The 71584-nt window shown below is 51.2% G+C and overlaps 1 protein-coding gene across 1 annotated transcript; it reads right to left on the bottom strand.

The window, feature by feature from the left end:
• Positions 1-50723: 50723 nt before the first annotated feature.
• LOC147412575 (serine/threonine-protein kinase PAK 3-like) lies at positions 50724-64715 on the bottom strand (the record flags this gene model as incomplete). The annotated part of the gene is made up of 5 exons (XM_086481220.1): positions 50724-50935; positions 51372-51471; positions 52321-52479; positions 63983-64036; positions 64641-64715. Coding segments are annotated over 5 exons (600 nt in total), but the record flags the coding sequence as incomplete, so codon positions are not given.
• Between the last annotated feature and the right edge of the window lie 6869 nt (positions 64716-71584).

Raw genomic sequence — 71584 nt, 5'->3', positions numbered from 1 at the left:
AAAAAGGGTTTGGCTTTTCAAAACAGGAGGTTTGGATACTTTCCTTTTTATGTTCTTTCTGACTCTCATATTCGCATCGTGATAAGCTAATGAGTAAACCAGAAGTTTGCACTGTCCTCTACAGCACATGTGGCAGCTGAACTCCATCTGCAGTGAACTACTTGGATTATAATGTTCGTAGTTGTACCCAGTGCACGTTTCAGTTCTCTCAGCTGGTAGATGAGATGTTGGGCAGTATTTTAACAAGCATTTGCCATCTTGGTGTGTTTGGGTTTTGACTTCTGTTATTTTGTTCTTTTGCACTTTTCAAGTTCTTTGCCAGTTAATGTGTTGATATGCTTTGATTGAATCTGCTAGAACTCATAAAGCTGGTGTGGCTCGCTCAGTCTCCAAGGAACATCTTAAAGTACATTTAGAGCAAGGGAACACACGACTGGACGGCTGCGGTTCAGAAACGGCACGTGTGAAAACCAGCGCTGCTCTGGAGGACAACATCGCTGTTTCAGAGAGTGAAGAACAGTCGTGTAAAACACGTGTGTCACAGCGTCATTCAGGAATGGGTGAAATCTATAAACCCCCCTTTATACCTGAAGCAAAGACTTTTCAAGCTGTAGTGAGTTGCGTTGGATGCGATGGAACTATTTATATAATACCCAAATCCTCCGGTAAGGTTCCAGAGGAGAAAATACGTTTGTGCCTGTGAATCTGCTGGCTTGGGTGCATCGGAACATGGCAGCTCTGTGTGCTGGTGTGCGCGTCCTGTGCCAGAGCCCGGCTCTGGAAGGTTCCTGCTGGGGAGGATTGCTGTTGGGAGGCGATGAGGCCTTTGGCAGGGGGGGCGAGGGGTGCATGCCCGTGCACCCCCTGCGCTGCAGCGGTGGGGAGAGCTCCGGCAGCTCCCTGGCAGAGGAAACCCTGATCCCCGGAGGAGTTGCCGTGCCCTGACACCCACCCCAACGGGCTCTCTCCTCCTTCCGTCCGCCCCAGAAATCCAGGAGGCCCGAGCGCTTCGACAGGCGGGTTACTCACCTCTTCTCTGGGCAGTCTGGGGTGCAGCAGCGAGTGCTTGGCTTTGGAACGCGGAGCTGGTGGTATGTTTTGCCGCTGTTGAGGAAGGTGCAGGCCTAAAGATGCTTGGGAGTTAGCCTGGTTCTCAGCTACTGCTGGACTTTCCCCTTTCCGCGTGAGCTCAGTACCCAGTTTCCCGGTTTCCAGAGGGTCGTCCGGACGTGTGTTTGGTGGTGGTTCATGGTGTCCTGCTGCTGTCTCTGGCAATCTGTTGCGTTGGTCATGGAGAGGCTCTTGTACTAGTGCTGTCAAGGTGTCGATTGCAAAATTTACAGACCCTCCTTCTCTGAGATGAGAGTCCAGAAATACTAATGGCTTCCCAATTAGAATGCAGTTTGCTTTTTGTTTTGAGCAGTAGCGTGTTTGCATATGCTGGACGTCGAACATACAGATTGTATCAGTGTTGGAAAATATTCTTTGGAGCAGCACGTGTGGTTTCTGTTTATACAGGTCTTCACCTGAATCTGCTGGGGTTTGGTGACTGAAATCATTTGCACTACTATGTTATAGACTGTTTTGAATTGATTTTTTTTATTCCTCCCCCCACCCCCAGAAACGGCACTAAACCAATTGATGACTGACATACAAAGTAACTTCCAGTGCCTTGGTCTTCTGCAACCGTACTGCTGGGCAAAGGGAGAAGCTTGTGTTGTAAGAGGACCAGATGCCATGTGGTATCGAGGTAGAGTTGTAGGACTCAGCAGTGCCTGTCTCCAGGTAAGTTTGATTATATGGGGGCAGGGGGCATGTGCGTATGAACAGGCGCACGTGTATGTTAAAAAAAAAAAAAAAAAAAAGGCAAATAATCCAGTCGTCTACTGTCAGTTTATGATCACACCTTTTTTTTCATTCAGCTGACCTGACTTTCCAGATGCTCATTCTGCTTAAAAGTGTGGTAACTGTCCGGATGTTAACGTTTCTGTTAAAGATGAATTCTACGTACCTATCTCAGTTGTCACAATCTTTCCCGTAGTTTTCCTGGTGATGATAAATGTTCTTAAGTAAAAAGCTCCCCTTGATCCCCTGTAAGTAATCCCTTGCAGGTTTTTTCTTCTTTTGCTGTTGTTGTTACCATGTGTGGAACGCTTTGAAAATACTTGGGTTTAGCTTCCCCCCACCCAGAGAGTCGGGGCTGGCTGTGTGTTTTGAATGCTTTCTGCTGCACAGGTACAGAGTTCCTTTTTCGAATGAGCAGTTAATCCTACCTAAACTCTTGAGTCTGCTTGCCCTCTTTCAACGTAGATTTGCAAGTCTGACTCCAGCCTGGTTCACGCATTCTTCATGTCTTTCACTTCTAAACTGCTGTGGGTTATTGCACAACACGTGGGGTCTCTTGCAAGACAAGTTTGGAAAGTGAACTGCTGACCTGCCATAGCGGTTTTTTAATCCTTTCCTTCATTTCCACCTCATCACATCACCTGCTCTCAGCAGACCGTTATTTTTTCCCCCAGAGAAGTGAATGCTGTCAATGAACGCGTTCTCTGAGTAAACTTGACTGAATTATTTCAGGAAAGCTTTTCTTTTCCTATAGGTACAGTACATAGACCATGGTTACATGGAGAGGGTTATTCCGTGCCTTCTGTATCCAGCCGCGCTGTATGCTGGTGTTCCTGCGTTTTGCATACCCTGTGAGCTCCACAAGACAGTACCGGTGAGCAACAGTGACTTGGAAGAGGTTTTAGCTGGTAGTTACTCAAACTGGTACGCTGTTGAGTCCCACCAAGGTTGAGGCTAGTTGCTGGCGTGTTTTCTTGCCTGCGAGGATGGGGAGAACAGCTGGAGGATGGTTTCAGCAAGGCAGGCTTTTACCAGGAGCTGCTGGATTACTTTATGAAGTGACCGTGCTTCAGAAGCAGCTGTCCTTGGAATTAAATCTTTGTGAGAGGGGACGCTGCGGTAGTTGGCAGGATGATACTCAGGAGTGGTAGTTTGTTTTGCAGTAGCAGCGAGAAGAAGGGGGGCCTGGATTTCTTAATGCAAAATAGCCAGAAAATTGTCAGTCTTCAAGTCCTGCAAAAGCGTTTCTGTCATTCTGCAGGTAGCTGTGAGGGAAACCCTCTGTTACTGCTGCTCAGCTCATGGGAGTGAGTGGTTTAGGGGTTTTGTTAGTCGGTAATTGGTATGTAAACAACGTTCTCGGGTGTCATCACACCTTAGTCCCATTTGAATGGTGCATTTAGTAAAGTGAATTACTGAAACGACTGGGTCACTTTTGAACTTGTTCTTAAAGAAAACCTTTTTATTGCTGGGAGCAGTTCAACGGATAGATTCAGACAGACAGGCTTATCGGCCTGCGGGTTGGGACGCAGACAGATATTGCAGGGAAACACAGAAGTCTTTAAAGTGTCCTGTGTTTCCTGTTGTCTGTTATCTCCGAGTGTAATTCTGTGTCTTTGGGTTCTGCTTTGGGTGATTGTGCACACAGACCTTGTTATGCCTGGGGTAAAGGTCAGCCTTGGCAAGCAGCGTCTCTTTCTAAGCCACTTCAACGTCTGAACTGGCTGGTGGGCTTTGTCACACGGAAAGTTTTAGTGTCCCAAAGAGCAGGTAACGTTTAAACTGTTGTAGACAAATCAAACCAGTGATGGGTGTTTTCAACCAAGTTTTTCAATGGTAGTCGCCTATTTTCATGCCCCTGTGTTGAGGATGGTGTGGGGCTTAGTGTCAGCGTCTTAACGTGTGGCGATTTTCTTGCTTTCACCCAACAGATCGGCAGTTTTTGGCAGCAAGGTGCAGTGGATTGCCTTCAAGAACTACTTACACATGAGGAGGTTGAAATCCATGTTCAGGTAGCTTAATGTATTCACGGGTGTGGAATGAGGCTTACTTTCTGTTATCTTGCTTTAATTTCCTTTTAACTTGCATCAGGAATAATAGGTGAAGGAGTACAGCAGTAAATGTGTTGCATAGACAGATCAAAATCCCAAACTAAAGTTTTCTCCCGTGACTTTACCTTTGTTAGAGTTTTCAGGCCCGAAATGTGTCCTTTAGAGGTCAAAAATGCTTTTTGGTGCTGTTTGTATTCTGTGTTGTCGTTCTGACAAGCAACCTACCTACCACAGCATAAATTCTTGTCAATTCAATTTTAAGTTATTAAAATTGGGCGTAATCGAGTATGGACATGCTTAAATTAATGTATGACACTACAGGGAAACAGATAATCTGTATTGTCTGAAAACCTGCAATTTCAGATAATTTAATTTCTAATGGTATATTGTGGAAGAGAAGGGTTTATCGCTGAGTGAGCGAATGTGGGATGGTGTTTCGGTGTTGGACCGAGTGGTCGGGGCTGCCGTTCCAGGGACGGGCACGTTCCCATTTGTGTCGTTACCTGACGTTAACGACCATCCTTGGGGGTTTCGTCCTGTTGGCGAATGAGTGGGGCGCGCGTAGGACTGACAGGTTGGAACTTCCGGGTCGCTGTTTCTAAAACCTCAGTCACACTGTGCCTGTTCTAATCTTACTTTGTCCTGTCTAAGTAGGAATTACCAGATAACCTGTGGGGCAAATTGTCCGTCAGCCTGTGTTTTGGTGGAACGTCGCTTTCTTCCTTCATGGCACGTCAGAAGTTCTGTGTTGCTGAAGAGGGTCAGGACATAACAAAGCTGGTGAGCTTGTTTGTGTGTGTAGGTGTGTCTCTTGCTGCTGTCCCTCTGACATTAAAAAGACTGCTCAGTTGCTCGTCTCTGCTTCAGAGGATCGTTTTCCCCTTCAGAGGACGCTGCTGTCACTGCTGATGTAATCGTGGCGTGCATGGCAGTGATGCAGTTAGAAGAATCTCTCAGCGTGCGTTAGAACTGAGTAACGGTGAAACCCCAATGGTGAATCAGTCTCTTGTTGCATTTTGGTAAAGTCAGCACGTGACACGCGACTTTCTGCAAACTGTCTTGAAATGGGATTGTACCCTTAGAACAAAAATGAAATTTGGAAAACAGCCACCAAGCTGCGTAAGGCGGTTGTAAGCAAGGAGCGTTCGGAAAGCCCGGAATGCTCTCCGCAAGGCATGTAGCATTAAGCAGACCCGATCCAGAAATAAGCGGTTCAGAAGAATGTGTAAGAAAATGGGTGTTGGAGGTGTTCATTTGTGGACCAGAAAAGGGCAAGGCGTCCAGAGCTCGAGCTGGTTCCGGGAGCCGAGCCTCGGGAACAGCAGAAGGGGGAAGCCTGCAGCTCTGAGAATGTTCAGCCGCGATCAGCTCTGGGTTTAGCTGCAGAGAGGCTCAGCAGCCCTCCGTCCTCACAAGCCAGCTGCTACGCTGCGTTGGCTGAAGGATACCGTTACTATGTAAAGTACAGCCATTACCCATGTTATTATTTTATAGTAACTTTACTTCCTTGCTTCACATGCGTGTTTTCGGGTAGGTAACCTGGTAAGGCCTGTGGTCTGTTCTGGGAGTGTTGTCGTGCTGTTAACAGTGGTAATGAGCTGCTTATGCAGAGCCCGCTACACCGGTGTCTTGCTTCAGAGTGTGTTCCTGTCTGCGAGATGCGCTTCTGCTGAGCTGACAGGCGAGTTCAGGAGCTGGTCTTTGTTACCGTAGCACCATCCCGGCTTAGTCATTAGCCAGGAGATTCCCTGGCAGGCAGTAGGGTGTTGGAGAGCACCCCAGAACCCCGGGCATGGTGAGCTCACGGCAGCGAGTCTCGTTCTGGGTGAACGTGTGCACGTGAACGTGTCTTCGTGTGCATACGCGTAGGTGCAGGTGCTGCCTTGTGCTCCTAGATTCAGGCCTGGGGGACTGTGACCTTGCTTCATTTGACAGACGAGTTTTTAATCTCTTTGTTCTGAGCTGAGGTTTAACTAACCATCATTTCTAGAATTACTTTTTCTACAGCAGTTGACAACAAACCCTTTCCAAGCGTCTGAGCCAAAATAAGTCCCCAGTTCCTCCTACGGCCTGTTTTTGTATTTAACCGCGCTGCCTGTCAGCCCCTCCGTAGGGAGGTACTTGAGGTCTGCAGGTTTTAAGCTCATGATCTGAGCAAGCCCTTGGCCAGCCTGGTCCCTTGTAATCTGCCCCTGGAAATGGCAATGCTGGCTTTTGGAACAGTCCGTCAGCTCGGGTCGGAGGAGAGCTGCGCTTCAAACTGCTGTTGACACCCTGGGCACGTTCATTCAGTGAGCCCCTGCCTTCTGAATGACAGCCAAGGCCGTGCTGAACAGACTTGACGCACAGCCGTTTGTGATGGGACTGACTTGTAGTCGTCTGAGCGCTTCCAGCCTCACCAGGAGCTGTTCAGCCACCAGCCGTTCTAGGAGGGACCAGCGTCTCCTCAGGCAGAGGGAGAACCCTTTAGGCAGAAGCAGCAGCGTGCGAAGGGCCGGTTCCTTCTCCTCTGATTCCACGTGGGCTTCCACGGTAGGAGAGCAGATGCTGCAGTTGGTGTTGCAGCACTGCCGGCAGCGTTGCAGATCCCAGCCCTGGGACTGCGAGGTGGTTGGGCCCTGCGGCTTGCAGGAAGGCTTATTCCTCCTGTCCCTGTTCCCCACTTTTACACAGGCAGTTAATTCCCTCTGGAACCGGTGATCTGTACGACTGAAAGACCTGCCCGATCCCCTGAGCTGTTGTTTCCTTGTTAGAAATTTATCAGGCCAGGCCTGGATGAAGGACGGGGCTGTCACGTGACTGTGGCCGTATGCTGAAGGCCAGCTGTGTGGGTCGTGGGTCCCGCCATCTGTGACACCAAGAAGACCTGTTCTGTGGCTGATGTTCGCAACAAGTCCAGTGGAAAGGCGTTCTGCAAACACCTGGGTAGAAAGCCCTTTCTGCTTCCCTTTTGTCAACAGGAGAGGGAAGTCTACGGTACCCTGTCCGTGTCGGGGAAGTACAGAATCTGAGACTTGCCGGACTGTCACTTCGATCTTCCTCACCCTAAAGACGTCTTTAATGCCTCAGCCTACTGGCTGGGCTCATGTAGGCTGCTCAAGGCCAAAGCTTTGCGTGTGGTGAAGGAGGTACGAGGTGACACGCTGCCCTGCAGCCTGCCCTTTGCTTTCTTTGGATTGAATTCCTCGTGCTGAAGAGCGCTCCTGTGTTGCCTTATTAAGTGTGCAGTGTTAGGTGATGTGTGAATTATCTATTAAACATTCAGGGGTTTGGCTGTGGCTTCAAAGATGCATTAAGGAATGTGAGGCCTTTTCAGGTGTTTCAAGAACAGGCACAAAGGCGGAAAGGCAGAGGGACAGCTGTTTGAAACGGGTAGCTCCTTGAGAGGTCTTGGCAGGACACCTTTTTAGGGTCAGTGTTTGCAACTGGGCTGTCCATGCCCCGGTGTGGCAGATCTGGCAGTAAGCACCCTGCTGGCAGCGAGGAAGGGCTGGTAACACAACAGCAGAGCTGCGAGGGCAGTTTTTCTTTCAAAGACGCGCACGAGAGGTGACCAAGGTGCCCGGCTGGGCGATGTGCAGTGCTCTGTTGGGAACAAGCAGGAATTTCAGAGGAATCTTCAGAGCCAGGTGCAGTCAGGTGGCCCGTCACAATATTCCTGGTGGTTTGGCAGAAATCTGGCACTTTGTGTGTGTCTGTGATCTAGTTAGATGTCCTTTCTTTACCGGTATTTATCAAGATGGGTTTGTTGGGGTTTTTAAGCTGTTTTATTTTGCAGTTATCGGTATCTGATTGCTTCCACTTTTTGTTTTGGGCAGAATGAAAACTGTTCAAGTAGATGTGTAAAAAATAAAATTATTTCAGAGAAATTGTGCCTTTTGTTACGTATGACATTAAAGTACGAGAGAGGACAGGAGCTGTACCCCGGAGCTATGGTCCAGCTGAGCTATGTGCTATCCATCCTTACTTTAAAGGCATAATGGAATGTGCCAAGGTTGATTTTGTCCTGAGCCAAGTGAGCGCACGGCACGTAGAGCTGAACCTGTACAATATGAGGGTCTAGAAGACGACAGACCGGAGCGTGCTGTGCTGCCCAGACAATGGGTATCTGTACCCTGCAAAGTCTGTGATCTGTTTTGAACGTGGGATGATGCTGGTGGCTAAGGAGTCAAATTATCCTTTGCCTTTCTCGTAAGGGATAGCTTGCTCTGGCAAACTGCAGTAGCCTTGGGCACGGCATTCGGGTTAATCCGTGCAGGTAAATTGCTGTTATCTTCGTTTTTCTTTCTAAATATTTTCTCTCTTTAAAGGGAATGCCATATTCAGTGCACTTTTGAATTAACAGCAGCCAAGTTAGCAAGTCAGTGTGTTAGGACCATTTCAAAGATAGATGCTTTCTATTTTAAAAGTGTTAATTAACTAGTTCTGTTCTGTTATCTTTTAGCTTAAGTTTTTGTTGGAAATGTTGATTAATATCTTTTTCGTCAAAGACATGCTGGTTACATTCTCAGATAACTCCTTTGTGCCAGGAATCATCCCAAAGCTAGTTTCCATTTTGTTACTAAACATGATGCCTGACCAAAACCTCTCTTGGTCTAGGAGCTACTCGAAGAAGACGTTCCTGGTTTGCCTTCGTACCTGTTGCCACCGCTACCTGGTCCAGGAGATCCCTTTCCTGTCAGAGTCACCCTTGTGGTGTCCCCTGAGGAGGTACATTTTGTGAACATCTTGGATCTGTTGCAGTCAGGAAATGTTGCAGTCCCGCCCTGCTGGTGAAAAGGGCGGGACAGCTAACAGTTTTAGGTGATAGAAAACAGTGGGTAAGGTGGCAAAAGGCTGCTGAGTTGTTGATGCAGATGGTTGTGCACTGCAGCTGTCTGCATGAACTCTTGCTTGAAATACCCTCTTCAGTGAGGGCGGAGAAATACTGACCGTTTCCCTGAAAAGATAACTTTAAGAATGACAGTACTGCAGTCTGGTGCTTACCTTGTATCATCAGAAAATAGGTCATTGGATTTTCACTTGGTGGAACAGTGGTGATTTATCTCTTCCTTGTCCTTCAAAGGTTAAATTACTGGAACATTGTAGAGTGAGGTGAACATTTTCTGCCTGTTACAGTTGTATTTTACGTCTAAGTGATTGCTTTAAATTCAGCACCATGGCCTAACAGAAATTCACCCCACCAATTCGTGTGACTATAAGTATTGGGGGGGGGGGGGGGGGGATGGCCTAGGGTGTGCCTATCCGTTAGTACCCTGTACATTATCCGGGATTGATTTTCCAGGTAGGCAGCGATGAAGTTGTAACCAGAAGTTCAAGGGCAATCAAGAGAGACTTCAGGGTCTTGGGAGGAGTGGTGAAGGGATCAGGAACACAAGTAGTGTTCTCCTTTCCTTCCAGTTGCAGGGAGTGACGAGGGAAGAGACAGGAACAGCCATCAGATGAATACCTGGCTCCGAGCCCTGTGTCACTGGCAGAATTTTGGGGGTTTTGATCACAGGACCCCAGGCAAGTTGTTGTTGTTTTCTTACCGGAGAGGAATATAAAATGTTTTTGAAAACAAACCAACCCAACAAAACCCCGGGGTGGTGTTTGAGCTGTGGTTGCTCCTGAGCATTAGTCTGGGAAGTACATAGCCACGTGATGTCACATCGAAAAGGGATTGTTCGTGCAACGTTACAGGCCTTTGCTTGCAAAATTAAAATAAAGAAGAAAAAAAAAGAGAATGGAAAAAATAATTGATTTTACTTTAAGATCTTAGAGTCAGGTCTCAAAATAAGTCTGTTGGGGTTTGGTTTGGTTTGGCTCTTTGTATACTGCCAAAAGAAAAAAAAAAAAAAAAAAAAAGGTGAAGAATTTTACTTCACAAATTCCTCACGAAGTCTTGTTTAATGCGGTTGCTGTTTCTGATGGTCGTTGTCTGGGCTTTGATTCTTCTGCATAGGCATAGGGGGAAAATCACACATCTGAGGGTTTTTAGTTCTTGTAATGCCCAATTTAGAGGTTTCTATGAACTTGTCCTCTGGCCTTAACAGTAGTGGGGAGCTGTCAAGCCTGAAGGGCCCTGCTTTTGTAGCTGTAGGAATGGTAACACCTGCCTTGTCCAAATACTGCTGCTGTAACAGAAATAACCCATCCGTTCTAGTGAAATCGGTTTTGTCTTGATTCTCAAGGGAAAGAGGCTCCAAGTTAGACATCCTAATCGTATGTCTTGCATGTGTGGTTTTGTGATCTGGCTTTACAGTGCTATTAAATTAATAATTTGCTTTCAGTGCTGAGACTTGTTTTCGGAGTTTATGTTTTCTTCCGGGAAAAACAGAATAATCTTTCTTTTGCATGGTTAGACTTCCGTGGTACAGAAAGCTGTTTAATGATCTTTTCTCACTGAAGTGTGCACCTGTCAGCAAGGAAGTTGATTAAAAATAAATACACCTTGTGCATGGTCTAAGTAGAGCCTGTCCCTCAGCACTGCCCCAGCAAAGACCCTTCGGACGAGAGGGGTGTCGTGAGCGCTGGCAGTTCCCGCTGGCCCTCGGCCCTCACTCCAGCTGCACTTCCATGGCCGGGGAAACACCAGGTTTGGGCACACGGCCCCGCTGCTGGGGCAGGTGCTGCTGGCGGCCAGGGGTTGCCAAAGTGTGGCGGAGATCAGGTCATCCCAGCGCGGCCAACCCCCCACCAACCGGCCTCGGCTGCAAAAGCCTGATCGCAGGGCTCAGTAGCCCGTTTGGCGCTTGCCCCCCGCTCATGAGGGAGGAGAAACCGCGCCCGGGGGGGCGACCACCAGCCCCCCCGCCCCCCCCGGTCCCGCCGGTGCCCTCCGGCGGCGCCTGGCACGCGCGGAGGTGGCCGCGGGCCGTCGCGGGGCGAAGAAGCCGCCCCCGAGCGCCCGGTGCGGGCCCTGCCCCGCCCTGCCCAGACCCTCTGCCGCGACCACCGCCCCCGCCGCCGGCACCGCCCCTTCTGCGGCCCCCGCCCCGCCTCTCCGCTCGCCTCCGCGGCCCGAACCTGCCCCCGCCCAACGCGGCCGGGCCGGGGGTGTTCGGGGGGCGGGCGGGGGCGTTACGGCGAGTGGCAGCCGCCGGCCCGGCCCTCCGCGGCGAGGGGTCACCCCCACCCGAGCCCCAAAACCAGCCGGGGCTGGGGGGAGCACTCCAAGGCGCGACTGGGAGAAGTGGGGCTGCTGGAGTTGTTGGGGGAGGGGGCAGGGAGGTGAGGGGGAGGTGGATCCGTGACTTGGTTTCCCCTGCTGAGCAGGGCTGGGGTTTTGGGAGGGGGAGCACCAGTGGGTCCATGCCTCAGTTTCTCCAGTTGGGAGCTGGTTTGGGGCACCTTGGAGAGGTGGAGGATGAGTCCGTGCCTCAGTTTCCCCTGCTGACAGCAAAGTAGGATCCCATTTGCAGGGATGAGGGACTGACTTTTCCTCCCACCCCGTGCCTCAGTTTCCCCTTGACCATGGGGCAGACCCCACCCCAAGGGCTAGTTCTGAGGAGGTCCAGCCAGCAGCCTCCGGTCTTCCCAGTTTAACACTAAACAGGCTCTCAGGGAAGGTGTGGTACCGCATCCCTTGGGGTGCTGGCCGTGACACCGCCGCGTGCCTCAGTTTCCCCTGCAAGGCTCCTGGGAGCCCCGGCCTTGGTCCCCACTGAGCTCTGGGGCTTCTCACCCTTTTATTTCCCTTAAAATCTCCTTTTTTTTTTTTTTTTTTTTTTCTTTGGGCTTGTTTTGGTTTGGTTGTTTGTTTTTTAAGCTATTTAACCCGAGGGGGCAGTGGCCCTGCCTGCTGAGGCACGGGTGCATTCCCCGGGCTGGGGTGGCAGGGGGTGGGACACAGGTCTGTCCGCATCCCCGTGCCTCAGTTTCCCCTGCCAACAATAAACGCTGCGTCCTGCGAGGCCGTGGCCTCCGCGTCATCTTTTGTGTCTCACCCTGCCTGGGTGGTCCCCCAGCACCAAGGCACCCATGGATGTGGGGGTGCAGGATGAGAGATACACCCTGGTTTGGGGGTGCAAGTTGTGGAGTTAACCATATTTAGGGGTGCAGGGTGGGGGATTTAACTGGACTTGGGGGTGCAGGTGGGAATATAACCAGATTTGGGGGTGCAGGGATGGGAGAAACAAAAATGCCACAGCATCCACCCCGGCAGCCTGGCTCAGCGGCACCTGTGTGTGTGTGTGTGGGGGGGGTGTGTGCTGAGTGCCCTCTAGTGCCGCTTGAAACAGCCCCGAACTCCCCATTTCTTCTCTGTCCTTTCTGCTCTGTCTGGGTTTTCCTGCCTCCCTTCCCCTTTGGACCGGGGTCACACGGGGGAGGGGAAGAAGGGACTCGCAACTGCCCATCCTCTTGTTTGTCACCCCCCAACATCCAGGCAGATGTTTCTTTTCCTTTTTCTCCTTTTCCTCCGCACATGGCATTAACATCTCTCCTTCTAATCCACATTTTTTCTCAGCATTGGGGTTTCGGGAACTGGGGGTGGATCAGGCCCCTGCAGCTCGCTCCTGCGCTGCCGCAATCGAACGTGCCCGGCAAGGCACGGTATTTTACCCACTCCTGAGTGCATCCAAAGTGACAATGGGCCACACTTTATGGCCACAGCGGTGCAGCACTGGGCTCGAGGGGAGGGCATCAGGTGGGTGTTCATCCACGGTCTCATACTCAGGCTGACCATGCAGTCGAATGAACCCGTGGTTTGATTGAAAGATGTGCCGATGTCTGACACCGTAACTGGGATGTACAGCCACCACGGGCGGTCTTTATTGACAAGAACCGCTGGGGGCGTCATGGAAACCCCAAAATTCGAGCGTTTTGTCCTGTGGGACCATTAATGGGCATCGCCCCTGTACCAGATGATAAAAGGGACACTGTGGACATACGTGGGCCAACCTGTAATGGTGAGGCTGCCCTCCCTCGGCATTGTGCCCATGACCCTGGCGAAACCCAGAGGCATATTTGCCTGGGAAGTCCTGGATGGCAGTGGGAAATCCACCGTATTGGTGCCGGTGGATAATCCCTGACTTCTAACCCTGAAGCCCAGTTTCCAAGCTGAGGCCAGCCGTGTTGTCTCACAGGGACAGTGATTGCCCTGGTGTCCCTGCTGGCCATGGTGACAACCAGGACCTGGATGACCATGTGGTGGCAAAAATGCCAGTGGGATTCACCTGAGCGATGAACTTATTCCTTCCTACCTGCTCATGACACCGTGGGGTGGGGACTGGAATGGCACTACCCTGCGTTTCAACATTCCCAGGGCAACAGCCGAGTGTGGTGCTCAGTGGAACACAATGCTGTGTGACCAAAGGAGAAGGAGTGTGTGGAATAGGGCTGCATCCACATCCGAGATGTATCGATGCCACCTCGGGATCAGAGCAACGAAATGAAGAAAGTGGTAAAAGGCTGGGAGGCAGTTGTTGCTGTACCAGGGACTAATGGGTTGGGGAAAGTTTTGGAATGTTTGGATTTTAATAGGTGACTGCAGTTATGATTATTGTAATTTGTATTGTAATAAGCCAGAGTAGGCGTGCAGTACTGAAACCTGTTAACGGTAGAGTGCACCCCCTTGAAACCTGTTCTGTCCGTGTTGGACAGAAGGATAATTGAGGAATGACGATCCACAGCGAGCACGAAAGCTCCCCGAGGTCACGCTCGCTTTTAACGCTGGAGGCAAGAGGTGGCTGCACGACCGCTCCCAGGAAACCAGTTGAGTAACGGCTGTGGTCATGGGTGGGTTGTGGCAGATGCACCCGCCCTGGCAAAGAGCCAACATTGACAGGGACTTGCCAAAGACAACGATCGGAGTTCGGCCGGTAAGATCTGATCATGGCGTTTACCTCACGGTTTTGGCACTTGGCCCCAGCACATGAGAGCTGACCCCAGCCCGAGCCGAGGGGGCGCAGCCGGAGCCCAACCAAGAGGTGCTGGGAGCCACTCCGGGCCTCCGGGGAGCAGCAGGGCTGCGGCCAGGGACTCTCCCGGGGGCTGGGACGTGCCCGAGGACGCTGCCCGGGGCTGAGGGCCCTCACCCCCCGGGGGCCTTGGGTGAGTGGAGACCCCGCAGATTCTGTCCGTGAGCAAGCCCTCGCCCGTCGGTGAGTGGTTGCAGGGTCGGGGCACCGGGCGTGGGCCGGTTCCCCCTCTGTGAGTGGGGTCATCGTGCCAAAAGGATCGATGGTGAAACTTGGGCATTCTTGGGCCGAGCCGCGGAGTGTGATATTCCCAGCCGACCCCGAGCTGTACTGCACTCTGGTGGAGTGCTGGCTGCGTGGGGTGGGAATAAATCCCCGTTCTGAGCGGCTGCTCCGTCCGGTTTGTAGGTACCTCCAGGACATGGGAATGCTGGGTCCCCCTTGTGCTCCCCAAACTCCTGCCCCCCCCCCCCCCCCGCCAAGCGAGCGCTCGGCTGGGGCTGTCGCTGCCCCAGGCACAAGCACCTTGTAAAGAGCTGAATTAGTTCTGTGATTCCTTGCTGTAGGCAGCATTCAGGCTTTGTGAACCTTCATCCATTGCCTCACACCTTGGCATAGATGACTCAAGGCAGTCGAGCACCGCGCTACAACACAGTGTTAATCGATCGGAGCCTTTTCTAATCTTTTTCCCATTTCCACTTTCAAGCAGCAGTTTATTAGTTCAGTGCTCTGTAGTTTAGAGGGGGGTTTCAAATCCTCAGCTGTCAGTGAAAAATCCATCAAACAGCTGAGGTAGATTACCTTATTTTAGTCATCTAAGAAAAAAGTATCTTCAAGGTAAAAGGTTGTGCTGTTGGAATCCCTGCCGTGGTGAAACACAGCAGAGGGCTGGCTTTAAGAGTGCGGCTGTTGGTTTACTTGGTGCTTGACTTCCTCTGCAGTTCGCCTCAGGCCACTCTTCTTCCCTCCTCATCTGATTTTCTCTCCCCCTCGGAGTTCAGAGGCAGCAGCATTAGCAGCCCCCAAAGTCTGCTCTGCCAACCGCTCTTCTATATACATGAGCCAGGACAGGAGAGACGGGGGGACAGGTTCATGCTCCGAGCTTCTCAGCAACGGGGGAGGAAGCACAGCACAGCTCAGCTCAGACCCTTCTTTCACCTCACGGGCACTTTGAAGCTGACCTGTCTTCTGAACTCCTGCAGTACCTGCAAGCTCAGTGCTGCTGCCAGTGTCTGCTCCAGCTCTCCAGTGCAGTGGGTGCTGGGAAATGCCACGCTCTCGCCCGGCAGAAGGCACTGGCTTCCTTCCCCTTGTCCCCCTGCTCCTCCTCAGGGCAAGCGAGCTCTGCCCTCACTGGGCCCGTGCATTGTTACCCCAGGGGCACCCCAGCTTGCAGCAGTGAGACCTGCGCTCACTCACAGCTGGGAGGGGCTTGGAGGGGGGGGGGGGGGGGGCAGTTCCTGGCAGTCCTGAACGGCAGCTCGTAGCCAGTGCCGGGCTAAGTCCCTTTCATGATCATCAATAAGCAAGTCCTGTTTAGGTTTGTTTTTTTTTAAATGATAATAAGGAAAGTGACACATGACGTGCGGAAAAGACTCTACAACCTGCAAGGTTACACAGTAGGTGTGTTTATTGCGCGCAGATGCACGGGGGATCGCTCCTCCACACGCGGGCATACCCACCGTGGCCGCTTGTCCAGGATTTATAGAGTTAAAACATCACCTATTTCGAAACGCCTGTACATATTCGTGATCTATCCCCGAAAAGGCAGTTCCTTCTGGTCACTCCATTTCCATAATCTCCGCCTCGGGCTCCTCCTCGTGGAGCTTGCACAGTTCCTCCTGGTGGTCGTGGGCAGGGGTCTTCAGGGATGAAGGCCATAGGTCTTCCTCACTCTGTACTCCTCGCCTCTCCCCTGGAATCTCTAATTTGGCTGAGCTTGCAGTCCCAGACCGGTTTCAGCCTGGTCTGTCCCTGTGTGCACACCTGGCTATCTCCTCTTTGTTCTTGGTTAGAGATGGATGTTAGCGAGCCCTCCTTAGCCCTTAGCTCCTCCTGCCTTTGACGCCTTTGAGTCATGAATTATGTCCTTGTTTCTGTCTTTTCTGTTTCCCTTATCAGCTTCTTTCTCAAGCAATTTGCAGGGGTTAGTGACTAATTGCTTACTTGCCTGTATGTTAGTTCTGGGAAGCAAGTTTTAATAGTTTTAGCTTTTTCTATGTAGCTCCCTATTAATATTTTTGATATATCTTCAGTTATAAAATATATTTTCTATATGGCCCCCTATCAATTCCCCCCTTTTCTGTTAAGTGAATTCTTTTACTACAGCCGAACATAATGTTCCTCTATCTAACATTTTTAAAATACTTATTAGACTCAAGCTTCCGTCATAATTGGTTCTTTTTCAATTCATTGTAGGAATCCCCTGTCTTTTGAAAACACCATAAACTACATCAGACTGTTATACAAAGGACTATAAACAAAAGGATAATTGTTATCATTGTGACAAACAATTGCTTTAACCATGTTAGATTTGACAACCAAGAGGTTAGCTTTTCCCACAGCTTAGAAAAATCCCAGGAGGTGCTTTCTTCACACAGCTGTAGTGAATCCAGGCACTTTGTTCTCTGATCCTAATTGCCGTGAAAGAGGTGAGGAGCACTTGATATGGTCCTTCCCACTGTGGCTCCAAAGTTTTCTCTGTAAGAAACTTAACACACACATAGTCTCCAGGCTGTATGTTAGGCACTGGCCCATCCAAACCCCTGCATCGGGTTCCAAACAGCGGTTTCCCAGTTTTACAAAGCTGTTTCCCTAATGCCACCATATAGGAAGTCATCAATTCTTCAACAATTTGTGAAGAGGTTCCCTTTTGTACCGCATAGGGTCGTCCATATAGAATTTCAAATGGGCTTAGTCCTTCCTTAGCTCGGGGTCTAGTTCGTATCCATAGCATTGCTAGGGGTAGAGATTGTGGCCAGGCCCAACTGGTTTCTTGTCCTAATGTAACAATCTGTTGTTTAATCTGGTGATTCATTTTCTCCACCTGGCCACTGGATTGTGGCCGGTATGGAGTGTGTAGTTGCCAGTCTGTCCCTAGATGGTGGCTTATTTGTTGCACTATTTTGGAGATGAAGTGCGGCCCTCTATCTGAGGACATCACCGCTGGGACTCCAAACCTGGGTATGATTTCTTGTAGCAACACCTTGGTCACCTCTCGAGCTTTGGCTGTTCTGCATGGGAAGGCTTCTGGCCAGCCTGAAAAGGTATCAGTTAGTACAAGCAAGTATTTACACCCTCCTTTTCTAGGAAGTTCCGCAAAATCAATTTGCCAGTGTTGTCCCGGACAATTCCCTTTCCCAATTTGGCCCATTTCTGGTTTGGGGACAATTTTTGGATTAGTCTGGAGGCAAAGGTCACCTTGCTGAGTCACTTGTCTGACAGTGGTGTATAAATTTCGAGCCGTCACGTGTCTGATAAGGGATTTGTGTAATGCCTCCGCCCCCCAGTGTCCCTTCTTGTGTTCCTCCCGGACCAATGGCCAAACCATATAAGAGGGGACTATGAGTTCCCCATGTGATGTTACAGCCCACCCATCCTCATTGGATGTTCCTTCCAAATCTGTGATTAACTTTTGATCCTCCTTAGTGTATTCTGGCTTACCTTCTAGGGTTATCTGTCCATCTGGGACTAGTGCTCCCTCCCCACCTTTACCATTTCTTTAGCTGCCTGTTTTGCCTCTCTGTCCGCCAGTTCGTTTCCTCTTTCCAGTTCGGTGCTCACTTTCTGGTGTGCCCTGATGTGCATAATTGCCACCTTTTCAGGAATTTGGACTGCATTTAAAAGTCTTAAAATTTCCTTCACGTGCTTGATAGTCTTTCCTTGGGAGTTCAACAGTCCTCGCTCCTTCTAAATTGCTCCGTGGGCATCTACCACTCCAAAGGTGTATTTAGAATCAGTCCAAATATTCACAGCCTTTCCTTCGGCCCTCTCCAGGGCCCGAGTGAGGGCTATGATCTCGGCCTTTTGCGCTGAGGTGTCAGCCGGTAGTGGTCCAGATTCTATTACCTTTTCAGCAGTGGTGATGGCGTACCCGGAATGTTGTTTTCTGCCCAGAACATAGCTGCTCATATCTGTGAAGCAGTGCTCTACCCCATCCATGGGGGCATCTTTGAGGAAGATGCGGCTAGAGTACGTGGCCTCAATCGTCTCGAGGCAGTCGTGGTCCACTGGTTCTCCAGTCTTCCCACTAAGAAATGAAGCTGGGTTGACAGTGTAACTGCCATGGAAACATGTTGCAAATAATAGTTGCCGTTGTTTACCATGGAAACGCTCTCAAAATTGTAGGTGCCATGGAATGCCATGGAACGCTCTGGAAATCCTATTTGCCATGGAGTGCCCTAGAAACGCACTGGAACTATAGTTGCCGTGGCATTCCATAGAGCGGTGCAGAACTTCTATTTGCCATGCAATGCCATGGTATGCTCTTGAACTTCTAGATGCTATGGAATGTCATGGAAACACATCACAAGTAATACTTGCTGTTAAATGCCATAGAAACGCTCTGAAAATTCTAGTTGCAGTTAAATGCCATGGAACCCTCCGTAACTCCTAGTAGCCATGGAATGACGGAGAAACACTCTGGAACTTCTAGTTGCCATGGAATGCTATGGAACGCTCTGAAGCTTCTAGTTGCCATGGAATGTCATAGAAACTCTCTGGAAGTACTAGTTACCATGTAATTTTATGGAACACACTGGAACTTCTAGTTGCCATGCAATGCCATAAAACGCTGCAAAACTTCTAGTTGTCATACAATACCATAAAAACGCTCTGGAATTAATAGTTGCCAAGAAATGACATGGAACCCTCAGGAACTCCTAGTTGCCATGGAAAATCATGGAAACACATGGCAAATAATAGTTGCATTGAATGACATAGAAACGCTCTCAAAATTCTAGTTGCCATGGAATGCAATGGAACCCTCTGGAACTTCTAGTTGCCATGGAATGTCATGGAACACTGCGGAACTCCTCGTTGCCATCAAAATGCCATAGAAATGCTCTAGAAATACTAGTTGGCATGGAATGCCATGGAACACTGCGGATCTTCTAGTTGCCATGGAATGTCATGGAAACACAGCGCAAATAATAGTTGCCATGGAATGCCATAGAAATGCTCTGGAACTACTAGTTGCCATGGAATGCCATGGAATGCTCTGCAACTTCTAGTTGCCATGGAATGCCATGGAATGCTCTGGAACTACTAGTTGCCATGGAATGCATGGGACACTCCGGAATTCCTAGTTGCCATGGAACGCCATGGGATGCTGCAGAAATTCCAGTTGCCATGGAACCCCATAGAAATGCTCTGGAAATACTAGTTGCCATGGAATGCCAAATAAACCCTCTGAAAATATTAGTTGCCATGAACTGCCATAGAAACGCTATGGAACTACCAGTTGCCATGGAATGCTATCGAACGCTATAAAACTTCTAATTGAAGTGGCATACCAAATAAAGGCTCTGGAACTTCTAGTTGCCATGGAATGCCATGGAACGCTTCAGAACTTCTAGATGCTACGGAATGTCATGGAAACACATCGCAAACAATACTTGCTGTTAAACGCCATAGAAAGCCTCTCAAAATTCTAGTTGCCACAAAATACCATGGAACCCTCCAGAACTCATAGTTGAAATGGAATGACGTAGAAACACTCTGGAAATTCTATTTGCCAGGAATGCCATAGAAACGCTCTGTAAGTACTAGTTGCCATGGAATGCCATGGAACGCTCTGGAAGTCCTAGTTTCCACGGAATGCCATAAAAACACTTTGGAACTACTAGTTTCCAGGTAGTGCCATAGAAACGCTTTGGCACTACTGGTTGATATGGAATGGAATGGAACGCTCTTGAACTTTTAGTTGCCATGGAATGCCAAATAAACCCTCTGAAAATATTAGTTCCCATGGAATGCCATAGAAACGCTCTAGATATACTAGTTGCCATGGAATGCCATGGAACACTCCGCAAATTCTAGTACCTATTGAATGCCAAATAAACCCTCTGAAAATACTAGTTGTCATGGAATGCCATAGAAACGCTCCTTAATTACTAGTTGCCATGGAATGCTGTGGAATGCTCCGGAACTCCTAGCTACCATGGAATGCCATAGAAAGTCTCTGGAACTACTAGTTGCCATGGAATGGCTATGGAAACACATCACAAATAATAGTTGCCGATGAATGCCACAGAAACCCTCTCAAAATTGTAGTTGCCATGGAATGCCATGTAATGCTTTTGAAATTCTACTTACCATGGAATACAATGGAACAATCCAGAACTTCTAATTCTAATGGAATGTCATGGAAACACATTGCAAATAAGAGTTGCCGTGGAATGCCATAGAAACTCCCTGGAACTACTAGTTGCCATGGAATGCCATTGGATGCTGCAGAAATTCTAGTTGCCATGGAATGCCATAGAAACACTCTGGAACTACAAGTTTGCACGGAACGCTATGGAAGACACTGGAACTTCTAGTTGCCATGGAAAGCAATGAAACGGTCCGGAAATTCTAGTTGCCATGGAAAGCCATAGGAATTCTCTGGAACCTCTAGTGGCCACCTAATACCATAAAAACCTCTGGAACTACTACTTGCCCTTGATTGGTATGGAACGCTCTGGAATTTCTAGTTGCCATGGAATGCAATGGAACGCTCCGGAACTTCTAGTTGCCATGGTATGCGACAGAAACACACTGGAACTCCCAGTTGCCATGGAATGTCATGAAAACACATCGCAAATAATAGTTGCCATGGAATGCATTAGAAATTCCTTGGAACTACTAGTTGTCAAGGAATGGTGTGGAACGCTCTCGAACTTCTAGTTGCCATGGAATATCGTGGAAACACATCGCAAATAATAATTGCCATGATATGCCACAGAAACGCTCTGGAACTTCTAGTTGCCATGGAATGCAATGGAACGCTCCAAAACTTCTAGTTGCCATGAAATACCATGGAACGCTGCAGAACTTCTAGTTGCCGTGGAATGCCATATAAACGCTCTGTAACTACTAGATGCCATGGAATGCCATGGAAACACATCACAAATAATAGTAGCCATGGAATTCCATAGAAATGCTCTGGAACTTCTAGTTGCCATGGAATGCCATGGAATGCTCTGAAACTCCTAGTTGCCATGGAATGTCATGGAAACACATCGCAAATAATAGTGTCCATGGAATGGTATGGAAGGCTCCGGTACTTCTAGTTGCCATGGTATACAATAGAAACGCACTGGAACTCCTAGTTGCCATGGAATGCCATGTAATGTTTTGGAACTCCTACTTACCATGGAATGCAATAGAAGAATACAGAACTTCTAATTCAAATGCAATATCATCGAAACACATTGCAAATAAGAGTTGCCATGGAATGCCATAGAAACGCTCTGGAACTTCTAGTTGCCATGGAATGCCATGGAACGCTCTGGAACTCCTGGTTGCCATGGAGTGCCATAGAAACGCTCTGGAACTAGTAGTTGCCTCCTAATACCATCAAAAGCTCTGGAACTACTTCTTGCCCTTGATTGGTATGGAACGTTATGGAATTTCGAGTTGCCATGGAATGCAATGCAACGCTCTGGAACTTCTAGTTCCCGTGGTATGCGATAGAAATGCACTGGAACTCCTAGTTGACATGGAATGACATAGAAACGCTCTGGAACTACTATTTGCCATGGAATGCAATGGAACACTTTGGAACTCCTGGTTGCCATGGAGTGCCATAGAAACGCTCTGGAACTACTATTTTCCATGGAATGCCATAGAAAAGCTCTGGAACTACAAGTTGCCACGAAACGCTTTAGAATTCTCTGGAACTTCTAGTTGCCATGGAACGCCATAGAAATGCTCTGGAATTCCTAATTGCCATGGAGTGCCATAGAAACGCTCTGGAACTAGTAGTTGCCTCCTAATACCATCAAAAGCTCTGGAACTACTACTTGCCCTTGATTGGTATGGAACGCTCTGGACTTACTAGTTGCCATGGAATGCCATGGAACGCTCTGAAACTAAAAGTTTCCATGAAACGCTATGGAATGCTTTGGAAACTCTAGTTGCCATGGAATGCCATGGAACGCTCTGGAACTCTTGGTTGGCATGGAGTGCCATAGAAACGCTCTGGAACTACTAGTTGCCATAAAATGCTATGGAACACAATGGAACTTCTACTTGCCACAGAACCCTGTGGCATTTCTAGAAGACATGGAATCCCATATAAACTGTCCAGAACTACTAGTTGCCATGGAAAGCCATGGAACACTCTGGAGATTCTTGTTGCCGTGGAATGCCATGGAAACGCTCTGGAACTACTAGTTTCCATGGAAGACTAAGGAACGTTCTGGAAATTCTAGTTGCCATGGAATGACATGTAACGCTGCGGAACTCCTGGTTGCCACCAAAATGCCATGGAAATGCTCTGGAAATACTAGTTGGCGTGGAATGCCACGGTACGCTGCGGATCTTCTAGTTGCCATGGAATATCATGGAAGCACATGGCAAATAATAGTTGCTATGGAATGCCATAAAAACGCTCTATAATTACTAGTTACCATGCAATGTCATAGAAAGGCTCTGGAACTACTCGTTACCATGGAATGCCATGAAGCACATCGCAAATAATAGTTGCCGATGAATGACACAGAAACGCTCTCAAAGTTGTAGTTGCCGTGGAGTGACATGTAATCCTTTGGAACTCCTACTTACCATGGAATGCAATGGAACGATCCAGAACTTCTAATTCTAATGGAATGTCATGGAAACACATCGCAAAGAAGAGGTGTCATGGAATACCATAGAAACGCTCTGGAACTTCTAGTTGACGTGGAATGCCATGGAACACTCTGGAACATCTGGTTGCTATGGAGTGCCATAGAAAGGCTCTGGAACTACTAGTTGCCATAAAATCACATAGAAACGCTCTGGAACTGCAGGTTGCCACGGAAGGCTATGGAATGCTCCAGAACTTCTAGTTGCCATCAAATGCAATAGAAACGCTCTGGAACTACAAGTTGGCACGAAATGATGTGGAATTCTCTGCAAATTCAAGTTGCCATGGAATGCCATAGAAACTCTCTGGAACTACTAGTTGCCATGGAATGCTATGGAACACAATGGAACTTCTATTTGCCACGGAACCCTCTGGCATTTCTAGAAGCCATGGAATGACATATAATCTGTCCAGAACTAATACTTGCCATAGAACGCCATGGAACGCTCCGGAAATTCTAGTTGCCATGGAATGTCATGGAAACACATCCAAAATAATAGTTGCCATGGAATGCCATAGAAACGCTCTGTAACATCTAGTTGCCATGGAATGTTATGGAACACTCCGAAAATCCTAGTTGCCATGGAATGCCATAGAAAGTCTCTGGAACTTCTAGTTGCCATGGAATGCCTTGGAACGCTCTGGAGCTTCTAGTTGCCATGGAATGCCATAGAAATGCTCTGGAACTACTAGTTCCCAAGGAAGGCGATGGAACGCTCTGGAAATTCTAGTTGCCATGGAATGACATGTAATGCTGCGGAACTCCTCATTGCCATGAAAATGCCATAGAAATCGTCTAGAAACACTAGTTGTCATGGAATGCCACAGAACGCTGCGGATCTTCTAGTTGCCATTGAATTTCATGGAAACACATCGCAAATAATAATTGTCATGGAATGCCGTAGAAACGCTCTGGAACTTCTAGTTGCCATGGAATGCCATGGAATGCTCTGGAACACCTGGTTGCCATGGAGTGCCATAGAAACTCTCTGGAACTTCTAGTTGCCACCTAATACCATCAAAAGCTCTGGAACTACTACTTGCCCTGGATTGGTATGGAACGCTCTGGAATTCCTAGTTTCCATGGAATGCAATGGAACGTTCCGGAACTTCTAGTTCCCATGGTATGTGATAGAAGTGCACTGGCACTCCTAGTTGCCATGGAATGCCATAGAAATGCTCTGCAACTACTAGTTGCCATGGAATGCCATGGAATGCTCTGGAGCTCCTGGTTGCCATGGGGTGCCATAGAAACGCTCTGGAACTACTAGTTGCCATAAAATGCTATGGAACACAATGGAACTTCTAGTTGCCATGGAATGCCATAGAAACGCTCTGGAACTACTAGTTTCCATGGAAAGCTATGCAACCCTCTGGGAACTTTTAGTTGCCATGGAATGCCATGAAACACTGCGGAACTTTTCTTTGCCATCAAAATGCCATAGAAATGCTTTGGAAATACAGGTTAGCATGGAATGCCAAGGAACGCTGTGGATCTTCTAGTTGCTATGCAATGTCATGGAAACACATTGGAAATAATAATTGCCATGGAATGCCGCAGCAACACTCTGTAATTACTAGTTGCCATGGAATGCTATGGAAAACACTGGAACTTCTACTTGCCATAGAATCCTCTGGCATTTCTAGTAGCCATGGAATGCCATATAAACTCTCTAGAACTAGTAGTTGCCATGGAATGCCATAGAAACTCTCTGGAAATATTCGTTTCCATGGAAGGCTATGCAACGCTCTGGAACTTCTAGTGGCCATGGAATGCCATGAAATGCTGCGGAACCCCTCGTAGCCATCAAAATGCCATCGAAATGGTCTGGAAACAGTAGTTGTCATGGAATGCCACAGAATGATGTGGATCTTCTAGTTGCCATGGAATGTCATGGAAACACATCGCAAATAATGGTTGCCATGGAATGCTGTAGAAACGATCTGGAAATTCTAGTTGCCACCTAATACCACCAAAAGGTCTGGAACTACTACTTGCCCTGGATTGGTATGGAACGCTCTGGAATTTCTACTTTCCATGGAATGCAATAGAACGCTCCGGAACTTCTAGTTGACATGGAATACATGGAATGCTCCGGTACTTCTAGTAGCTATGGAATGCTAAATAAAACCTCTGAACTACCAGTTGTAATGGAATGCCATAGAAATACTGTGGAAATGCTAGTTGGCGTGGAATGCCACGGAACACTGCGGATCTTCTAGTTGCCATGGAATATCATGGAAGCACATGGCAAAAAATAGTTGCTATGGAATGCCATAAAAACGCTCTATAATTACTAGTTACCATGCAATGTCATAGAAAGGCTCTGGAACTACTCGTTGCCATGGAATGCCATGAAGCACATCGCAAATAATAGTTGCCGATGAATGACACAGAAACGCTCTCAAAATTGTAGTTGCCATGAAATGACATGTAATCCTTTGGAACTCCTACTTACCATGGAATGCAATGGAACGATCCAGAACTTCTAAATCTAATGGAATGTCATGGAAGCACATCGCAAATAAGAGTTTCCATGGAATGCCATAGAAACGCTCTGGAACTTCTAGTTGACGTGGAATGCCATGGAACGCTTCGGACCTTCTCGTTGCAATCCAAATGTCATAGAAATGCTCTGGAAATACTAATTGTCATGGAATGCTACCGAACGCTCAGGATCTTCTACTTGAAATGGAAGTCATGTAAACACATTGCAAATAATAGTTGCCATGTAATGCCTTAGAAACGCAATGGAAACTCTCTGGAACTTCCAGTTACAACCTAATACCATAAAAAGCTCTGGAACTACTGCTTGCCATTGAATGGTATGGAATGGTCCGGAATTTCTAGTTACCATGGAATCCAATGGAACACTCCAGAACTTCTAGTTGCCATGGTATGGATAAAAATGCACTGGAACTTTTAGTTGCCACGGAATGCCATAGAAACCCTGTTGAACTACTAGTTGGATGGAATGCATTGGAACGCTCCGGAACTTCTCGTTGCCATGAAATGCCTTGTTATACTGGAGATCTTCGAGTTGCCATGGAATGCCATGGAAACACATGGAAAACAATAGTTGCCGATGAATGCCACAGAAACCTTCTCAAAATTCTAGGTGCCATGGAATGCCATATAATGCTTTGAAACTCCTACTTACCATGGAATGCAATGGAACGATCCAGTACTTCTAATTCTCATGGAATGTCATGGAAACACATCGCAAATAAGAGTTGACATGGAATGCAATAGAAATACTCTGGAACTACTAACTGTCATCAAATTCCATAGAAACACTCTGGAACTTCTAGTTGCCACCTAACACCATTAAAAGCTCTGGAACTACTACTTGCCCTTGATTGCTATGGAACGCTGTGGAGTATCTAGTTGCCATGGAATGTAATGGAACGCTCCAGAACTTCTAGTTGCCATGGAATGCGATCGAACGCTCTGGAACTCCTGGTTGCCATGGAGTGCCATAGAAAATCTCCAGAACTACTAGATGCCATGGAATGCATGGAACACACTGGAACTTCTACTTGCCAAGGAACCACTTGGCATTTCTAGAAGCCATGGAATGCCGTATAAACTGTCAGAACTACTAGTTGCCATGGAATGCCATGGAACGTTCTGGAGGTTCTTTTTGCCATGGAATGAAATAGAAACGCTCTGGAACGATTAGTCTCCATGGAAGGCTATGGAATGATCTGGAAGTACTAGTTGCCATGGAATCACATGTAACACTGCGGAACTCATCGTTGCCATCAAAATGCCATAGAAATGGTCTGGAAACACTAGTTGGCATGGCATGCCATGGAACGCTGCGGATCTTCTAGTTGCTATGGAATGACATCGCAAATAATAGTTGCCGTTTAATGACATAGAAACGCTCTGTAACTACTAGTTGCCATGGAATGCCATGGAACGCTCTGGAACTCCTCGTTGCCATGGAGGGCCATAGAAATGCTCTGGAAGTACTAGTTGCCATCAAATGCCATAGTAACGCTCTGGAACTACAAGTTGCCATGAAACGCTATGGAATGCTCTGGAACTTCTAGATGCCATGGAATGCCATAGAAACACTCTGGAACTTCTTGTTGCCACCTATTACCATAAAAATCTCTGGAACTAATACTTTCCCTTGATTGGTATGGAATGCTCTGGAATTTCTAGTTGCCAAGGAATGCAACGGAACGCTCTGGAAATTCTAGTTCCCATGGTATGCAGTAGAAATACACTGGAACTCCTAGTTGCCATGGAATGCCATAGAAACGCTCTGGAACTACTATTTGCCATGGAATGCAATGGAATGCTCCAGAACTTCTAGTTGCCATGGAATTCCATGGAACGCTCTGGAACTCCTGGTTGCCATGGCGTGCAAAAAACCGCTCTGGAACTAATAGTTGCCATGGAATGTTATGGAATACACTGGAACTTCTACTTGCCACGGAACCCTCTGGCATTTTTAGAAGCCCTGGAATGCCATATAAACTGTCCAGAATTATTAGTTGCCATGGAATGCCATGGGACGCTGCGGAACTCTTCGTTGCCATCAAAACGCCATAGAAAAGATCTGGAAATACTAGTTGGCATGGAATGCCATGGAACGCTGCGGATCTTCTGGTTGCCATGGAATGTCATGGAAACTCTCTGTAATTACTAGTTGCCATGGAATGCGATGGAACTCTCTGGAACTCCTAATTTCCATGGAATGCCATAGAAAGGTTCTGGAACTACTAGTTGCCATGGAATGCCATGGAAACACATCGCAAATACAAGTTACCATGGAATGCCATAGAAACGCTCTGGAAATACATGTTGCCACGGAACGCTATGGAAGACTTGGAACTTCTAGTTGCCACGGAATGCCATATAAAATGTCCAGAACTACTAGTTGCCACGGAATGCAATGGAACGCTGTGTAACTTCTAGTTGCCATGGAATGCCGTAGAAACGCTCTGGAACTTCCAGTTGCCACCTAATACTATAAAAAGCTGTGTAACTACTACTTGCCCTTGATTGGTATGGAGCGCTCTGGAATTTCTAGTTGTCATGGAAGGGAATGGGATGTTCTGGAATTCTAGTTACCATGGTATGCGTTAGATAAGCCTTGGAAGTCCTAGTTGCCATGGAATGCCATAGGAATGCTCTGGAACTACTAGTTGCCATGGAATGCAATGGAACACTCCGGAACGTCTAGTTCTCATGAAATGCCAGGGAATGCTGCAGAACTTCTAGTTGCCATGGAATGCCATGGGAACGCTCTGGAACTACTAGGTGCCCTCGAATGCCATAGAAACTCTCTGGAGCTACAAGTTGCCACGGAACGCTATGGAAGGCACTGGAAATTCTAGTTGCCATGGAACACAATGGAAACTTTCTGGAACTTCTAGTTGCCAACTAATACCATAGAAAGATCTGGAACTACTACTTGTCATTGAATGGTATGGAAGGCTCTGGAATTTCTAGTTACCATGGAATGAATGGAACGGTCCAAAAATTCTAGTTACCATGGTGTGGGATAGAAACACTCTGGAACTCCTAGTTGCCATGGAATGCCATAGAAACTCTCTGGAAGTACTAGTTCCTATGGGATGCCATGGAATGCTGCAGAAATTCTAGGTGCAATGTAATGCCATGTAATGCCTCTAACTCCTACTTACCATGGAATGCACAGGAATGATCTAGAACTTCTAATTCTAATGGAATGTCTTGGAAAAACATCGCAAATAAGAGTTGCCATGGAATGCCATAGAAACACTCTGGAACTACTAGTTGCCATAGAATGTCATGGAACGCTGCAGAACTCCTAGTTGCCATGGAATTCCATTGAAACACATTGCAAATAATAGTTGCCGAAGAATGCCACATAAACCCTCTCAAAATTGTTGTTGCCATGGAATGCCATGAAATGCTTTGGAACTCCTAGTTGTCATGGAATGTCATGGAAACACATCACAAATCATAGTAGCAATGGAATGCCATAGAAACGCTCTGGAACTACAAGTTGCCACGCAACGCTATGGAAGACACTGGAACTTCTAGTTGCCATGGAATGCAATAGAAAGTCTCTGAAACTTCTAGTTGCAACCTAATACCATAAAAACCTTTGGAACTACTACTTGCCATTGAATGGTATGGAACGGTCTGGAAATTTTAGTTGCCATGGAATTCAAAGGAACGTTATGAAACTTCTAGTTGCTATGGTATGTGATAGAAATGCAATGGAACTCCTAGTTGCCATGGAATGACATAGAAACCCTCTGGAACTACTAGTTGCCATGGAATGCAAAGGAACCCTCTTGAACTTCGAGTTCCCATGGAATGCCATGCAAGGCTGCAGAAATTCTAGTTGCCATGGAATGCCATAGAAATGCTCTGGAATTACTAATTGCCATGGAATGCCATTGAAACACATCACAAATAATAGTTGCTTATGAATGACAGAGAAAACCTCTCACAATTCTAGGTGCCATGGAATGCCACAGAAATGCTCTGGCACTACTACTTGCCATGGAATGCTATGGAACTCTCAGGAACTTCTAGTTGCCATGGAATGCAATGGAATGCTCCGGAACTTGTACTTGCCATGAAATGCCATAGAACACTGCAAAACTTCTAGTTGCCATGGAATGCCATCGAAACACATCGGAAACAATCGTTGCCAATGAATGCCACCGAAATCCTCTCAAAATTCTACTTGCCATGTAATGCCATGTAATGCTTTGTAACTCCTACTTACCATGGAATGCAATGGAACAATCCAGAACTTCTAATTCTATTGCAATGTTATGAAAACACATCGCAAATAAGAGATGCCATGGTATGACACGGAAACGCTCTGGAATTTCTACTTGCCATGGAATGCCATGGAACGCTTTGGAAATACTGGTTGCCATGGAGTACCATAGAAACGCTCTGGAACTACTAGTTACCATGGAATTCTATGGAACACACTGGAACTTCTACTTGCCTCAGAACCCTCTGGAATTTCTAGTAGCCATGGAATGCCATATAAACTGTCCAGAACTACTAGTTTCCGTGGAATGACATGGAATGCTCTAGAACTTCTAGTTGCCATGGAGTGCAATAGAAATGCTCTGTAACTACTAGTTTCCATGGAAGGCTATGTAATGCTCTGGAACTTCTAGTTGCCATGGAATGACATGGAACGCTGCGGAACTCCTCGTTGCCATCCAAATGCCATAGAAATGCTCTAGAAATACTAGTTGACATGGAATGTCACGGAACTCTGCGGATCTTCTAGTTGCCATGGAATGTCATGGAAACACATCGCAAATAATAGTTGCTATGTAATGCCATAGAAACGCTCTGTAATTACTAGTTGCTATGGAATACCATAGAAACGCTTTGGAACTTGAAGTTGCCACCTAATACCATCAAAAGCTCTGGAACTTCTACTTGCCCTTGATTGGTGTGGAACGCTCTGGAATTTCTAGTTGCCATGGAATGCAATGGAATGCTCCGGAACTTCTAGTTGCCATGGTATGCGATAGAAACTCTCTGGAACTCCCAGTTGCCATGGAATGCCCTAGAAACTCTCTGGAACTACTAGTTGCCTTGGAATGCAATGGAACACTCCAGAACTTCTCGTTACCATGGAATGCTATGGAACAGACAGGAACTTCTAATTGCTGCGGAAACCATGGAATTTCTAGTAGCCATGGTATGCCATATAAAATGTCCAGAACTACTAGTTGCCATGGAATGCAATGGAACGCTGTGTAACTTCTAGTTGCCATGGAATGCCGTAGAAATGCTCTGGAACTTCTAGTTGCCACCTAATACCATAAAAACCTCTGGAACTATTACTTGCCCTTGATGGGTATGGAACGCTCTGGAATTTCTAGTTGCCATGGACTGCAATGGAACACTCCGGAACTTCTAGTTCTCATGGTATGCGAAAAGAATGCACTGGAAATGCTAGTTGCCATGGAATGCCATAGAAACGCTATGGAACTACTATTTGCCATGGAATGCAATGGAATGCTCGAGCAATTCTAGTTGCCATGGAATGCCAGGGAATGCTCTGGAACTCCTCGTTACCATCAAAATGCCATAGAAATGCTCTTGAACTACAAGTTGCCACGAAACGCTATGGAGTGCTCTGGAACTTCTATTTGCCATGGAATGCCATAGCAACTCTATGGAACTTCTAGTTGCCACCTAATACCATCAAAATCTCTGGAACTACTACTTGCCCAGGATAGGTATGAAACTCTCTATAATTTCTAGTTGCCATGGAATGTAATGGAACGCTCCGGAATTTCTAGTTCCCATGGTATGCGATAGAAGTGCACTGGAAATCCTAGTTGCCATGGAATGCCATAGAAACGTTCTGGAACTACAAGTTGCCATGGAACGCTATGGAACTTCTAGGTGCCATGGAATGCAATGGAACGCTCCTGAACTTCTAGTTGCCATGGTATGTGTAATGGGTCTGCCTGAGATGCAGCCCTCACCGTGCTGTGCAGTGGTAGCTTGATAACACACCAGTGTTTTGACTACTGCTGAGCTGGGCTCACATAGCACCAAGGCTGCTTCCCCACCATTTTCCCAGTAGGCTAGGGGTGGGTAAAAACTTGGAGGGTATATAGCCAGGACAGCTGACTCAGATTGTCCAAAGGGATATTCCACACCACATGACATCTGCTCAGCAATATATGCTCGGGAAAACAGGAAGAAGGGGGGGACATTCGTTTCGCGTTTGTTGTCCAGAGCAACCGCTACGCGTACCAGAGCCCTACTTCCCAGGAAGTGGCTGGACATCGCCTGCTGATGGGAAGTAGAGAATAAGATCTTTTGTTTTGCTTTTGCTTCCGCACGTGGCTTTTGCTTCATTAAACTGCCTTTATCTGACCCAAGTGCCCGTTGTTATATTTTGTCTCCCCTGTCCAGCTGAGGGGGTGAGAGTGATAGAGTGGCTTTGGTGGATACCTGGCATTTGGCCAGGGCCAAACCACCACAGTAGGCGATAGAAATGCACTGGAAATCCTAGTTCCCATGGAATGACATAGAAACGCTCTGGTACTACAAGTTGCCATGGAATGCAATGGAACGCTCCGGAACGTCTAGTTGCCATGAAATGCCATGGAACGCTGCAGAACTTCTAGTTGCCATGGAATGCCATAGAAATGCTCTGGGTCTACTAGTTCCCATGGAATGCCATGGAAACATATCGCAAATAACAGTTGCCATGGAATGCCATAGAAATGCTCTAGAACTAGTAATTGCCATGGAACGCTACGGAAAACATTGGAAATTCTAGTTGCCATGCAATGCCATAGAAACTCTCTGGAACTTCTATTGGCCACCTAATGCCATAATAAACTCTGGAACTACTACTTGCTCTTGATTGGTATGGAATGCTCTGGAATTTCTAGTTGCCATGGTGTTCGATAGAAACGCACTGGAAATCCTAGGTGCTATGGAATTTCATGGAAACACATGGCAAATAATAGTTGCTATCGAATGCCATAGTAACTCCCTGAAAATACTATTTGCCATGGAATGCTATGGAACGCTATGGAACTTCTAGTTGACATGGAATGCTATGGAATGCTCCAGTACTTCTAGTTGCTATGGAATGCCAAATAAACACTCTGGAACTACCAGTTGCCATGGAATGCCATAAAAGCGCTCTGGAACTCCTAGTTGCCATGGAATGTCATGGAAACACATCGCAAGTAATAGTTGCCGTGATATGCCATAGAAATGCTCTGGAACTCCTAGTTGCCATGGAATGGAATGGAATGATCCAGAACTTCTAGTTGCCATGAAATGCCATGTAACGCTGCAGAACTTTTAGTTGCCATGGAATGCCATGGACTGCTGCAGAAATTCTAGTTGCCATGGAATGCCATAGAAACACTCTGGAACTACTACTTGCCATGGAATGCTATGAAAAGCTCTGGAAATACTAGTTGCCATGGAATGCCATGGAATGCTCCGGTACTTCTAGTTCCTATGGAATGCCAAATAAACCCTCTGGAACTACCACTTGCCATTGAATTCCATAGAAACTCTCTGAACCCTCTAGTTACCATGGAATGCAATGGAACCCTCCCGAAATTTGAGTTCCGATGAAATGCCAAGGAACGCTGCAGAACTTCTAAATGCCATAGAAACGCACTGGAACTACTAATTACCATGGAATGCCATGAAAACACATCGCAAATAAGAGTTGCCATGGAATGCCATGAAACGCTGCGGAACTCCTCGTTGCCATCAAAATGCCATAGAAATTCTCTGGAAATAATAGTTGGCATGGAATGCCATGGAACGCTGCGGATCTTCTAGTTGCAATGGAATGTCATGAAAACACTTCGCAAATAATAGTTGCAATGGCATGCCAATGAAACGCTCTGGAACTACTAGTTGCAATAGAATGCAATGGGATACTGTAGAAATTCTACTTGCCATGGAATGCCATAGAAATGCTCTGGAACTATTAGTTGCCATGGAATGCAATAGAAACTCTCTGGAACTTCTAGTGGCCACCTAATACCATAAAAAGCTCTGGAACTACTACTTGCCCTTGGTTGGTATGGAACGCTGTGGAATTTCTAGTTGCCATGGTATGCGATAGAAACGCACTGGAACTCCTAGTTGCCATGGAATGCCATAGAAACACTCTGGAACTACTAGTTTCCATGGAATACAATGGATCTCTCCAGAACTTCTAGTTGCCATGATATGCCATAGAACACTGCAGAACTACGAGTTGCCATGGAATGCCACGGAAACACATCGGAAACAATAGTTGCCGATGAATACCACAGAAACCCTTTCAAAATTCTAATTGACATAGAATGCCATGTAATGCTTTGGAACACCTACTTACCATGGAATGCAATGGAACGATCCAGAACTACTAATTGTAACGGAATGTCATGGAAACACATCGCAAATAGTAGTTGCCATGAAATGCTATAGAAATGCTCTGGAACTTCTAGTTGCCATGGAATGCCATGAAATGCTGCAGAAGTTCTAGTTGCCATCGAATGCCATAGAAACGCTCTGGAACTACAAGTTGCCACGCAACGCTATGGAAGACACTGGAACTTCTAGTTGCCTTGGAATCCAATGGAAAGCTTTGGAACTTGTAGTTGCCATGGAATGCCATAGAAACTCTCTGGAACTTCTATTTTCCACCTAATGTGGTGTCCTTTGACCTTGGGATTTACTGTCCCGCTGAGACCCTAGTGCGTCTGATAGCTTTCCTTCTCTCCTTTTCGACTTGGTTCACAGCTGAGCTACCAAGGCGTGTTGTTTGATGGCCTGGAGACCCTCTTTTCCTGCAACATGGCATCTGCTCTCCTCTGCCTGCTCAAAGCTGTGAGAAATCGGCCATATATCTATTTTGTGAACCTGTTCCAGGATTACGCTTCTCTGAAAGCCAGGGAAACAGCTGCAAAAGAGCAGGAAAGTGAGTGCTGTGGACAGCTGGCCAGCAGCCAGTTACTGAGCCACAGCAGCTTGCACTTGTGCCCAAGCTTTAATGTTAGAGACTAAGGCAAGGCTTACAGCCTCAGCTCTGCTGTATTTTAAGCAGCTGGGAGCTGGGTGCTGGCTATACTGAGGCAGGAGGAGGAAGGATAAATAAAAACATTTCCTACAAGCTCTGTTGGTAGCCCAGATACACACAGATAATGTTGAAGGCTTGAGAGAAGAAGAGGTCTGTAAGCCTTCCATGGGTGACTCCCCAGGATAGTGTCCCCAAAGGGTTTCCCTGCTCCAGAGACCTTGGTGGAGCTCAGAGGGTTGACAGAGCAGAGGCCAAAAGTGTCCGTTATAGGCAGCACAAAGATGGCCAGTTCCACCTCCCTGGTTCCCAACAGAGGAAAGACCTTCCTCTGGTGAGATGAGAACATCTTCTCTCCATTTTAGCGGTGAGCCCTCTGACTTAGACGCTACCTGCAAGGAGCTCGTCTCTGTGCTTGACTTGCCGCTGCACTTACGAGTGTCTCTAAGTTAATGATGTTGATTCTCATCATCGTCATCCCCCCGTCACCAAACCAGAGGGGTTGTGGTGCGGGTTGGTGTGAGGCGTAGCTGTGCTGGCTTGGTTCAGATACCAGTCCTGCCATAGATGAAGCCCTTGCAGTGCTGGTCTCCCAGGGTTCTCCTTACTGAGTGACACCAGCCATAAAAGCGAGTGTCTCTGGGGCTCACCTTCAGCTCCAGCAGCAGGTGAGCCTAAGAGAAGCTCTAATCCAGCAAAGCAGCCATGTTCAGGAGGATGGGTAGGATAAGGGTAAGCCTGTATTAATCCCCACCTAAAACTCGGGGAGGGACTTGCTTAAAGCAAGCGTTTCAGCACTTGCAGCGCCAGCTGAAGCTTGTTTCCCTGGGAGGGTATCACTAGGACTGCTTCAGATTGTGATTTCCAGGACAGGCAGCACAAGTCACAGCTGGGTTGCAGCAGGAAATCTGGTGGTTCAGACCAGAGGAGGGGAGTTACTGCAGCCTTTGCTTTCCAATGGATATGGTTATTCTCACTAAGGAGTGGGCTATGCCCGGGGGAAGGGCTGGATAAGCCAAGTCAGTGTTGGTGCAGGAATAAGTAAGTGCAAGTGATTTGTGAGCTGGTTTACACTGGGAAATCGAGAGGGCTTCAGGCATCAGTGCGGAATGACGGCGGATCAGCCTTCAGCAGTGTGCTGGAGGTGTCCAGGTGGACCTTCTTGAGAAGCAGCACAATTTGGACCTTATGACAGCAAAGCCTAGATTTGGCTGGCCCTGGAGGTCCCCTCCCACCTTTCCTCACTTTGGATGTTCCCAGCCTCCCCAGGTTGAGGGAAGTCTGTGGAGATGATCTAATGGTTCTGTCAATGGCCTCAGGGTCGATGGATGAAGTGCAGAACCAGCTGGGGTTACAGCGAGCCCAGATTTCTGGTGGTGACTCTCAGGGTTGTTTTCTGTTTGTCGTTCTGAAGGGAGCTGGAGCAGCTGGCTCGAGAACTTGAGGAAAAGCACCGACAGGAGCTAGAACGCTTGAAGGAGGAAGAAGAGCTGAAGCAGAAGTCTAGGCGGGGGATGAGAGAGCTTGGAAAAGACAAAGATAAAGCTTCAGGGAAGAAAAGCCGTCCTGGAGTCAGGCAGGTAGGTGGCTGTGTTTATAGATGAGTAAAAGCCCTGGGGACCTTCTAGCTGAGCTGTGCCATTCCCGGGAAGCCAGCAGCCACAATCAGTGCTGGGGACGAGTACCTGGCCCTGAGGAACATGTGGGGCTGTACTGGGAAACAACAGCTGGTGCTTGAACACGCTGCTGCTTCACCCAGGGTGTTTTCCCATGGCTTTGTTGGTAGAGCTGCTCTTCTAGGATCATGCTGCCTTTGAGTCATGGCTTCGCGTAACTCCATCCATTCACTGTGAAGCTCTAGATAGTTTTAGGCCAGCATTTCTGCCCACTCTGCATGTGACTTACACCTCTGAGACACGATCAGTCTGGGATGTGGTGTCTTTTCCTCCAGGTCTGGCAGGAGATCCCACCAGGCCTTAGGTGTTTGTTAGCAGCCAGACTTCCCAAAGTGTCAGGGATGCTCAGCACACCAGAAATGAGCCCAGAGGGACTGCATAGGAGTAGGGATGTGTCTTAAGTTCCCTGTTTGGGTTGGGAAGCTGTTCTGTTTCTCAGCTGGTTTGCAGGACTCCTCATCAGCCTGATGCTGGAGGGTTTGGTTTCGGTTGAGCTAAACTGGGTACCAGCTGCGTTCTGAATTGGGATTTGTAGAGAACCTAGCACAGATCCTGGATGAGGCTTGGGGTGCTATTGCAAAGCTCATCACTGTCCTACTGCAGCTACCCCGTGGTGTTCCCCAGGGGTCAGCACTGGGTCCAGTCTTATTCAACATATTCATCAACGCCCTGGCTGAAGGGACACAGTGCACCCTCAGCCAGTTTGCTGACGATACAAACTGGGAGGAGTGGCTGACACGCCAGAGGGCTGTGCTGCTGTTCAGCAAGACCTGGACAGGCTGGAGAGCTGGGCAGAGAGGAGCCTCGGCAGGTTCAACAAGGGCAAGTGTAGGGTTCTGCACTTGGGGAGGAATAACCCCCTGCACCAGTAGAGGCTGGGGGCCGACCTGCTGGAGGGCAGCTCTGTGGAGAAGACCTGGGAGCTGTAGACAAGAAGTTGGCCATGAGCCAGCCATGTGCCCTTGTGGGTGCATTAAGAGGAGTGTGGCCAGCAGGTCGAGGGAGGGTCTCTTGCCCCTCTACTCTGCCCTGGTGAGGCCACATCTGGAGTGCTGTGTCCAGTTCCGGGGCACCCAGTTGAAGAGGCACTACTGGAGAGAGTCCAGCAGAGGGCTACTAAGATGCTTAGGGGGCTGAGAGACCTGGGGCTCTTTAGCCTGCAGAAGACTGAGAGGGGACCTTATCAACGCTTATAGATACCTAAAGGGCGGGTGTCAAGAGGATGGGGCCAGGCTCTCGTCAGTGGTGCCCAGTGACGGGACAAGGGGCAATGGGCAGAAACTGGAGCACTGGAAGTTCCGCTTGAACATGAGGAAAAATGTCTTTACTCTGAGGGTGGCAGAGCCCTGGAACAGGCTGCCCAGGGGGCTTGTGGAGTCTCCTTCCCTGGAGATATTCAAAACCCACCTGGACACGGTCCTGTGCAACCTGCTCTGGGTGAACTTGCTTTAGCAGGGGGTTGGACTAGATGATCTCCAGAGGGCCCTTTCAACCCCTTCCACTCTGTGATTCTATGATTTGTGTCAGTGCTTTGAAATACTCACTGCTTTTTTCCTACTCCTCCTGCCCAGAATGTGAACACATCCGCCAGCAGCACCAGGGTGTCCACTAGCAACCGTCTGGATGCCACCAAGGGGGTAGACAGGAAGGGATCTGTAAAGGAGGACGCAGACTCTGCAGGTGACAAGGAAGATACGAAAAAGCAGAACAAGGTTCTCCTGACAGAGGCCTGCCCAGCAGCGGTTGTGCAACTCTCAGACCCAGAACAGGGGGAAACCAAAGACGAGGCTCAGAGTGACAGTGAGAAGAACTTGACCCTGAGGTTTGAGATGTATGAGGCATCGCAGAAGGATGTCACGCGCATTTTGTCATCCTGGGACAGGGTTCAGGGTATCCTGCTGTCCCCTCTGAGTCGAGAGGAAGTGCGGCACCAAGCAGAAGACCAGCGCCAGCGTTTATCCCGCCACAGGAACTGGAAGAACAGAGAGAAGGAGCAGCTGGAGAAGGAGCGGCTGAAGAAACTCAAGGCTCTTGAGGACACCAAGTTATCTCCGCTGGAAGGGGAAGGTGCATCAGGGTCAGCCAGAGGCCAGGGTGTTGGAGTGCCCTGCTTGGACATCCAGGTGCTGAGCTCAGCAGATGTCACTAAGAGGATCTTGGAGAGCGGCAAGCTGCCGGCAGCAGAGCAGGTAAAGCCCCGTGAGGCTCAGATGCTGAGCCTTCCATGGTCTGGGCCCTTGTGCATTGTGTCCCACCAGGTGACAATGGCACAGAGCCTTGTCCAGGCCACTGGTGATGTTCCACGACAGCTCCACAGCAGTCAGGTGGCTGGGGAGGTTCTCACCGTCCCTCAGATGGGTGGAAAGAGGGAGTGCTCTCTATTCAAGCACCCTGTCTGTTCAGAGAGTTTCCCAGTCTGTAAACCATTAAAGATGGTCCCAGGGCAGGGAAGCTCATGGTCACGGTTTCCTTCAGCTGAGTCACTCAGAGGAGAGATTTCTCTCTGTAGGTCCTGGCACTGCTCTGGAGCCTGCCCACCCCTCTGGGAAAAAAAAAAAGCACCACGCTCCATAGAAATAAAAAAAAAAACATGGCCAAAAGTTTAGTGTCTTTAAGGAAGTGTGAGGATGAAGGTGGTGGAAGTATGTATAAAAAGGGGTTTCTTTTATGCTTTTAGATCCTGGATGACCTGGGACTGGGTCCCTCAGGGCCTCCCATTCCACCTACCACTTTTTACTCTGTGATCCACTACCCGGAGAAGCGGATGGCCCCTGCAGCCAGAGAAGCCCTCAAGCACTTCATCTTTATTGTGCCCAGAGGTGTCCCTGCGGAAGAAGAAAGGAAGGGTCCAGAAAGTCTCGTGGATGCCCCCACTGTGCCCACAGTGAAGGTGCCAGGGCGGGGGCCAGGCTGGATGGGGGGCAGGTGGGATGGAAAAGGATCACTGTGGAAGGGCAGTGAAGACATGATGGGGCCCCATGTCTGCAGGCAACCCTTCTGTCTGTCCAAAAGAGACAGGGCAGTTCTGTAAGATGAGAGAAAAAAAACCCAACACATAAACCCCCTAACTTCCCTTGAGGAGAGGGTGCTGGGCAAGGAGGGGTCCTGGGCAGGGAGAGGTGTCGTAGGCAAAACAAAGTCTGATAAGGAAGACCAAGTCCACGGGCAGATGTGGTGGGGTATTTAGTCTCTCTCCTGTTGAACCAAGCTGCAGCTTTCTTTCCAGGGTGGGGATGTCTCGGGGCAGGTCTCACCTCTCTCCCTTTTCTCTCTCCCTCGATGCAAAGATGCTGGAGGAGCAGGTCACCCCAACCAGGGGCCGATGGAGGAAGCAGAAAGCCGCAGGCAGCCGGGAGGCTGCAAGGGAGAAGCAGAGCTCTGGCCAGGGCAGGAGAGGTCTCCAGGGGCCAGACACAGGAGCACCCACACCTTCCCCTGAGGCACACCAAAGCGGTGTGGACACGCTCCCATCCCTGGGGAGGTCCGTCAGGTGAGCTGTGAGGGAGGAGGTGATCCCTCTGCTTTACGGCCGTCTTGCCAAGTGAAGTCCAATGTCCCCAGCTTTGCAGGGACCCTCTGCCGGTCCCTCCATGGGAGGGCCAGTCCATGACCCTCCTCCTGGCTCATTTGCTGGTTAGCAATGTCTGAAGCCTCCTTTCTAATTGCCAGGCTGAGCAGCTGCCGGTGGATAGTGCCTGCCCGTGGCAAGGTGGAACTGACGGTCCACTTCAGCTCTGCGGTGATGGGCCAGTTTGATCGGAGCCTGCATTTTGAGATCTTGGGGACGAGGCGCCTGTACCAGCTGCACTGCAGGGGCACCTGCCTGTATCCCACCATCAGCCAGGACCCGCGGTAAGGCTGGCCTGAGGGAGCCTCCCACGCTGCTCCCCCCTGAACTCAGAGCCAGGGCTGCCCCTTGTACCCCAGTGACCTTCTGGCTTGGGCAGAGCGCGCTGCCTGAGCCGCCCAGCATCTCTTCCCATGCTTGGAGCTGGGAACCGGTGTTGGTACCTCAGCCACCCATAAGAGTTATGGCTTTCTGACCAGGTTTTCTACTTAGAGCATCTCACGACTCCTCATTCCTCATTTTCTCTGCCCAGGCTGGTGTTTCCTTGCTGGAGGAAGAGCAAGGCAGATGATGACATCGTCTTCAAGCAGTATGTCATGAACACGGGCGTCTTCCACTTTGGACCACTGCTGTGTGGGGAGTCAAGAGACCGGTACGTGCTTCCTGCACTGAGTGAGCATGCTGATGCGCTGCCTGCCCAGAGTGAGACGTTGGGATGGGCTCTCCAGAGCCTTGTGCTTTCGTGGACACGCTTGGAGACACGCTGCCCTGGTGGCACAATTCAGGGCGGGCCCAGGCACAGACCTGGGAGATACATGGGGCTGAAGGACCATGGATGTGTGAACTTGAGCAGATAGCAGGCACATGAGTCTTGGACGACCCGGGGAGAGATGGAGCTGATCTTGCTGCCTGGTGGGTGCTTTGGTGGCCACAGCCACATGCTGCTTCCGGCCTGAAGGTGACTTGGGGCAACTTGTGTCCCACTCCACCACGTCTCATCTTCACCACCTCTCAGCTTCACCACCTGTGAAATGAATTTTGTGGGGCTTCTTTAAAGTGCTTTGAGCTCTAGGGGTAGACTGAATTATTCTGCTGATGGCTTTGTAAGCCACTCGTTAATCTGTAATATTAGTAAGACTTTGTGATTTGACCTGCCAATATGAGTGTGGGCAAGGGGGAAACCTGCAGAGGAATGAAAAAGGGGAATTACATTTTCCTGATCCTTGCTGCTGGATAAAACCTGCCTAAAAAAATTGTCATAGTAGCTGCTGGCATATTTCTGGGTTTAGCATCACTTTTGAGGTTTTTTTATTATTAGAAATGAAGTTCTTGTCTTCCTGGGAGCTCTGGAGAACTAGTGGTATCTTGACAATCCAAGGAGATTTAATCAAAGCAGTTTAAAAACCAAAGGAGGCTCTTTAGCCAGGGTGATGAATGGTCTAGGGTTTCTGTTTGGTTTTTTAGCCCTTTAACTCCAAATTCTGTTCCACACCAGAGAGCAGGGACGTTTGTTAAATTTAGCATTCCTCTTGGGAATGAATCCCTTCCATTTCCTTCCCTCAGACTTTGAGCTAATCCATGAAATACGAGGCAGTCTCATGACTTTTGAAAGAGAGAAGCTTAGCTATTTTTGAAACCTCTTTTCAAAAGCCTTTCTTTATACCCTGCAGGGAAGGAAACCCAACAAAGAAGGGGGAAGAACCCATGTGCTTGGCGTACTTTTATTTTTCCAGGCGCCTTTGAATTTGTATTTTGTAAAACGCTCTTTAAGGGGCCTGTGCATCGTCACGCTCCTGGGATGGAGGCACCAAGTATAGGGGCGGGCATCAAAGTGACATCGGGACGAAGACACGTACCATGGAACGTGCCCCTGCAAGGGATCCTTTTTCTTAGCCTGCTTGTTAGATCGTGGCCTTCCAGCGCAGCCTCCTGCTGCCTGGACACGGGGCTTTCCTCGATGTGTGATAAAGGCAACGGTCTCCTCTACAGCCTTTTCCCCTTTTGTGGACAGGTACAAGGCGCTGCAATCTCCCAGCAACTGCGAGAAGCTGACCATCCTCAACGTCACCCCCTTCGAAGCAGCAGTGCGTTTCTTCTTTGAGCGGGATCGCAAAGCGGGCACGTTCCTTTCAGACCCCCCCCAGCATGAGGCTGAAACCTAACGAGCAGCAGGTAGGAGATGGGCAGGTAGGGCCGGCACCAGCAGAAGTGCCCAGGAGCCGTTCTCCCTGCTCACCGAATGCTCTTCTGGTGTTTGTTTTGCGGGGACGGGGCTAGGAGCTGAGTGTTTGGGCGTACCCCACTTTGGCCGGCCTCGTGGAAGACAACCTCATCTGCTGCGTTCAGGAGAACCCCGAGCCAGTGGTCTTCCGCCTGTGCTGCCAGGGGGTGCAGGCGGAGCTGGGGGTCAGCCCAAGCAGGTGCATTTCAACAAGCTGCTTCTGCACAGGTCAGTCATCCCGTGGTCCCTCTGCTGGGGACAAGAGCTGTCGGCAAGCTCCTCCTCAGCGGCCGCTCAGGTTGGGGGTTGGGCTAGCACCTCTCTTTCTCCCAGTGGTTCCCAGTCTCTTGCTCACCATTCCTTGCTGGCTTGGATATCCCGTGACAGCCACCAGCTCTGTAGCCCCCCAGCGATCCTGTGTGATGAGAATCCCGATGCATTTGCATCTTGTCTGCTGGCTCAGAGAGCAATCCAGTTGCTCCTCCTTATCTCCCGTCTGTCGGATACACTTCTAACACCAAGCTCTCCCCCAAGGACCTCACCTCTCAGGTCTGTGGCAAAGAGAAAACATTTAACTGCAGTTTCAGATGTGTGGATAGGGCTGCTTTGAGTTGCATTCGGTTGCAAGGCTAGCATGACCGTCACATGACTGGTGCTGCCTGTCTTTGTGTCTCTGCAGGAGGGACAGCAAGACCCTGGTCTTGAGAAACAGCATCCCACTGCCCGTGGCCTGGCGGCTCAGTGAGCTGGAAAACCTTGGCGAGGACTTCTCTGTGTCACAAGACAAGGGCACCGTTGGTCCCTGCACAGAGTTTGTGGTGTATCTGTATTTCAAGGCCACAAAGGCTCTCAGCGTTAAGAAAATGATCCAACTAGAGGTGAGGGGGACTGTGCCCTCCCTGGCAGAGCAGGGCAGTGACCAGCCCTGTGCTCTTAGGGATGGAGTCTGTGCACAGGAGACTGGACTGAAGCATGGTTAGCTGTGAAAATGGTCAACTTTATTTCAAGAACTAAGTCAAGAGCAGCAGTTGTGTGTGCCCTGAGAGGAGCGTGGGCAGGACAGAGCAGGCCAGTGGCACTGAGGCTGCCTTTGGATCTCAGCGGGCATTGCCCCAGGAAGAAACGCTGGTGCTGCTCTGCAGCCTGCACTGGATCCTCTTCCTCTTGCTGCTCAAGCCTTTTTCCCCCTTAGCACCTGCAGGAGCTCCTGCACCCGAGTAAAGAACTCCACCAGCTTCTGGAGTGGGAATGGGCAGGAGCTAAACGCGCCCGACTGTGTTGGGATCGGCCTTGGCCTCTGCACGGGGGTGGAGGCGGTGAGAAAATGACTCCATGCCCGCGCCGTTGGAGCAGCCCGGACTGCTGGGTGCAGTCCCATCTGTACCAGGATCCAGTCGTAAAAGTGCTGCGTGGAGGTGTAGACTCCGGGCCGCCTGGCTCTCGCGCAGCCTATCCCCCAGCTGGTCACCCCCACGAGCCAGAAGTAGTCGGCGTGCTTGTCTTGGCAGACGAGAGGACCACCGCTGTCACCCTGCAGCGGAGTGGAGGAGAGTCAGAGGGTTCTGGTGGTGTTGGGTGGCCCCTGTCAGCACTGTGGCTGGCTCCTTCTCTCTCCTGGCACCTGCCAGAGCTGTACCCAGTGCCCAGAAAGGCTCTGCTCAGGTGCTGGAGCCTGCAGGACCTTGTCTGGGAGGGGGTGGTGGGCCTGCAAGGTAGGGCGCTCTCTCCTCTCTGCCCGCTGATCCTGGAGGTGTGGAAGGGGGACGTTCCAGAACTGGGATGCAGACCTCTGGGCTGGGGCAAGAGCACTGCGTGGCCTTTCTGGGCAGAGTGCCGGGGCTCTGGGACAAGAGGGGTGCTGGGCAAGGGCCTGCAGACGGGGAAGGGAAGGCAAGCCCCGACAGCGGTGGGGACCCAGCGGCAGGAGGGCGACTCGGCAGGCGCAACACGCGCCGGGGGACGTTTGGGCGCTGGCGACAGGGCTGCCTGTGCTGCTGGGGGCTGGCGCGGAGCACGCTCCTACCTGGCAGGTGTCGATGCCGCCCTGCGGATAGCCGGCACACACGTTGTGGGGGTGGACGGCCCCTCTGTACCAGCGGCTGCTGTTGCAGACCTTGACATCGATGAGGGGGACCTGGGCCTCCTGCAGGACAGCAGTCGATCCTCCAGCTGTGAGCACAGGAAGGAGTTAGCAGCCAGCAGCCCTTCTGTTCCCACTTCTCCTCCCCTGTGTGGGCGAAGCCCTTCCCTAGGGCTCGCCTTTGCCCCTGCAGAGGCCTTGTGCCGGGCTTGCCCTTCCATCTCGCTTTGGCTAATGGCTCGGGCCCATCTCTCCGTGGCCGTATGTCCCCGCAGCCCGACTCTGGTTTTTGCCGCCGCCGCTGCCCAGAAGCCCGGCCCGCCTCCCCAGCGTGCCGAGCTTACCCTCGGCACACGAATACTCTTTGGGAACTCACATCTTGCCATGGTGGCACCCCAACCGCTGACGTAGCAGCTTGTCAGCTCTGACACTCTCAGTGAGGCGTCGGGCACGCAAGCCAGCTGTACGTAGTAGCCGCACTGGACAGGCTGGTCCAGTTCCAGCAAGGCGATGTCGTTCCTCTCCGTGACGTTATCGTAGTGTTCATGAAGTATCAGCCGATAAATACCGCGCACTTGGGTCTCAGGGCCCGGCTGAGCCAAGTGGGTGGCCCCGATCACCACACGCCACATGGTGAGGTACCTGGAAGGCAGATGCAGAGAGGCCTCAGAGGGAGCGGAGCCACGTGCTGCAGCAGCCCCGTGGTTCCCTGCCTTCTGCTTCCCAAGGCAGGGAGGAAAGCAGCGCTGCGGAGGGTGCCACTGCCCTAGCATGCCTTGGGCACCAGGAACGTGGAGCTGGAGGCTGCTAGGAAGCGGTGGCACGAGCCCAGCCTTCTGCGGAGCAGTCTCTCAGCTGGGCTCGCCAGTGCCCTGGCACCGGGCATACTGCAAGGCAGCGGGATGGCAGGAGCTCGTGGGGCTGCGGACGGGGCGCCTGCTGGTGCTGTGGGGATAGCCCCCTTCCCTGCTCCTCCTTACCTGGCCGCGTTGAAGCAGTGGGCTGCTGTGAGGACCCACTGCGGGCTGATGAGGGACCCTCCGCACACGTGGCCCCAGGGGCTCTGGATGCTGACGATCCAGGGCCAGGCCCCTGGCTGGGCACCCGTGCCACCCACGACGCGCGACATGCCGTAGCGAGCCGCCATGGGCCGGAGCCCGCAGGTCCTGGTGTAAGAAGAAACTCATGAGTGTGCTGCTGGACGGCTGTGCTGCTGTTGAGGCTGAAGGTCAGCCGTCTTCCCTCCCCCCCGAGGGGCTGCACGGACGGCAGGGCCAGGGAACCCCGTGGCTGTGCCTCCAGCCCTCTGTCCGCTGTAGCCCCGTAGAAGGGTTGTGCCAGCAGCCTGGGAGCTGGCAAGGAGCTGAGGCTCCCACAGGGAGTTTGAGAAGCTGTGGAGTGGCCACAGGGGCCGCGCGGGCCCCCTCCAGTGAAGCCCGTCAAGGGCTGCCCGAGCTCCCTCCCAGAGCCTCGGCCCACTTACCCACAGCTGTCCCACATGCCGTGCGCAGGCCGGCACACGGCCAGCAGGACGAGGAGGGCGAGCAATTTCATCACTGCCGGTGGCACGTGTCAGCTGCAAGAACGAGGTCTTGTTGCCTCCAGCGCAGCCGCCGACGTACTGCCCGCAGCAGTCTCGCTGCCTCTGATGGCCTTGGCCCTGGGGCTGATGTCACAGAGCCGCCGTTTCTGGGCGTGGGGCACGGTGGCCTCTCAAGGGGGGGTGGAGGTGGGGGTGTCAGCAATACGGGGGGTTTCCAAGCAGGAGGGGAGGCGGAAGCTGGGATCGGACAGCCCTGACAAACCCCTGCTGAACACTCTGCCTGTGGGATGAGGGCGTGCAGGCCCTGTGGCTGGCAGCGGCAGAGGCTGGGCTTTCTTTAAAAATGGATGCTGCCCAAAGGAAAAAAAAAAACAAACGAACCATTACTTTCCAAACTCAGTTACTGACGGGCTCAAGCAGTGTTCTGCTGGTTACCAGCAATATGCAGAAATGGGACATAGGGGACCACCTGCACCTGCGTCTGCAATTCCAGTCCCTTGCTATCCCAGGCCAACATGGCCCGTCATTCAATTAATCCATTTATCAAGGTGTCTTCAGCTTGCTGGCAATTTTGCCCTGCCAGTGCTCTGGGAATGCTGCTTGCTGTCCCAGGGCCTTGTTCCTCTCAGGAACCTCAAAATGCTCACTTAGGTTCCTGTTTGCTACAGACACGGGCTCTTTTAGTGCTCAGAAAAGATGAGGGGCACAAGCCACACCTCAAGGAACTCCAGTACCTCTAGGAAATGTTTATCCCAGCAATATTTAGGCCCACGTGTTCTTCTGAAGGCCACTGAGGTCGAGAGAAGAGCAGGGAGACAAGAGACAGAGCGCTGATGCACTCAGATCTGGGTTGCAGGGACAGCAGTGTCTACCACCCCATGTCCTCCCCCTCCTGCGCTGGCTGGCACCTTCACAGCAGGGACAGCCAAGGGGCACACGGTGCCACCCCCTATCTGCCACAAAACCTAGCACCAAACCTGCAGCAGTTTTCATCTACTCGACTATGCCAGGCAACAGAAGGAGCTGTGACAAGTCCTGCTCAGCCATCCCCGTTTCGCTGGCAGAAACCTCTACAAGTGGGGCAGGAGGGACAAGCCGGGGCCCCTCTGATGCTCACAGGGAGCACCCGCAGCCCCTTCCTTCCCACCGCCAAACCTCTGTCCGCTTGGCTGGGACTGACTTCACTGCGTTCCTCCCTGCTCATCTCTCGGCATACACCAGTCCCCAACCCCATTTCAGGCCTCTGCGCCTGCTATCGTTCCACTGCAGTTATTTTGCCACCCTGTAAACCTGAACTTCCTACCAAAACACAAAAGAGGGCCACGAAAATGACCAGAGGGATGGAACACCTCCCCTGTGAGCACAAGCTGAGCGAGTTGGGGTTGTTCAGCCTGGAGAAGAGAAGGCTCCGGGAAGACCTTCTAGCGCCCTTCCAGTGCTTAAAGGGGGCCTAGAAGAAAGATGGGGACAGACTTTTTAGCAGGGCCTGTTGCAATAGGACAAGGGGTAACGGTTTTAAACTAAAGAGGCCAGATTCGGACTAGATATAAGGAAGAAATTTTTTACGCTGAGGGTGGTGAAACACAGGCACAGGCTGCCCAGAGAGGTGGCAGAAGCCCCATCCCTGGAGACATCCAAGATCAGGCTGGATGCGGCTCTGAGCAACCTGATGCAGCTAAAGATGTCCCTGCTCACTGCAGGGGGGCTGGACTGGATGGCCTCTAATGGTCCCTTCCAGCCCAAACCACTGTAGGATTCCACTGATTTTTCAGCTGAAAAGCACCCAGAGTGGAGACTAACACGAGGGGGCTCCATCTGATGCCTTCGAGTTCAGCTGATGACAAAACCAGGACACAGCGCAGCTCTTTCACCTGCAGCCGCTTCGCATTTTACCTGCAGAAGGTCCTGGGCAGACCCTCGCCTGCCCACGTCCACCTCCAGGCAGCAGCTCCAAAAGGCCCGAAACTCAGCGGACAGTTGCTCGGGGTTCTGCAGCTCTGGTGTCCCGTTGGTCGCTATCAGATCCATCGCCTAGAGTGACAAGAAACACAAGACTCCACCTGTTTCTTTCTTACCCAGAACTGCTCACAGAGAGCCCATTTTTTAAGGCCCAGCCTCCAGTGCCAGTTTCCTCCCTGGCAGAGGGTTAGAGATGATTTTTCTCTACCTACAAAAAACCTCTGATGCAGCCACAGCTACTCCAACATCAACGTGATCTTGCCTCGACAGCTGATTGCAGTGGCTGACCTAGTTAGGAGGAACTCCATCAGCAAAAGCACATTTGGCTTCTCTGTGCATCGACACCAGCTGTACTGGCTATTTTAAAGAGTGAACTTGGTCCAGCTGTATTATTTCAAAGGATTCGGACATAAAATGCATCCCTGCAGTGCTCACTGCTCCCTAAAGTACAGCTTCCTTAAAACAAAGGTAGTCCAGATTTTCCCTCTGTTCTAGATAAAAATGGTAACTAGAGGATAAAAAAGTAGATCCATCAGCTTATTCCTTGGCTAAACAGAAACATTTGGAACCTCATTTTCAACACAGACACATTAGCTGTGTGCACAAATATATTATGAAGAAAACACATAACGGCAGACAGGAGCCACCCGCAACTCTGTCTTTCAGCAGTCTCCAAATTCCAGATCAGCAAGTCTTCCTGACAGACCTCAGGCCAAGGAATTAGAACGTAATTTTGCAAAACATGGGGCGAGCATTATCCGGGGCAGTTCACTTGGAATCAAGGTCTAACACGCTGCGAAGCTGGACAGATGAGTTCATTCTGCTTTTGTAAGACGTTCTTCAGAACGGCAAGACAAATGTTTTGAACTGTTTGAACCTAAACTTGCAGAATATGTCCCAAATATACAGCAATAATAATAGAAATAGGCCTAGGAGTCTTCCATACAAATGTCCGCCATGACAAGAACAGCTCTGCGCTACTGGCGTTTAAAGAGACGGTGGCCAAAGGGACTTTGCTCTTATCCTCTTAAAGGTAGAGGAAAATTTCCAGGCCTAAAAAGGCAAATGAACTATCCTAGAGGAAAAACAATAAAAGGAAGTTTCTCTACTTTTCCCACAAGAGAAGTGTCACAAAATCAGTCCTGTCCCGTCCCTCTGCAGCTGCCCTCAGGCACCGGGCACAGCGGTGAGCCGGAGGGCCTGTCCTCACTGCGGTTAAATGGTGCTGCCCCAGGGATGTCCCTTCTCCTGCGATAAAGGAACACAGCACCCATGCCAGCCTTGGGAATTTTATTCCGGCTACATTCGCCTGGCTGTGAAACAGGAATGCCTAGGATTTGGTTTATTGGGTATTTTTAAAACTGAAACTGGGGAGGTCCAACCAGCGTTTCAAAGGACGTTTATCGCACCAGTATTTGTCCCTCAGGCCCCAGGCGTATGCCTGGTGGAAGGAAATCCCAGTGAGAGAAAACAAACACTGTCACAGAAATATCCAGGCCACTCTTGGCTGGAAAATGGTTCATTCCTGTGAGTTCTGCATCGGCTGGAAAGAACGTGAGCAACAGGGGATGCATTTGCTCTACACGTGGAAAACAACAATCATATCTACATTCAGACTGGTGTTAACTCTTTGATCAATGATCCTTTAATGCCCTTAGAGTACATTTAGATATTTCAACTCCTGTCAGGAACGGAAGCTGCTGCGTGCCTTGCACTGTTAAAACAAGCATTCACGAAAATGTGAAAGAACATCCTTTGGTTTCCAGGCTTCGCAGAACTCCCTGGATGGGGTCTAAATGTGACTATTAAACCCAACAGCTACTGTGTGCCATCAGCTAAAAACCTGACCTGTAAAGACGGGTCTTGCTTATCAGTTCTCCTGTTTGGATGCAGCTGAGAGCTCTCGCTGCACTCTGTGATTCCACACACAAGAGCAGAAGGATCCTGTCCCTGTTGGGGCTGATTCACTTTCATAAAACCAGCTGGGAACTGGGGAACTTCAGGAGGTCCATCACAAGCTGTTCACTGTTCCCAGCTCAGGGGCAACAGCCCCTGCCCAAGAGCCCAGGAAGTGAACACAGGTGGGACCAACTCCAGGTGCCTGATTTTAACCTCCTGCAGTTTTACTCAGGCACCTGAAGACACCGTGAAGCTCTGAGTGCTCAAGCTGATCTCAACTCCTGCAGCAGACGAGGCATGTAGGGAGAAAAAGAGCATCTCAAATAATCTGGGCAAGGGCAGGAATGGCTGAATGTGAATTTGATCAGAGAGAAAAAATCCAGTTCCCTGCCTCTCAGTTGACCCGAGGCTTCTCCAGGAGCCCTAAGCAACCTTTGAGGTTAAGGAAGCTGGGAATTTTCAGCCTGCAAACCAGGGACACAGGCCTACTGCCACCCTGCCAGCTGCGGTGCACTCAGCTGACTCAGCATCAGGCTGAACCCAAACCTCTTTACTTCTTCTCCCCCCTCAGGAGGTGGCACAGTGCACACCGCTCCTCCTGTGTGCGCTGGAACCAACAACCCCGGGCACCTACCAAACCAAAACAAGCCTTCCAAGAAAACTCAGGAATCTTTGTTCAAGCAGAGCGGAGGACTGACACTGGTGTAGTTGTTGTATTCCTTTCTTAAGTAGCCTGCCTGGGGGTATGTCTTGACCCTTCTGCTGTTTCTTCTCTCAGCCTGCAGCACACAGTGTGGGTGCCATAGACCAGAGAGAGCACAGCCTTATTGCTATGGGAAAAGCTACACGTCATGCTCTATTTCAATTCCAGCCTTAACACAAACGATCTATCTATACACATGGTCACAATTAATTTCCTCATACATTCCTGCATCCCTATCAGGAATTAACTGTGCAGCACCTAACTTTGTTCCAGCTACCAGTCATGAGGTTTTATCTTGGTATACACGCCTTCACTATCACACACTCATTTGGGATAAGAGCTGGTCGTTTCATTTTAAGGAATGAGGCTGAAACGGAAAACCTCAAAACATTAAAAATACATTTGTTTACTCCAAGTTTCTGTGCTAAAACCCATTTTTAGAAAGTCATTTGCTAATGAGTAATTATGGCATTTCTACAAGCAGCGACACTGCTTACCTGAAAGGCTCAGGTGAGCCATCGGCACTGATCCGAGTTTGAAAAGACTTCTCTGCCTGCAGACACAGCTGGAATGCTTTTCAGAAAAAGTCGCCAACTGGAGAAACTTGCCGCTGAAAAATCGCTGTCACTCAGAGATACAGCTCAAAGAGATTTCAAAAAGCATACAAGGTATTTCAAGCCCAGTTGAAGGCAGAGATGGCACATCTCTGACCTGGCTACAAGTCACGTCTCTTTGGAAGTCTTCCCCTTGACGTCACCAAAGCTACAGGAGATGCTGCTGTGCTGCAGTGACAGCTTTAGAAGCGGGCCATGGGGGAACTGGTTCCAGCTGATGCGGCTGGGGTTTTGCCTCACGGGGGACTAACGGGATAGATTTGAAAGACACTGGTATCTGATTTTATGTACACCCTGCCCTGAGAGGATCTTCATCAATAAAAGGAGGCTGTCCTTCCGCCATCTCTATTGCCATGACCCCAAGGGACCAGATGTCCACCTTGGGGCCGTAGGCTTCTTTCGTCACCACTTCTGGTGCCAGCCAGTCTGGAGACCCGACCACTGTGCTCCGTCGACTCTGCTCAGGGCTGAGCCGAGCACAGACGCCAAAATCAGCTGAGGAAGAAAACAAGTGGTGTTAAAGGCAGCTCGAATTAGGAAAGCGAACAAAAGAAATCCCCACTCTATGCCCGAGAACACGGTGTGGAATCTATCTGGAAAAGCGGCCGTGCTCTGTTTGCTCAGTGCTGTAGCCACGGAAATATTGTTGAATTGGCCACTTAAAACCCACCCCTCAAGTTCCCTGCAGTGGCTTTTGTTGACTTGAACCGTTAGACTGTAACTCCCTCCCTCTGGGAGGGCCACACACAAACCCAAGACACTCTTCACACCTTTCTCCTTTCTGTGCCTCTCTGTAGGTTGGAACTGTGCTCGGAGCTGGCAGCAGTGGTCAGCGCACTACCACAGGAATCCCTTCTGGGGAACTGGCTGTCAGTCAAAAGCAGCCCCATGCCACAGTCTGGGAAGGCTGTGGCTGACCAAGAATACCTACCCAATTTGACAGTCCCATCTACTGCAAGCAGAATGTTGTCGCTTTTGATGTCCCTGTGAATCACTTGCTTTGAATGAAGGAAATCCAGGGCTTGCAGGCACTGATAGGTAAAAAGGAAACATGAGGGTAAAAATTAATGACCAGATTTCATCACTCAAGAATGAAACGCCTCTAAAACATTGAATTTCCAGATGAATTGCGAGCAATGCCTGAATATTGCACTGTCAAGAGGAATAGCTTGCTGCTTCAACACTATTAAAGTAACAACTTTCCAAACGAAGGCATATCAGGTTTGGGAAGAGAAATGTCCATTACTGGCACAGACTAGCCCCTGAAAGCACAGGCAGGATGGCTGCTGCCGCAATCAGTGTGCTATGTCCATCCATATGACAAAGTATTGTTTGCCAGAAATGAGAAAGTCCCTTCCTTCCGTGTGAAGTAGATCACTGTTGGGTGGGAGGTTGCAGGACAAAGACTTTATTGTCAGGCTCTACAGCAGATTTGGAAATAGCACTTTAGTCATTTTTCAGGAGCAAACACCATTTTGGGTGGAATGCTATCCTTTTAAGCTGAGACTCTGACAAATGAGTCTCTCCTTTGCCTTGCTGTTCTTTTAAAATTCTGCCACCAGCATGTTTGCTTTTACAGGCAAGGAATGCAGTACAGACATGCTCCAGGCACGTGTTTAAAGAGGAAAAGTTGAGAAGAGTCAAACTAAAAAAAAAAAAAGTAAAAAAACGTAATGCAATAACGGTGTTTAAGAGTATAATCACAGAGTACAGAAAGTGCAGTGACACTGTCAGGCAGTTCACTTAAGGTGCCCTTTCTTCTCCATATCATAAAGCAAGGCAGAAACAAAGCTCTCAAGATGAAATCCCTCCTGTTCTTGCCACCTGTTCACCAGTACCATCCCGTCCAAGGGAGAGGAAGCACACGCGGGATCCCTCACCTCCCTACAGACAGCTGCCATCTGCCCTTCCTCCATACAAAACCGGGTAACATCTTCAGTTAAAGCGCCTCCGGCCATGTATTCCGTCACCGCCCGGAGCTCATCACCGACCAGGTAGCTGAAAGAAGAAAACAAGGGCACTGAGATGAACAGGCACAGCTAAATTACCTCATGGAAAAGACAGCTGGTGATAGGGGGCCACATAGAAAATATATTGTATAACCAAAGATACATCGAAAATATTAATAGGGAGCTACATAGAAAAACAAAGCTAAAACTATTAAAACTTGCATCCCAGAACTAACACGCATGCAAGTAGGCAATTAGTCACTAACCCCTGCAAATTGCTCGAGAAAGAAGCTGATAAGGGAAACAGAAAAGACAGAAACAAGGACCTAATTCATGGCTCAAAGGCGTCAAAGGCAGGAGGAGATAAGAGCTAAGGAGGGCTCGCTAACATCCATCTCTAACCAAGAACAAAAAGGAGACAGCCAGGTGTGCACACAAGGACAGACCAGGCTGAAACCAGTCTGGTACTGCAAGCTCAGCCAAATTAGAGATTCCAGGGGAGAAGGGAGGAGTACAGAGGGAGGAAGACCTACGGCCTTCATCCCTGAAGACCCCTGCCCAGGACCACCAGGAGGAACTGCGCAAGCGCCCCGAGGAGGAGCCCGAGGCGGAGATTATGGAAATGGAGTGACAGGAAGGAATGGCCTTTTTGGGGACAGGTCATGAATATGTCTAGGCGTTTCGAAATAGGTGATGTTTTAACTGGGTAAATACTGGAGAAGCGGCCACAGTGGGGATGCACGTTTGTGGTGGAGCGATCCCCCGTGCATCTGCGCGCAATAAACACACCTACTGTGTAACCTTTCGGGTTGTAAAGTCTTTTCCCTACGTCAGTTTTGGCGAGCCAGCCAGAAGGCTCTCTGCTCGGCTGTGGGATCGCCTGGGGAGCGGACGCCCCTGGGCGCACCCCAAGCACTTTCCTCGGAGGAGCCTCCGCTGCCAGCCGCTCACCGCGGGAGCAGACAACAACCTCCTGAAGCCGCGGATCAAACGGTATGTTTTGTGAGAGGGGCCTGTAAGTCGTACGCGTGGCCGGGGCAGCTGGTAAATCGAGCAGAGACATCTGGCGTGCAGCATAGTCCCCGTATGGGAGGAGGGTACCCTGCATGGTAACAGGGGGATTTGCTGACTGATAGGGCGGCCGCTAGCGATCTTGGCAGTAGATCGAGCAAATCCGAGGTTGCCGCTGCATCCCAACATCGGGAGCCAGGACGGACCTGCTAATGACTGGTACATAAGAAGCAGGAGAAGGGTAAGCGGGCCTCTCACGATCATGTCATCTTTCCAATATTTGCAGCTGCTTAGAAGGGTGTTCACTGGGAAGGCTAAATAACTAAACTTAAACCGCACAATCTTGCCAGGGGATGTTGGTTATGACTCTTGTCCAGGGAAGTCGGTTTGCCCGTGCCCTGGATGAGTAGGTGGACTCCATCACCTGGCAACAAAAGGGGAGGTAATTGTATGATTTGCCTGGGGATCAACATGAGTCGTTTGTGAATGGCTTTATATGTTAGTTGAAGCTTCCTGCAATTACAATTCCTGTCGTTACTATCAAAACTGTCCGGACATTCTGAGTGTATGAGTGAGTGAGACGTACGAAGTGAGTGAGGAGCTCTATCCGCGGTTCCGAGCTGGGGCGACTGAGGCGGCCGGAGAAGAGCGAAGCAAGTGTAATAACTTGAAGTATGAATAAGGAGTGCCGTGCCCATCCTTGATACGTCTGTGTAACACGTGGATATTGATAAGTAGTAATGTTGGTCCGTGGAAAGTAGAGTTGTGCGGAGAAGGAAGGAAAAGATAAGCGAAGGGTTTGGGTTTGAAAAACAAAAGATGGGGGGAGGAAAGAGTAAACCTCATGAAAAATCCCCTTTAGGATGTGTTCTGACACATTGGAAAGACAGAGCAGGACAAGGGGGCACAGAAAAGAAGAAAGAGTTAATTAAGTATTGCAATCAATGGTGGCCGCTTTATAAGCTGGAAGATGGGGCAAAATGGCCTAAGGAAGGCGGCACGTTAGACTATAACACGCTCTTGCAGTTAATGTTGTTTCTGAGGAGAGAAGGGAAATGGGATGAAGTAACATACGCTGATATGTTCTTTGTTCTCCGGGACAATCCTGAGTGGCAAAGGGACTGCGGATTAGTACCCCCACGAGAACCCATTGTCCTTGCATTAGAAAAAGAAAACAAAAACAACAACAAAAATAAATTAAAAGGTGCTGTTCGGCTTGTAGCATTGGCCAAAGGTGTACAGAGAGAAGTCAAACTAACCGTGGATCAGAACAAGATCTAAGTGATCTATTTAGGCCCCCTCAGCAGCCACAAGGGCGAGATGAGGACTTAGAAAGGGTCCGTACCCCTCCACATCCTCCCTCCTCCCCACCAGATGGCCCGATATCTTCCCGAACCCGGGGAAGGCAGATAACAGAAACAGTTCTCCAAGCTCCTCTCCAGGACGCAGGTGGACCGGATGGAGAAACAGGAAAAGTCAAAATACCATTCTCTGGTAACGAGCTGAAGGAATGGAAAGATGCTGCCCGAAAATATCGCAGTGACCCAGTAGGCGCTACTCAAAATCTCCAGTTTATAATAAAACAGTACAGCCCCGATTGCAATGACATGTAACTGTTATTGGACTGCTTAACCGAAACAGAAACACAGTTGGTTATAAAAACTGCCGGGGATTTGGCAAAAGAATATTATGAGATAAAAAGGGGTGATGTTAAAGAATACTTCCCCTTGCAGGACCCAAACTGGGACCCTAATCGATCAGCTGATGTGGATACATTACGAGCAGACCAAGGATGGGTAGTGAAAGGAATGGAGAAGGCAATTCCAAAACCTATAAATCGAGCAGTGCTATATGCAGTGAAACAAGGTCCCTCTGAGTCGCCTTCCAAATTTCTGGATAGACTAAGGGACACGATGTGTTGTCATACACCACTGGACCCCGGGTCAGCAGTGGGAATACAACATCTGGTATCCCTATTTCTAGGACAATCTCAGAATGATATCAGACGTAAATGACAAAAATTACGTCCACCAAATAGTTGAAACTTGGAAGTGTTATTGGAAGAGGCTTGGAGGGTGTTTAGCAACAGAGAGGACAATTATAAGCAGAGTCTAGGCAAATTGGTGGCAGTAGTTGGAGAAGAGAGAGAATGGAAACCTAAATCCAGGATGAGACGTGGACCGGCGCCCCTGAGCAGGGATCAATGTGCTATATGTAAAATAACGGGTCTCTGGAAAAGGGAATGTCTGGAGCGACAGCGTCAGGGGAACAATAGGTGGCGGGATAACCCAAGAAAAATGATCGCACATGTAATGGACTGATTAGAGGATCCATTGATTACAACGAAATGAGGAGAAAAACAAACAAACAAAAAAATGGAGTTTCTAGTTGATACGGGGGCAACATACTCAGTTTTGAATCAAGCTTTAATGCCTTTAGGAAATGCCTATCTCATGGTAAAGGGAGCAACTGGCCAGAGTGACAAAGCTTATTTTTATGAACCATTAAAATATAAACTGGTCAAGCAGGTAGGCATCCATAAATTTTTGTCTATGCCAAATTCACCGAATTCCCTGTTGGGAAAAGACCTATTGGAACAGCTGGAGGCCACGATAAAATTCAAAAAGGGTGAGATTACTCTGGAGGTAAATGATGATCAATATGTACAAATAATGAGCTTGTCTTTGGTGAATATTCCCATAGAAGGACAAATCGACGAGGAGATCATTAATCAGGTCTGCCCCGGGGTTTGGGTGACTGATGCCCCAGGACGTGCCAAGAATGCCCAACCAATAATAAGAAATTTGAAGGATGGACAGAGAGCGGTAAGAATCAAACAATACCCACTAAAGAAAGAAGACAGGCAAGGGATTCAACCGAAAATAGAGCGATTCCTAGAATTGGGCTTATTGAGGGAATGTGAATTGGAGTTCAATACCCCCATTCTCCCGGTCCGAAAACCAGATGGGTCCTATCGAATAGTCCAAGATCTGAGGGCCATTAACAAAATAACAGAGGTTCTATACCCCGGGGTTGCCAATCCATATACCTTGCTAATCACCTTAACTCCTGATTTAATTTGGTTTACAGTTTTAGAAGTAAAGCCTTCTTTTGCCTCCCTCTCCATGAAGCCAGTCAGAAAAGTTTTGCATTCAAGTGGGAAAACCCTAAGAGTGGTCGGAAGACCCAGCTCACAAGGACGGTGTTGCCACAAGGTTTCAAGAACAGCCCTACCATCTTTGGGAACCAACTAGCAAAAGATTTGGGATTATGGGAACCACCATCGGAAGAAGGAAAAATACTACAATATGTGGATGACATCCTCATTGCAACTAAAACCAGAGAAGCCTGTGTCACCTGGACTGTAAGTTTATTAACTTTTCTTGGGCTTCAGGGGTACTGAGTGTCCCGAAACAAGGCACAAGTGACTTTGCAGCAGGTTACATACTTAGGGTATAAGATCAGTGCAGGGCAACAGTCCTTGGGGCAAGCCCGGAAAGAAGCCCTATGCCAGACCCCTCGGCCACAGACTGTAAAAGAACTGCGGACCTTCCTGGGAATGACGGCGTGGTGCCGGCTCTGGATACATGACTATGGCCTGCTGGCCAAACCACTGTATTCCCTGATAAAATCCAGTCAAAGTCACCTCCAATGGGATGCTGAGTCAGATCGGGCATTCCATCAGCTGAAGAAGGCCCTGATCTCAGCACCAGCACTGGGACTCCCTGATGTGAGTAGACCATTTCTCCTGTTTTCCCATGAAAAGCAGGGAATAGCGTTAGGAGTACTGGCACAAGACCTGGGACCATCAGACGAGCTGTGGCGTACTTCTCCAAACAACTGGACGCTGCTGCCAAAGGGTGGCCTGGCTGCCTAAGGGCGGTAGCAGCAGTCATCCTGAATGTCCAGGAACCTCAGAAGTCTACCCTGGGTCAGAAAATGACTGGTTTCCTATCTCACACAGTGTCTACAGTCCTTGAAGTGAAAGGGGGACACTGGCTCTCCCCACAGAGATTCCTGAAATATCAAGCTATCATGGTCGAGCAGGATGATGTTGAGATTGTGACCACTAACATTGTCAACCCAGCTTCATTTCTTAGTGGGAAGGCTGGAGAACCAGTGGACCACGACTGCCTCGAGACGATTGAGGCCACGTACTCTAGCCGCATGGACCTAAAGGATACCCCCATGGATGGGGCAGAGCACTGGTTCACAGATGGGAGCGGCTATATCCTGGGCGGAAAAACGACATTCTGGGTACGCCATCACCACTGCTGAAAAGGTAATAGAATCTGGACCACTACCGGCTGACACTTCAGCGCAAAAGGCCGAGATCATAGCCCTCACTCGGGCCCTGGAGAGGGCCGAAGGAAAGGCTGTGAATATTTGGACTGATTCTAAATACGCCTTTGGAGTGGTAGATGCCCACGGAGCAATTTGGAAGGAGCAAGGACTGTTGAACTCCCAAGGAAAGACTATCAAGCACGTGAAGGAAATTTTAAGACTTTTGAATGCAGTCCAACTTCCTGAAAAAGTGGCAATTATGCACATCAGGGCACACCAGAAAGCGAGCACTGAATTGGAAAGAGGAAACGAACTGGCGGACAGAGAGGCAAAACAGGCAGCTAAAGAAATGGTAAAGGTAGAGGGAGCACTAGTCCCAGACGGACAGATAACCCTAGAAGGTAAGCCAGAATACACTAAGGAGGATCGAAAGTTAATCACAGCTTTGGAAGGAACAGACAATGAGGACGGGTGGGCTGTAACATCACATGGGAAACTCATAGTCCCCTCTTATACGGTTTGGCCATTGGTCCGGGAGGAACACAAGAAGGGACACTGGGGGGCGGAGGCATTACACAAATACCTTATCAGACACGGGACAGCTCGATATTTATACATCACTCTCAGACAAGTGACTCAGCAAGGTGACCTTTGCCTCCAGACTAATCCAAAAATTGTCCCCAAACCAGAAATGGGCCAAATTGGGAAAGGGAATTGTCCGGGACAACATTGGCAAATTGATTTTGCGGAACTTCCTAGAAAAGGAGGGTGTAAATACTTGCTTGTACTAACTGATACCTTTTCAGGCTGGCCAGAAGCCTTCCCATGCAGAACAGCTAAAGCTCGAGAGGTGACCAAGGTGTTGCTACAAGAAATCATATCCAGGTTTGGAGTCCCAGCGGTGAAGTCCTCAGATAGAGGGCCGCACTTCATCTCCAAAGTTGTGCCAAAAATAAACCACCATCTAGGGACAGACTGGCAACTACACACTCCATACCGGCCACAATCCAGTGGCCAGGTGGAGAAAATGAATCACTTGATTAAACAACAGATTGTTACATTAGGACAAGAAACCAATTGGGCCTGGCCACAATCTCTACCCCTAGCAATGCTATGGATATGAACTAGACCCCGAGCTAAGGAAGGGCTAAGCCCATTTGAAATCCTATATGGGCGACCCTATGGGGTACAAAAGGGAACCTCTTCACAAATTGGTGAAGAATTGATGACTTCCTATATGGTGGCATTAGGGAAACAGCTTCGTAAATTTGAAAAACAGGTGTTTGGAACCCGATGCAGGGGTTTGGATGGGCCAGTGCATAACATACAACCTGGAGACTAGGTGTATGTTAAGTCTCTTACAGAGAAAACTGTGGAGCCACAGTGGGAAGGACCATACCAAGTGCTTCTTACCTCTTTCACGGCAATCAAGATCAGGGAACAACGCGCCTGGATTCACCACTCCTGAGTGAAGAAAGCTCCTAAAACTCCTTGGAAAGTAACACAGGGTGAGGATGAACTGAAACTAAAGCTTTGCCGAGCGAAATGAGTATATTGCACCCAGAAGTGTTTAGTAACTCGGCCTGCCAAGATTTAGTCAGGAAAATTGTTGTATTTGTAGTTATCGTAACCCAAGGGTCGAACAGTAACACCCCAGAATGGCCATGGACCCAAGCTCATATTGAATATACTGGGGATATGGGATCGCTCTCTGATAGAAAAAGCTTAAGCCTTGCCACCGTGGTTATGCATAAAAATGAAGTGTACCCCAAAAATTATTGGAGCACAGACCTTCAGAGAATGATGCCTCAACTGCAGGGAATGCTGGGTCAAAACATAAGCGTAGGATGCCGAGGAATTAACAGAACTTCCTACAAAAGGGCATACCAGATAGGGGTATCCAATATAATAACAAACACAACAAATAGAAAGCCTTGCAGTATCCTGGATTGTTGGCATAATTTTACTCTAACACAACCTGTCTTTGTAACCTGGGTCTGGGCACCTGGTGAAATAGGATTACCATTGAAATCTTGTTGTCTATGCAGGAAAAGGTTGTGCTTGTTTAAGAACAACATGTCGCTTTGTGTCTGTAGAAGGAGTAGAAATAGACACCAGGAATCACTCGAACTTCTGTATTTGTAATTTTACCACCATCACAGGATGTGACTTTAGCTACTTTGCTCCTGTGGTTTCTCATCAAATCCTGAGATCAAACTATACACTGATTTCTGAACTAGAACCCACACCTACAGGGATGGATTTAGCAGTGACAAAAAGGTTATTGAAACACCCAGACTTAATGCAGATATTAGAGGAAGCCAAGAATAACGGACAGGAAACTCTAATAACTGTTCATCATGAGGCAAATGAGATAAGTAGGGTCTTGAAAAGGGTCAAAAAGGACGGAGAACACAAATGGTGGGATACACTTTTTGGGTGGTCACCTTCAGCCACCGGATTTTTCAATGTCCTAATGCATCCGTTAGTAGTGTTGTTGATAGCTACCGCTATTTTATTATTTCTAGTAGGGACCCTATATATGTGGGTTTGGCGTATAGTTAGAAGAATAACTTCAATGTACGAAGCATTATACCAACCAGAATAGCCAAGTAAAAGAATTCACTTAACTCAATAGAAAAGGGGGGAATTGGTAGGGGGACATATAGAAAATATATTTTATAACCGAAGATATATCGAAAATATTAATAGGGCGCTACATAGAAAAAAGCTAAACCTATTAAAACTTGCTTCCCAGACCTAACACGCATGCAAGTAGGCAATTAGTCACTAACCCCCGCAAATTGCTTGAGAAAGAAGCTGATAAGGGAAACAGAAAAGACAGAAACAAGGACCTAATTCATGGCTCAAAGGCGTCAAAGGCAGGAGGAGCTAAGGGCTAAGGAGGGCTCGCTAACATCCATCTCTAACCAAGAACAAAGAGGAGACAGCCAGCTGTGCACACAAGGACAGACCAGGCTGAAACCAGTCTGGTACTGCAAGCTCAGCCAAATTAGAGATTCCAGGGGAGAGGGGAGGAGACCAGAGCGAGGAAGACCTACGGCCTTCATCCCTGAAGACCCCTGCCCAGGACCACCAGGAGGAACTGCGCAAGCGCCCCGAGGAGGAGCCCGAGGCGGAGATTATGGAAATGACAAGTGACAGGAAGGAATGGCCTTTTTGGGGACAGGTCATGAATATGTCTAGGCGTTTCGAAATAGGTGATGTTTTAACTGGGTAAATACTGGAGAAGCGGCCACAGTGGGGATGCACGTTTGTGGTGGAGCGATCCCCCGTGCATCTGCGCGCAATAAACACACCTACTGTGTAACCTTTCGGGTTGTAAAGTCTTTTCCGCACGTCAGGGTGTCACAGGCCTGGGGGACACAGGATCACCCCGGGGGTGGGGGGGGGGTGGTGGTGTGTGTGACAGGGCCTGGGGACACAGGATCACCGTGGGGGGGGGCAGCAGGTGGCAGGGCGAGCATGAGGGGCACAACAACCGAGCTGGGGGTGCCCCCCCACCACACACCACTGTCCCAGTTGTGGGACCCCACGGTCACCCCACCATCCCCACCCCTCCTCCTGCCCCACACACAGCCCTGAGGGGGTTGGTCTAGCTGTGACCCCAGCCCCACAGGTCAGCCATCACCCCTTTAAACAGCTCTCCCGTTCCTCCAAGCGCCCCAACCCCACCCTCAAAGCAGGGGGGGACCCCTGACCCCCCTCAGATTCGCAGCGCAGTCACAGACCAGAGCCAAGGCTTTCCCTCCTCACAAAGTTATTAAACAGAAATGTTAAAAAAAACCAATAAAAACAAACAAGACATGGGGGCACAGGGGCCATTCCCCCCTCCCCAGCATGTGGTGCTCTGGCAGCAGCCACTCTGGGGTGGGGGTGAAGCCCCTCCTGCCCCCCCCAAGTTAACCAACAGGGTGGCAAAACACCACAACAACAAGGAACTCCCCAAATAGTCAGTGACCAGTACAAAGGGCACCCCCCAGCCCCACCCCCTGCAGCACCCCCTGGCTGCAAAGGAGGTTTAAGTGCTTTTCTATAAGAGTTCTGCCTATAAAGCTTGGCTGACAGGGGGTCGCAGCCCTTATGGACGGGGTGGTGGTGGTGATGTGTGTGACAGGGCCTGGGGACACAGGATCACCCTGGGGGGGGGAGGGGGGGGTGTGATGTGCTGCAGCCCCGTGGCTTGCCCAAAGCTGGCAAAGCCACCCCCCACCCAGCCCAGGGTGCAAGGGGAAGGGGGGCACTGGCTTGGGGGGCTGCCCCACAGCCCCCGAGCCCCATCCCTGATGCTGGGGAGGGGAGGTAGCCTGACCCCCACTCCCAGAGGAAGTTTGAACCTGGCAGGGATTGAGCCCCCCTAGGCATTCCCCACCCACATGCTACAGCCCCCAGCCACCATTTGGGGTAAAACCTAAACCCTGTTTAGGTTAAAAAAGGGGTAAAAACTCACAACCATACCCCCCGGTTCTCACGCTGCTGAGGGGGGCGATGCTGGGCAGGGCACCCAGCACAGAGCTGGGAAGGCTGGGGGGGGTGGGGGGAGGGGGGCAACCAGGTTTTGGGCTGGGCAACCGTGAGCGCCGGCAGCCCTGGGTAGGGGGTGGGCAGGGGGCTGCGGGGGTCCCTCAGAAGTTCTTGAGGCGGCTGTAGAGCTCCCGCTTGCTGCGCTCGCCCGCCCCGCTGCGGCTCTTCTGGCGGAACTTGCGCAGGTCCTCCTTGAAGTCCTCGTGGTCCATCGGCCGGTAGTCCTGGGGCTCGCAGTGCATCTGGGCACCCACAGCTCTGTCAGCACCCGCAGGCCCCCCTCCCCACCCCCTGGGGCAAACCCAGCACCCCCCAGGACCCCCAGCACAACCCCCTTCCCCTGGAGATACCACCCTCATGGAGGATGCTCAGAGCCAGACCCTTTCCCCTCACAGGGCAGGGTTTTGGGGAGCAGAGAGGGTGTTTTCCTCCCACCCAGCACTCTCACCCTCCTGCCAGGGACCGCCCGCCCTCCCACACAGGGGGTGAAAGGTAGGGGGGCTTACCTGGTACTGGGGGAAGAACTCCCGGTACCCCCCCTTCAGGACATAGAGCTCGGGGTAGTGGAGGTGGGGGTACTCGTTACAGGCTCGGTCCTTCTCCCTGATGAACCGGCACCTGCGGGACAGGGGACAGGATTGGCATCCAGATAGGATCCTGCCATGCCCAGGGGGTCCGGCAGAACCCAGCGTCCACCCCACCTCCCCCAACCCCCCCAAACTCACATCCTGGGCCCCCTCTCGGAGGAGAACTCGCAGTGGAAGATGACGATCACCCTCTTGCTGGTGTCGAAGGGCACGATGGGCTTCTTCAGCAGGAACTCCTCCACGTCCTGCTCCAGCGGCAGGTTGACGGCACCCTGGCGAGGGAGAGGGGCCCCTTTCAGCGCCTCCCTCCTCCCATTTCATCTCAGGGAGCGGGGGGGGGCCTTCATACCCTGCCCCCCTTCTGCCCCATCTGCTGGGAATGCCTTCACACCCCTCCTCCTTCCAGCTGGGGCTCAGCACCTCCGGGGGTGCTCAGCACCTTTGGGGAGGCTCTCAACCCCTCCAGGGGGTTCAGCACCTTTGGGGGGGGGCATCAGCCCCTCTGAGGTTTGACAGGTTTGTGTCTCCCCCACCCATGACCACCCTGTCCCCAGCCCCGAGGGGCGCAGCGGCGGTTCTGACCTTGATGTGGCCTCCCTCGTACTCGTAGGGGTACCTGCAGTCCACGATCACGCAGCTCTCGATGAGGCTGCTGAACTGCCCCGCCAGCACTGCCACCATCTGTGGGGGGAGCCCGTCACCGGGGGTGGGGGGGTGGGTGGAGCAGGGAGGCAGCCCTGTGGGGGTGTTTTTTTGGGGGAAGAGGTCACTGCTCCCTTACCATTTCGGGAGAAATGTACTTCAGGTCCGGGTGCTTCCCCTCTACCGTCTGCAGAAGGTAAGGCTGGAGGAGAGGCGGGTGCTGGGTCAGAATCTGTCCCCGGGGAGACGTCCTGGCTGCCACCCGCTCCCCCCAGCCCAGAAGACCCCCCGCCTGCGAGGTTTGCTCCCTCCCAAGAGGGACGGCGCTGCGGCACTGGAAGAGCAGCAGGTCAGGCTCTTCAGGCTGGAAAGTCTCAGCCCCAAGTCCCCTTGGTCCCAAACAAGGGCCACCAGCTGTATTGGGGCTCTGGCACCAGCGCAGGGCTCCACTGATGGTCCCCCTTTGTTTCAGGAGAGGGGGGCAGGCGGCACCCCCAAGCCTGCAGCACCCCCAGCAGCCCTACCTTGGAGAAGTCCCCGATGAGCTCCCGGTGGTCGTTGGCCAGCAGGTTCTCCATCTCCTCGTGGCAGAAGGACCTGGAGCACAGCAGCCGCGCTTTCTGCGGGGACATGAACCAGAGACACCCCCCTCGGCGTTAGCGAGGGCACCGGCAGAGCCGTGGCACCGGGCAGTCCCACCAGGGACGGGCAAGGACGCCTCACCCCGAGGATTCCCCATCACCCACCAGCTCCGCCGCTGCCGCCTCCTCGCCAGGGCTACCGGCCACGCTCCTCCGTCGCTTGGTCTTGACGGGGGTGTCCCGGTCCTGGGGTCGGTCTATCCGCTTCAGGATGGGCCTGATGACGCTGCTGGGCATCGAGGGCGAGCGGAAGAGCTGCCGGCACTTGCCGCGCTTCACCGGACACTGTGTGGGGAGAGAGCCCGTGTTGGTGCCCAAGGGTCCGGCATTCCCCCAACATACCCCCCCCGCCCCAGCACCACGAGAACAAAGGCAAAAGGGTCCCTCTCTAGTGGCTGCACACCACCCAGGACAAGCCCACAGCCCTGGGGTGAGTGCTGCTCGCCAACCAGTGACCCTCACCCTCAGACCCCACCTTGGAGACCCAAGGAAGGGGCGGGGAGCCTGGGGCCCCATCCACCCCCCGAGACACCCAATGTACCGGCTCGGCCTCCTCCTTCCTCACCAGCGGCGCGGTCAGCAGGTTCTCCATCCCCTGCGGCACGTCAGCATTGCTCTGCCGGGGGGGCACCCGGGGGGGCCACGGGGCGAGACAGAGGAGAGCGTGAAGGGAACGAGTCCCACTGCTGCTTCGCACCCCCCTGGGCAGGGATGGAGCCCCTGCCCAGGGTCCATCCAGCTGTCCAGATGGAGGACCCCTCCCTACCTTCATCTCCTCCTCATCCAGGATCTCCACGAAGCCATCATCTTCCTCTTCAGACATGGAGGAGGTCAAGGAGCACCGGCGCAGGATGATGGGGCTCTCGCCCTGGGCGGCGTTTTCCTTCTCGGGGGTGTCGAACTGGGGAGGGGACACGACACAGCCCATGGCTCAGGAGTGGGGCCAGCCCCACACCAGCCCTGTTTGCAGACACAGTGACCCCAATCCCCCCAGCTCCCACACCCACAGGTCTCCAGTGCAAACAGGGAGGCTGGAGCAGCAGGTCCCGGCTCAGCAGCCCCTGCAGCAGGACCACCCACCCCCGGTGCCCCCCTCTCAGCACCCCCAGCCCCTCTCACCAGCAGGCCGGGTGCAGAGCCGAGTCTCTGGCTGAGGGGGTCCCTCCCCGCAGCCCCATCGCCGGAGGGCAGCCGGCTGCGCTGACTTGGCCTCTGCAGCTTCTTGAAGACAAACCCCTCCTGCAGCAGTGGGGGAGGGGGGGGGTGGGCACGGCATCCCCCTGCCCCTTCCCCGGTCCTGCCTCCCTTTCCCCAGCCTTGCTGCCCCCCCTCACCTTGTCCTCAGGCTTCCTTGGGCCCCTCTGCTCCCTGGCCCCGTGGCTGTTGAACTCCCGGCAGTGGGTGATGTTCTTCAGGACCGGGCTGGCCCCCAGGAGCTGTGGCTGCAGGGCGGGTTGGGAGGGGTGAGAGGTGCTGCACAGCCCCTGCGCTCCCCAGCTCCATCCTCCTCCTTCTCCTCCTCCTCCTCCCAGCTCAGCCAGGCGCACAGCAGGATCCAGCCGCCCTCAGCTCAGCCCTGCAGAGCCCCCGGGACTTACTGGCAGTGAGTGGATCCTCCGGATAAGGAGCTTATTGCTGCAAAAAGAAAAGGATTGAATGAGGAGAGAAGATGCCCTGGACCAGCAGCGTCCCACCCCCCCCACCGCCCCGAAGCTGGCATGGATCCCCTTGTCCCCTGGGTCCCCACAGTGGGGTGAGACCTCCCCGGACAGGACCCCAGGGCAGCAATTCCTCCAGCCACTGAGCAACACCGACAGCTTGATCCAAACCCCAGGGAAGGGCAGACAGACAGCCTGGCTTTCGGGTCTGGGCACCAGGACAGAGCCCCTTCACTTACTCTTTGAGAGCTCTCCTGGATTCTAGGATCGCTGTCTCAAAGCTGCGGGAAGAGAGGAGCCAGGGTTTGGGGGGATGGCACCCCGTGCCCCAGCCTGAGCAGCCCAGGAGCCCCTGGGATGGGCAGCCGCAGCCCTTACAGGGACCCCACCCCACGCAGGGGTCATCAGCCCCCCCAAGGGGAGAGCAGCTGAGCGGCTTTCAGCCCCACAAAGGGTTAAAACCCCATCTGGAAATCACTGGTTTCAGACGGGGGGACCCCAATCTGGGCTGGGGGGTTAAGCAGCACGCTGAGGTGGTCCAGGGCACCCCGCTGACCCCACTCAGGGCCCAGATGTAGCTGGTGGCAGTGGCGCCCGCTCTCCACCTGTATGTAAATCCGGCAGCGGGGATGCTGGGGATGCTGGCCGTCGGCCATATGGCCATGCAGCTGCACACTGCGACAGGACAAAGGGGGCACTGGCGTGTCCCCTGCAGCCCAGCCCACCCAGCCCCAAGGCTGCCCCAGCATCACCATCTGCCCCCAGTTACTCAGTCACCAACATCTGCCAGAGAGGGGCTCTGCCAACGGCCCCGGGAGCGGGCGAAGCCACCGGCGTGGCACCCAGAGCCCCTCAGCCCCGCAGAGCTCGGCTCTCAGCTGATCCCTGCACCCCAAATCTGCGAGGCCTGGGCAGCAGCACCCCAAGGAGGCTGAGGCGGGGGTGCTGGGAGCCCAGGGAGGTGCTCAGCACCCTCACCCCACTGCGTGGTGAGGCAGCGAGCCGTCTGCCGCCCGTCCCTGCCAGAGGAGGACTTGGCACGGCAGCACCGCAGAGGCTTCTTGCCTGCACCCGCTGCCAGACCCCTGCCTGCAGCAGGGCTGGGCCGAGCACCAGCACTGACACCCCCACTAGAGGTGGTTTCTCACACCACCCCCCACCAAAAATCAATTTTGGGGTGGAAGGCACAGCTGGAAGCACAGCCCCCCAGCAAGGCTGGGACAGGTTGAGCGTGGGCACTGCAGGCAGCCTGGGGAGGGTGAGCAGGGGGGACACAGTGGGCAAGGGTGGAGACCTCCCGGAGGAGGGGGACGCGGGGCGAGGGACACTCACACTTCCTCCAGTGCCGCGGGGTCCTCCTGCGTGGGGGAGTCCAGCCCCACTCCTGCGGGAACAAGAGGCAGGGGTAGCATCGGGGGGGGCGGGTGGGAGGCACGCCGTGCCCCCGGGACCCTGCTCCAGCACAGGTCCCCCCCCGCTCCTGTGGGGCGCTGGCAGGGTGCAGGGGAGCCCCCCCACCCCAGCTGTGTTCCCTTCTAGTGCTGGGGAGGGGGCCACAGGGTGGGATCTGCTGTGTGCTCAGGCGGGACCCTCACCCAAAGCTTCTCCCGTCCCCCAGCATGGCAAAGGGACGACCCTGGGACCACCCATCCTGGCCAACATGTCCCACATCACCCTGTCCAGGGACCCCCACTGGGGTGGTCCACAGCAGAGCCCCCCCCCCGGGGTGCAGGCCTGGGCGGGTGGGGGGGGCTCCCACCCATCATCCAGCACAGGGAAGGAAGCGCTGGGGAGGAAATCCCCGTTTAAAATCCCAGTTTGACTCAGAGCATGGCCAGGAGCTGAGACAGAGCGGGGGCCCCGGCTCCCATGTGCACCCCCAGAAAGACCCTTCCCCACCCTCAAACCCCTCCCCTGCCTTCCCAGACACCCCCCCCGCATGCAGTGACCCCCTGCCCAGCGCCCCCCCCCCGACACCCTGCACACCCCCAGCCCCGGGGAGGAGGGGGGTCGGGGCAGGGGCGGGTGTGGCAACAGCACCCATCGCTCACCCGCGTCCGAGGACTCGGAGGAGACGGAGCTGCGGGGGGAGCCCAAGGCTGCCGACCCCCGGCACGGGCTGGCCCGGCGCCTCTGCAAGGACAGCCCCGCCACCCGCCGCTTCGGGGTGTCCCAGTGGCTGCGGGCAGGGCGGGGGCGGCGATCAGCCCGTGGGGACCCACCGGTACCCCTCGGGGTGCCCCCCTCGGGTGGGGCGGTGGGGGGTGTCCCCCCCCTCCGCGCTCAGCACTGCCCTGAGCCGGCAGCATTCACGCGTGGGGGGGAGGGGGGTGCGGTGCGGGGCAGCCCCCCCGTCTCCACTCACCTTCCCAGTCCCACCAGCTTGTCCGTATCCAGCGTCAGCGGGGTGACCGGCGACATGCCCGCTCGCCTCCTGGCCACTCCGGCTAGCCCACGGCCACCGGGGCCGCCCTGCGCCGCCATGGCGAGTGCAGGAAAGGAAGGGAGGCGTTAATGACACCCGTTGGAGCGACCGTTCCCGGCCCCGGCGGAGCGGAGCGGGGCCGCGCCGATGCTCCGCCGTCCGGTGCGCGAGGGGGGGGGCGCGCGCCCGCGGCCGCCCCTATTTATATTCGAAAACTAACAGGGGAGCGGCGCGGCGGGAGCCAATGGGGAGGGGCGGGGGGCGGGGCCACGGCCGGGTCGGGGGCGCGCGGGCAGGGGAGCGGAGCCCGGGGGTGCGGGCAAAGCACGGGGGGAGGGGCCAGCAGGGGTGCAGGGGCATGGCTGGAGGGGCTCAGGGGGCATCGCCCAAAATGGGGGGGGGCATGGCTGGAGGGGCTCAGGGGGCATCGCCCAAAATGGGGGGGGGGCATGGCTGGGTGGGGGGACATGGCTGGGGAGCACAGGAGAGCTCGGCCCAAAGTGGCTGAGGGGCACGGGGGGGGGCACGGCTGAGGGGGTAAATGGAAATGGAGGGGTGCGTAGTGGGGGTCTTGGGGGGCATACGGCTGGGGGGGCACGGAATGGTGCGTGGGTGGGGAGACATCACTGGGGGGCTGCACGTCGGGCGTGCGGCTGGGCAGGATGAGGGGTGGGTGTCCGTCAGTGATTGTGCAGCCCAGGGGGGAGCCCAGTGTTCGGACACTGCCCCCACCCCCAGCCACAAGCCCCCAGCCATGTGGAAGTCTTTGCAGTAAAGATCTCCTGGCGATCCGAAAGCCCATCCGCTGTTCGCACCTGGGGGGAAAGCGCTGAACCCCTGCCAAATCTGCTGGGGCTGCTGACACCCACCTCTTGTCCTGTGGTGATGTCGAGTGCTGTATAGACAGTTCCAGACGCCCTAGAAACAAAAGAGCAGCAGAGACATGAGAAGTGGTTTAGACCCTGGAAGTGAAAGCCCTGACAGGAGCTCTCTGCTGCCTGTAGTGTTTCTAAAACAACTTGGTTCCTCCACTCCTTCAGCCAGCAGCGCACAGCGCAGCAGCCCAGAAGCCCCCTGCCATGCAGGCTATCCAAGTGAAAACTTAGGTCCAACAGGAAGAAAAAGGGCTGATGCAAATCTCCAGAGTTCATACTAAATTCTTTCAGTCCAAAACTGAAGGGCAGGGTGCCTACAGAGACTGGAGAATAATAGATTTCATTCTTTTCCCCTTTTCTCCAGTTTTGCTCTGTTGGGGTTTAGTTTTTTCCTTTTTCTTTTTTTTTTTTTTTTTCTTGCGGGGGTGTGTGTGGTTTTTTCCCAGAGAATGTAACACACGCACAGTCTAGCTGTGCCTTCTTAAGACCTCTTCTTTGGATCTATCTGCAAAACTCCGGCAACACCATGCAGTCATTCTGAGAGCCCTGAACACACGTGCCAGCCATCTGAGGAAAGGACAGTGCGTTGACACTGCATGTATTACTGAATGGTTGGTTTTCACTACCTCTGCCAGAAAAGATATAATCCTGATCACTAAATACTTTTTTAAAGCAAAAGAGTGGAAAGAAATGTTCTTGAGAAGTGTTATTCATCTGACAGCTATCAGGTTCTAAGTTGCTCTTTCAGGCAATAAAGATTTTTCTCCTTTCTTTAGCGTGGCCGTATTATTTTGAGACACACAAAAATGATTTCCCCTAAGAAAACAAGCAAACAGGTGCTACAAACTTGAGGGACAGTAGATCTTCCAGGTCCTGCCCCTCGCTGCAGACAAGACGTTGCCAGCATCAAGTGCTCTTTGACGACGCCTTCTGACCACAGGCACCAATTCTGATCAGTACTGAGAGACAGGAGAATCTAAGCCCAGGGTCTGAACACGTTTGGAGCTTGCCCGACTTCACGCTTGATATCACACCAGCAAAATACCTGGCCCGTGATTTTGTAGCAGTAACTGTGACGGGACTTACCCTTGTCCGACTTGTTCAAATCGAGTGTATTTCTGCTTAGGATCTGCCACGCTCACAGTGCTCCCTGAAAGAAACAACATTAAAAATGGAGACACCCCCTTCCAGCAGATCAGAAATGCCGCCCCACTGTCTGGGGTTGGGAGCCGTTTGTAGGCAGCTGGGTGACAACAACGATACAGGCAGCTCCGCAGCACAGAGAGTCTCCACGAAGACTGATTTTTACAGTCCTCTGGAGAGTCACCCGGACAGGAAACCAAGAACTTGGAGAAACATTCACAGGAGCCGCAGATCAGAAAAGAACAAGTACCAGTGCAAGTGCTTGTTGTCTCGAAACACTAAGGACAGCTGGAACAACAGAGCCTTCATCTTCTTAGCAAGAAATAGTCTGTGCGATTCCCCAGAAGGTTTAAGACTTCTGGAGGTTAACTGCCCCTTGGGTTCTGGAATCCATTCTGATGAACAGGTGCCACTTGCAGACAGGAAGAATATTGCACAGTGTTCCCAGGAGGGGATCTTCTCAGCGTTTCAGCGGCTTGCCAAAAGAATGCCGTTATGTTTTTACAGAACAGCGTCTCCTGTTACAAACAAGAGAGAAAAAGCATCTCAGGCAAGAAGCCAGAGAGATTGGGAACAACAAGGAGGAATGCAGATTGGGACAAAGAGGCAGTGAACGAAAAACCAGCCATGCGCTGCAGGACAGAGACAGAGGAAGGAAAAAAGAGGGGCAGGGAGCAGGACAGAGGGAGAGCAAGGAAAACCAAAGGGGCAGGTAGAATAGCAGAACAAGAGAGGGGCTTGGAAACCAGAGAGGGACAAACAGGGAGCAGGGGACAAGAACAGACAGAAGAAGAAAGGTACAGGGAAGCAAAAGAGTGACGCCAGTGATGGAAGGTGGGAGGGCACAGGCACAGGGAGGCACCCGGAGCACAAGAGGGGTGACACGGCCCCAAGTGTGGACGGAGGGTCGCAATCACGACAAATTTATCTACACACTTGCAGATAAGCCGGCACGTCTTTATTGCAGCGCTGGGAAGCACGGGGACAGCTCCACCCGACGGGCTTCAAAGTTACATCAAAAATTCAACATCTTATACCCTTTTTCTGCAAAGTCAGGATCTTTAACAGATTTTAACATAAGCATGCATCTTATGCCCGCTATTAATTTTGACAGTTACAATGATTGGTCCGCCCTATTCTATAACTTTCTTAATAGTCCTATCCTAACCTAATCATTGGTTATTTTACTGATCAAAATCTCTGATATACAAATTAGGATGGGGAGGACGGGAGAGTCTTCACAGCAACATTCCTTTGTTTCGATGGTTTCATCACATAAGAGAACTAGCTGAGAACGTACAATTTCACCCCTTGTACCTGCCTCCCTCCCTCCTCGTTCTGTGTTCTGTACAGTTTCCCAATCCACAGCACCTTCAGCTTTGGC

The sequence above is a fragment of the Leptosomus discolor genome, unplaced genomic scaffold (assembly GCF_034619465.1).
Source record: "Leptosomus discolor isolate bLepDis1 unplaced genomic scaffold, bLepDis1.hap2 HAP2_SCAFFOLD_172, whole genome shotgun sequence".
Lineage (NCBI taxonomy): Eukaryota > Metazoa > Chordata > Aves > Leptosomiformes > Leptosomidae > Leptosomus > Leptosomus discolor.
Note: the sequence above shows the minus strand (reverse complement) of the source record. Positions and strands in the feature narration are given on the sequence as shown.